The sequence below is a fragment of the Miscanthus floridulus genome, chromosome 10, assembly GCF_019320115.1.
Source record: "Miscanthus floridulus cultivar M001 chromosome 10, ASM1932011v1, whole genome shotgun sequence".
Taxonomy (NCBI): domain Eukaryota; kingdom Viridiplantae; phylum Streptophyta; class Magnoliopsida; order Poales; family Poaceae; genus Miscanthus; species Miscanthus floridulus.
The window spans coordinates 40,558,190-40,628,409 of NC_089589.1; the positions used below are offsets into that span (position 1 = coordinate 40,558,190).

General features: G+C 47.5%; 6 protein-coding genes and 1 long non-coding RNA gene across 8 annotated transcripts; 5 read left to right on the forward strand and 2 right to left on the reverse strand.

Moving 5' to 3' along the window:
* Positions 1-7,578: 7,578 nt before the first annotated feature.
* Positions 7,579-15,743, forward strand: LOC136488458 (receptor-like protein 53). The gene is made up of 4 exons (XM_066485386.1): positions 7,579-8,131; positions 8,307-8,453; positions 8,536-8,823; positions 14,440-15,743. Exons 1-4 carry the CDS (start codon positions 7,579-7,581, stop codon positions 15,741-15,743), a joined length of 2,292 nt encoding a protein of 763 aa, XP_066341483.1.
* Positions 15,744-26,621: 10,878 nt separating this feature from the next.
* LOC136488459 (teosinte glume architecture 1-like) lies at positions 26,622-32,431 on the reverse strand. The gene is made up of 3 exons (XM_066485387.1): positions 32,347-32,431; positions 27,659-28,148; positions 26,622-26,783 (listed from the first exon to the last, which is right to left on the reverse strand). Exons 1-3 carry the CDS (start codon positions 32,429-32,431, stop codon positions 26,756-26,758), a joined length of 603 nt encoding a protein of 200 aa, XP_066341484.1. The 3' UTR covers positions 26,622-26,755.
* A 225-nt stretch (positions 32,432-32,656) lies between these two features.
* LOC136488460 (receptor-like protein 31) lies at positions 32,657-34,881 on the forward strand. Its single transcript, XM_066485389.1, has 4 exons — positions 32,657-32,696; positions 32,788-33,303; positions 33,634-33,717; positions 34,538-34,881. Exons 1-4 carry the CDS (start codon positions 32,657-32,659, stop codon positions 34,879-34,881), a joined length of 984 nt encoding a protein of 327 aa, XP_066341486.1.
* LOC136490071 (putative disease resistance RPP13-like protein 3) lies at positions 33,628-49,028 on the forward strand. 2 transcript variants are annotated; one of them, XM_066486561.1, is made up of 3 exons: positions 33,628-33,717; positions 45,061-45,273; positions 46,492-49,028. In XM_066486561.1, coding segments are annotated over exons 2-3 (2,364 nt in total). In that variant the 5' UTR covers positions 33,628-33,717; positions 45,061-45,271; the 3' UTR covers positions 48,854-49,028. The 2 variants fall into 2 exon arrangements, with proteins under 2 accessions (XP_066342658.1, XP_066342657.1); XM_066486560.1 differs by lacking the exon at positions 33,628-33,717 and adding an exon at positions 43,709-44,230.
* LOC136488461 (receptor-like protein 11) lies at positions 35,485-35,994 on the forward strand. Its single transcript, XM_066485390.1, has one exon. It carries the CDS (start codon positions 35,485-35,487, stop codon positions 35,992-35,994), a length of 510 nt encoding a protein of 169 aa, XP_066341487.1.
* A 3,050-nt stretch (positions 49,029-52,078) lies between the features above and the next one.
* LOC136485316 (uncharacterized) lies at positions 52,079-53,827 on the reverse strand. The gene is made up of 3 exons (XR_010766408.1): positions 53,592-53,827; positions 53,435-53,521; positions 52,079-52,331 (listed from the first exon to the last, which is right to left on the reverse strand). It is a non-coding gene; the product is annotated as an uncharacterized lncRNA (long non-coding RNA).
* Positions 53,828-57,954: 4,127 nt separating this feature from the next.
* On the forward strand, positions 57,955-59,699 carry LOC136488462 (receptor kinase-like protein Xa21). Its single transcript, XM_066485391.1, has 3 exons — positions 57,955-57,986; positions 58,241-58,266; positions 58,399-59,699. The coding sequence occupies exons 1-3, from the start codon at positions 57,955-57,957 to the stop codon at positions 59,697-59,699; spliced, it is 1,359 nt and encodes a 452-aa protein (XP_066341488.1).
* The last annotated feature ends 10,521 nt before the right edge of the window (positions 59,700-70,220 follow it).

Consider the following 70,220-nt stretch of genomic DNA (forward strand, 5'->3'; position numbering starts at 1 on the left):
TTGGAAGGAGAACCTAGGTGCAATACACCCTCAACTGCAATGCCATCATCATCATCTCCAAGGCAATGCAGCTCCTCCCGAGCCCATGCAACCATCTCACTAAATGAAGGCCTATAATTGAATAGCACAGGCATGCTTTGCATGTCAACAAACTCAACATATCCATAGCGATCGCATTCAATGGTGCCTCCATGATATATGGTCACTAGGTTGTCCATCTAGTTCAAACACATAATGAAACACATGTCTTTTAGTCCAAATTAGACGATAGATAGTACTTAACAAGTACTTTCTAAATACAAACTAAGTAAATAAGATAATAACTACGTGTATATATATATAGTGTACTCACAAAATAGCTATGTCTATGTACCTATGTTTCTTTGTTTCTATATATCTACATATCTAACTATATCTATGAACCTATGTACCTATGTTTCTATCTATCTACATATCTATCTCACTAGATCACTAACTAAATCAACTACTAGAGTCATCACATTAACTAGTAAATAACAAATAATCGAGCTACTATATTACAATCAAAGCTAACTAAGCAACTACATTGCATATGGCGCAGCCGGGTGCTGCAGGGCCCAGAGACGGCGTGGCCACGGCCACACATTGGGACGGCCGCCGAGGGCAGGGCGCGGCTGGGGATGGCCGGCACGGGCGCGGGTGGTGACGGTCGTCGAGGGCGTAGGCGTGGTCGGGGTTGCGGCTGGGGCGGCGCGAACGCACGGGAGCGGCCGCGGCGGCACGGGCGTGCGGGCGGGGATGACGTGGACGGTGCGGGCGGGGACGGTAGAGAGAAAGAGAGAGGAAGATAGAAAGGAACCTTGGGCCCATATGTAAGAGGGCTTGGCGCCAAGATTGTTGGCGCCGAGCTCGGCACCAAGGTCCACGGCGCCGAGCTCGGCGCCAAGATCCTCGACGCCGAGCTGGCTCCCATGTCAGCGTCCATGGTGCCAACGTGGCCCCGAGCTCAGCGCCAGCAATGATTGCGACGAGCAGTGCTGGCGCCGAGCTAAGGGTCCGGATTTTGAAATCATACCTCCAGGGGCATATTTGTGAATTTTTTTTCAAAAAAGGGCTAAAAATAAAAAATTCAGTAGCTCTTGTCAATTCATTGAACTCTGTTGGTTCCCTACACTAGTGGAGAAACGGGCTGTGCTCCCGGTTCTCAACCGCCTTCAGTCCCGGTTTTGGAACCGGGAGTACCAAACCGGGACTAAAGGTTTCCTTTTTTTCTTTTTTTTGTTTCTATTTTCAATTGATGATTCGTTTTGGTTTTCGAATAGGTTTTTGAATACGCATTCTACGCTGCTAATAATATACGTATTCTACATGTTTATAATGTTCGAACATTTTGTACAAACTAAAGTATGAAACTAACGTATATATTACATGCATATACATATATTGTACATTATTTTATGTACATATAATATGTATGTATGTGTGTGTGTATATATATATATATTACAAATAAAGGTTGCATTGTATATTCTATCATATCATTGGGATAACAAAATCACTCCATCTAGTTTGGCTTCCATGTTTCGTTGACGTCATTGTAGAACTCACCGACGGGGTTGAGGACCTGGTCATTAAGAAATCCTGCTGTGGTCTCCCCTCGTGTCCCCTTTCCACTTAGTCTCCCCTCATGTCGTGATTCAGGAACACCAATCGGATCAAGGTCGGGAATAAAGTCAACACAAAACTCAATGACCTCCTCTGTTTCATAGCCCTTGGCGAAGCTTCCTTCTGGCCGAGCACAGTTGTGAACATATTTCTTTAGGACTCCCATAAACCTCTCAAAGGGGAACATGTTGTGCAGGAACACATGACCGAGAATGCTAATCTCCTTGACCAGGTGAACTAGGAGGTGTGTCATGATATTAAAGAAGGAAGGAGGGAACACCAACTCAAAGCTGACAAGACATTGAACCACATCATTCTGTAGTTTAGCTAGATCCATTGGATCGATTGCCTTCTGAGAAATTGCATTAAGGAATGCACATAGCTTCACGGTGGCTAGACGTACATTTGGAGGTAGAATTCCTCTTAATGCAACTGGAAGCAATTGCGTCATGAGCACGTGGCAGTCATGGGACTTTAAGTTTAGGAATTTCTTCTCTAGCACATTTATTATACCCTTTATATTCGAGGAGAATCCAGATGGTACCTTGATGCTTGCTAGGCATTCAAACATGCTTTCCTTCTCTTCTTTGCTAAGAGTGTAGCTGGCAGGACTTAAGTAATGGCGTCCATCATCTATCTTCTCTAGATGTAGGTTGTCTCGTTCTTTCAAACACCGCAGGTCCTGCCGTGCTTCAAGTGTGTCCTAAGGCTTCCCATACACACCCATGAAGCCTAGCAGGTTCACACAAAGATTCTTCGTCAGGTGCATCACGTCGATCACGCTACGGACCTCTAGGACTTGCCAATATGGTAGCTCCCAAAATATGGACTTCTTCCACATGGGTGCGTGACCGTCGGCGTCATTCAGAATAGGTTCGCTGCCATGTGCCTTTCCAAATACTACTTTCACATCCTTGACCATATTGAGTACATCCTCACCAGTTCGGTTGCCCAGCTTGGTCTAGTGGCCTGCTTACCTTTAAAATGCTTGCCTTTCTTTCTTAGGGGGTGATTCACAGGAAGAAATCGACGATGGCCAAGGTATACGACCTTTCGACATTTTTTCAAGAATATACCTTTAATGTCATCGAAACAGTGCATGCATGCATTATATCCCTTGTTTGATTGTCCTGAAAGATTACTTAGAGCAGGCCAATCATTGATTGTTACGAACAACAATGCTCGTAGGTCAAAGTGCTCCTGTTTGTGCTCACTGTTTGTGCTCATCCCACACATGTACACTTGGTCTGTTCCACAAAAGTAGAAGTTCTTCAACTAGTGGCCTCAGGTACACATCGATGTCGTTGCCACGTTGCCTTGGGCCTTGGATGGGCACTGGCATCATAATAAACTTACGCTTCATGCATAACCAGGGAGGAAGGTTGTAGATACATAGAGTAACAGGCCAAGTGCTATGACTACTGCTCTATTCCCCGAAAGGATTCATACCATCCATACTTAAAGCAAATCTTAAGTTTCTTACGTCATTTGCAAACTCCGAGAATTCTCTATCGATTGCTCTCCACTGGGACCCATCAGCAGGGTGTCTCAACATATTGTCTACCTTATGGTCTCCTTTGTGCCATCGCAACAACTTTGCATGCTCTTTGTTTCTGAACAGATGTTTCAAGCGTGGTATTATAGGAGCATACCACATAATCTTGGCAGGGATTTTCTTCGTGGGACGTTCGCCCTCAACATCACCAGGGTCATCTCACCTGATCTTATACCGCGATGCATGACATACCGGGCATGCATCTAACTTCTCATACTCCTCACCACGATAGAGGATGCAGTCATTAGGACATGCATGTATCTTCTGGATTTCTAATCCCAAAGGGCAGACTACCTATTTTGCTTCGTACGTAGTGAAGGGCAATTCGTTATCCTTCGGAAGCATCTTCTTTTGGATTTTCAGTAACTCCCCAAATCCCTTGTCAGATACACCATTCTTTGCCTTCCATTGCAGCAATTCCAGTGTGGTACCCAACTTTTTCTGTCCCGCATCACAACTTGGGTATAGCAATTTCTTGTGATCCTCTAGCATGCGCTCGAACTTGATCTTCTCCTTTTCACTTTCGCATTCTCTTTGTGCGTCACGAATGGCCTGACCAAGATCATCAGCAGGCTCATCTTCTGCCACTACCTCTTCTTCAGCTTCCCCCATTGTAGTATCATTGAAGGCACCATATTCAGCAATAATGTCATCATCGTCCCATTGTTCTTCTTCACCTTCTTCCATTACAACCCCGGTTTCTCCGTGCTTCGTCCAACAAATATAGTTTGGCATGAAAGCCGACTTCAACAAGTGTGAATGAAGACTCCTTGAGCTAACATATTCCTTCAAATTCTTACATATGGCACATGGGCAGCACATGAAACCATCACGTTTATTTGCCTCGGCCACACGTAAGAAAGAATGCACGCCCTCAATGAACTCTTGGAAGCGGCGATCAGCATTGTACATCCAATGCCGGCTCATCTGCATTACATGACATACATACCATATTAAAATCTAGGACATAATTAATTAATTATACGACATGTATGCTACCACATAAGGTATTAATTTATGAAAGTCTCGCTACAATGTAGACAATCCCAACTACCACTAAAAAAACTAAAGCTAAAATGCACTTCAGCAGCATTAGGATTTCGCGACTAATCCCAACTAAACCAGACAGATCATGCGTTTGTTCAACATCTATGGGCTTCTTCCGCAGGATCACTGCCTCATCAGCCGTCGTAGCCGCCTGTGGAAGAGAGTTTTGCACATCTTCAACATACTCTTCCTCCCAGTAATAGCCTGAACATCCAGTGCCATCCCACTGAAATTAAAACAAAAAATTAGAACTTTAATCACAATCATCATTAAAATAAGTATAAATTAACTATAATCATCAAATGCGACAAAATAACTCACATTGCGATCCGGACACTTGTAGAAGATACGGCCCTTGTTGGGACACTCCTTCCTCACCCGGTACTCCATCACAATCTTTTCCTCACACTTGCCGCATGCAATGAGAGGAAGGTCCGGCCTCAGTCGCTTTGGAACCCGATGAGAGGCCGAGGACCTAGAAGCAGTTGCCATCTACTCTCTATACTCATTTTTAATATAATATAAATTTCTCATTTTATAAATAAATAAAATTAAAAAAACTCTAAAATTCTCTATATCTCTAAATCATGAAGTGTGCTATGCATGCTAGAATTGAAAACTCAATACTAGTTTTGAATAACTACTTTAACCTTCCTTCATCCAAATACGCAAACTTTAAAGTGATTTTGAGCTTAATTGGCTTACAAATAAAAAAAATCTAACATAAAAAAACCACATATATCTAGTCCACAAAATGAAAAAAGCTACTGATGAAACATGAGAGTATAAAGTTGGTAACCTTTAGAACCGAAGAATCGATGGAGGAATGGAAGAAATCTTGTGATACACCGGTGATGAGGAAGAAGAGAGGCTGGCGATGAAGCAAGAACACTGAGCTCGAAGTGGCTCGGGCTCGGGGAGGAACAAGGGCTATATAGGAGGGGACCTTTAGTCCCGGTTAGAGACAGAAACCGGGACTAAAGGTCCCTTCCTAATCCCGGACAGAGCCTCCAGCCGGGAGTAGACTTTTACTCCCGGTTGGAGGGACCAACTGGGAGTAAAAGTTAACATTTAGTCCCGGTTGGTAACTACAACTGGGACTAAAAGTCCCCTGCAGCAAAAGTCTGCCGCAGTAGCCGTTGGACAGGGACCTTTAGTACCGGTTAGAGCTACAAACCGGGACTAAAGGTATCTCTAGTTCCGGGCGCAAAAAATACTGAAACTAAAGCCAAATTTTGAGGTAGGATCAAAGATCGTTTCTCTAGTGCTACAACCAATACTCCTATTTGCACGGAAACACACAAGCTAGATCTTTACGTAAATGTGTTTTCTTCTTCATATGTGCAGATTTTCAAGGAAGCACTTCTCCTTACCGCTCTATGAAATTGGGTCTTAATGAAAAAGAACAGAAAAATCTAAGCTTGTGTTTGTTTGGGGGATTGAAGAGGGTTTAAATGGGTTGGACCTATTTTTAGAGGTGTTTGGTTGAACGGCAGGATGGGTTGGGTTGAACCCATAGAGGAATATACCTCCCAGATACGACTTCGTCCATTACCTCAAAACTAGACAAATCATTTCCACCTAGATGGATGTCGTTGCTCCCGTTAGTGAGAGCGGGAACAGGAACTGTTCGGGGGCTTCTCCATCACCGGCGTGTGTGCTCAAGCGCCCGGGCATGCTGGCATGGGGCAGGCTTCGGTCCCAGGCCACGACAAAACAGGCAAGCTCCATCGGACTTAGGAGGTCCTCTCCGTTGGTGAGCGAGGGCGTGGGAACTATTCAGGAGCTTCTCCATTACGGCCCAAAATGATTTTGCGAGACAAGGGTGAAACGTTAACGGAGGCGGATACATGTACCTAGCTATCGCTTCCTAAATGGTTAGGGGAGCTCCAAGAAAATGCCCGCCTCCGAAATCATTTACGGCGCCTCTGAAAATCATCGATTAACGGAGGTAATTGCCTTAGGGCCACCGCCTCTGTTGTCATGACCCAAAGTCATTCTAACTAAAACTTTTTTGAGAACCTCCTTGATTATCTTGCACAGTTCCTCAAACATCCAAGAATCACCTTATTCTCTTTGAAGGATCCCTAGTGCTCTACACTAGGACGAGGACTCTAAATTCGTAAATCATCTCTATCAATTCTCAAGTCAACCGAAGTCAACCTAGGGTCAACTATGGTCATAGTACGGTCAACCTTAAGAAGATACCCAGAGAAGGATGCTATTTTTTTTTTAGAATTGACAAGGATGCTAATCAACATAGACAGGGCGAATCCGGACCTAAGGCCCCTAGGGCCCAGGCCCTAGTCGTTGGCCCAATAGTTCTTCATACCCCCATGTACTTTCTAGGCCAACAACGAAGGCCCAACACCAAAACCTAACACCCTTTTACTTTCTGTGGCTCACCCCGACGAGGCGAGTCCCAGGCAAAGGCCGCCAGCAGCCCAGCACGTGCACGGGAGGGGGAGGAGGTGAGTGTGGGCTGCGGTCCTTCTCCTGCCTCCATGTCCCGGGCCCTCCGAGCCTCCGATGCATGCAAGCAGCTCCGTGAGTCCATGACTGACTGTGAATCCGTGAGTGTAAGCACATTTTTTTCTTTTTCAGTTTCTCTACTCAATTTCCATTAAATATTTCATTTGGATTGAAAAAAATGAAAACTGAAGTTAGAAATATGGATGATGGATTTACAGATGAAGAGGATCTGGTAGAACTCGTTATAATGTTATGCTACATTCAGATTACAAATGCATGTTCAATAATTAATCTTTCTATGACCTTTTCATTTATATTTTGATCTTATATATTCATATTTTTATGACCTCTCTAGACACACTAGATATTTATTTTCATCACATCATGTGTATCGTATCGAGGCCCTAGTATTAAGTAAAACCTAGATCCGTCACTGTCGGAGAGTGTTGAAGATGGGCCATAAAACCGCAGTGCAAGGCAAGTTCAAACTGTGGTGACTTACTGTTGAAGTCAAGTATATATATACTGCTAATACTCGTGGTGGGCTCTGGGAACAAGCCAGGTTCAGAGTCTCAAAGACCAGCAGACAACTCAATAGCTATGCTTGCATGTAGCTGTTGTTACTGCTGACTTTGTAATAATTACACCGTGTAAAAACCGGCCATCTGTAGTAAAAACACATGGATCCATCATTCCATCTGCAGCTGTTCATTCCCTTGTTGTCAGCATTTATTAATTTGCTTGACTTGCGATCTCATGAGATGTGCCTATATACTCATGTATAATACGGATAAGCAACAGCGTTCGTTCATGTCATTATCACTCTGCCCGGCCATCCCTGCTAGTTTTCCAAGCTGCAAATGGCTTGCCTCATCAAGAACCATCACACCACCTCATGGTTCTCGGTGCTAATAACACTAGCTCTCCTCCTTCCACATCGGTCCAACGCATCATGGACAAACAGCAGCACGCTTGGCTTCGGTGGTGGCGGCAGCAGCAGCTTGCAGGTTCCGGTGCGTTGCCGCCCCGAGCACGCTGCGGCACTACTCCAGCTGAAGCGGTCGTCCTTCACCTTCACTGCATCCTCCAACGGCTGCCCGTATTATTCGGTCAATACAACGCTGTCGTCATGGATCGAGGGCACCGACTGCTGCCGCTGGGAGGGCGTGGCCTGCGAAGGTGTCTCCGGGTGCGTCACTGGACTTGAACTCTCGTTCCGGTCACTGGGTATCAATGGCAGCGGTCTCCACCCTGCCCTCTTCAGCCTCACCTCGCTCAAACACCTCGTCCTGGACGGCAACCACTTCTGCGGCTCCCACCTTCCAGCGTCTGGTTTTGAGAGGCTAACAGGTCTTGAGGACCTCAGCTTACGTTACTGCGACATCTCTAGGTCAATTCCTCCATCCTTTGCAGGTCTCCGTTCCCTAAAGACCATTAGCCTCGCGTCAAATAATTTTAGCAGTGAGATCAGATCCCTGATTGGATTTGGTTTATTTGGACATCTCGTATGCTATTCCACTAATGTTCACATGGAAGTTGGAACGAGTCATATGATTTTATATTCACCTTTGGTTGTACATGTTCGTAGGATCAACCTTTCCTCTCAGGATCACACAGCTAAAACAACTCAAGGTTCTAGATTTCAAGTACATGCGTCTCTCTGGACCAATCCCTAGCTCCATTGGGAATCTCTCCTTGTTGACAGAATTATGTCTCACCGGAAACAATTTCAGCGGTGAGATCCCTAATTGCCTTTGTTTTTTACATCTCACGTCATTTTCTCACTTTGGTTTTAACATGTTGTTACTTGTTAGCAGGATCAACCTTTCCTCTCTGGGTCACTCACCTAAAACAACTCAAGGTTATAGATTTCGATGACATGGGCCTCTCTGGACCCATCCCTAGCTCCATTGGGAATCTCTCCTTGTTGACAGAGTTATTGCTCAGTGCGAACGACTTCTCAGGAGGGCTTCCTTCATCACTTAGCGGTTTGACATACTTATCACGACTGGATTGTTCAGCATGTGGTTTATCTCGCCAAGTTCCCTCGCTCAAAAACTTATCAAGGCTGGAATTTATAGACCTCTCCCACAATAACCTCGAAGGTAAGTGTAAGCCCTTGCTCATGCTCTGCCCTCCATGATCTTCTTCTTTTGTTTGCCTCTTCTCTTTGCAAGGCAATACCTAAGAAGATTAGTTCTCACAGAACTGCCATCTTTTTGCTGTCCAATGTATCTTACAACACTACTGGAATCCTTAAGTTTGCCTAGTGTTTTTATGTTTGCCGAGTGCATTCTCTCGGGCACTCGGCAAACAACTCTTTGCCGAGTGCTTTTTGAAAAACACTCGGTATACAACTGATTTGCCGAGCATAGAAGTTATTTGCCGAGTGCCAGATCCAGGGCACTCGGCAAAGCCCCCGCCCGCCGCACACTTAACATGCACGCACACCCCCTCCTTCCTTGCCCCCGCTCCCCTCTCCCTACCGCCGCTCCCCTCTCCCAGCTGCCGCCGCACCCCTCCCCTCCTCCCGCAGGCGCCACCCCCTCCTTCCCCGGCCGCGGCCCCCTCCCTCCCTCCCCTCCTCCCTTTCCGGCACCGGCGCCGCCCTCCCCACCTCCCTCTATGGCGCCGGCACGGCCCCTCCCTCCCCTCCCTCTCTGCCGCACCCCCCTCCCCTCCCTCTCAGGCGCGGCCCCACCCTCCCCTCACTAGATCCGCCCAGCCCTCAGCTCCCCTCCCTCCTCCCCAGATCCGTCCGCCCACGCCTCTCCCTGGCACCGCCGCGCTGCTCCCCTCCCTCCCCTCCTCTGGCGCGCCCCTCCCCTCCCTCTCCGTCGTGGCCACGCCCTCCCCTCCCTCTCCGTCGTGGCCACGCCCCTTCTCCTCCTCCCTGGATCCAGCCGCTGCCGCTCCCCCTCTCTCTCCCGGTGGCGGCGTGGTGCTGGTGGTGGCGTGGCGTCGGCGGGAGGCGTGGTGGTGGTGGTGGCGTGGCGTCGGCGGGAGGCGTGGTGGTGGTGGTGGTGTGTTGGCGGCGGGCATGTCGGCGGCGGTCGTGGCGGCAGCTGGTGTGTCGGCGGCGGGCGTGGTGGCAGGCGCAGGAGCTGCGCGAGCCAGTCGAGCGCGAGGACGCGATGAGCTCGCCGGCGATGGCAGCGGCGCTGTTGGTGGAGGGGCTGGCGTGGTGGTGCTGTTTTTTATTTTTTTTGGAAAAATATTTGCCGAGTGTTTTTTGGGCACTCGGTAAAGTCTTTGCCGAATGCCCGACAAAAAACACTCGGCAAAGACTTTTTGCCGTTAAAAATTTTACAGAGTGCCCTTTGCCGAATGTTACACTCGGCAAAGGGTTTGCCGAGTCAAAGATCCTGTTCCCGGTAGTGCAGCCCTAGTACCACCATTATCATGTAACCATTCATTTCAAAAAAATTATCATATAACCTCAATCTTTAGGATCCTCTGTTTGCCTTACCAACCTCATCTTTTACTGTTAGTGTATCGGAGCCACTTTTGCGGACTCAACTAAGCGTCGCACTAGTTCAGTCAATACCATTCAGTCTCTGAAACACACTGTTGGGTATGCGGTATGCCCATTCGTCGTGCCCAAGTTGACTTTGGGAAAACTGCTCCGTTGCAGCTCTCTAAGACACAGATGTATATGTCTATCTAGTATTTATTAGGTACACAGAGGAAGCTGCCTCCGCTCCAAATTGTGAGCCGTTTTGTCTTTTCTAGATGCATAGTTGTATCTAAAAAGTTACTACCGAAAACAGCAGACTTACCGAGTGCCATAAGATTTGCTGAGTGCATTCAATCGAGCACTCGGCAAAAAAGTTGTTTACCGAGTGCCTCAGAAACCACACTCAGCAAAATAATGGCACTCGGCATACCAATATCTTTGCCGAGTGCTGAAAAAAGACCACTCGGCAAACTACGAAAATACACTCGGCAAAAAACCGCCACGTGGACATCCGTCAGTTAGTGTGTCGGCCGTTAGTAGTTTGCCGAGTGTGCGTTAGTGGCACTCGGCAACGAAGTAAGTTTGCCAAGTGTTTTCCTTTAGCACTCGACAAAGAAATAATTTTGCCGAGTGTTTTTTTTTGGCACTCGGCAAATAAATAAGTTTTTTTCTCTTCTGACCTTGAAACTTTTTTTACTGTCCACATACAACATGTGGTACTCCATGTTAAGATTTGGTATATTTCTGGATCTGTTTGCTATATTTAATTAATTTATTGCATTTTAAGGAATTTTTTGGTATAAGTCAAATTTAAACTGCAAGTGATTCAAATAATAGAATAAAATGAGTATAAAAATGATATTCATGTTATTAAGTTCGGTGTGAGGCCTTACCTAGGAAATGAAAAGAAATTTCGAACATCTTATTCAGGAAACACGACCACGAACGTGTGGCCAAATGGTTTTCAAATTCTAAAAAAAGCAAGCGAAGTCTGAAAGTCATGAGATTTGTCAAGATCTCGTGATATCATACGTGGAGGCCGTGGTAAAAAATTGAGAAGTTTTTGCATAATCTGTCACGTACGATGTTTACTAACTGAAGTATCTCAGAAGAAGAATCGTAGCGTTGAGAAGGATTCGGTAGGATTTGGAGTTAAAGTGACGGTCGAATTGGGGTTTGACTTCAAAACTGTTTGTATAGACAATAGAGAACATAGATTGATTCATGTGCAATTTTGGTAATTTTTTGGATCTGTTTCATAATTTTAATTTATTAAGTGCAATTATAGAATTTTAATTGATATAAATTGAATTTGAGCTATAACTGCATGAAATAATAAGTTTTTTTTCTCTTTTGACCTTGAAACTTTTTCTACTGTCCACAAACAATATGTGGTACTCCATGTTAAGATTTGGTATATTTCTGGATTTGTTTGCTATATTTAATTAATTTATTGCATTTCATGGAATTTTTGGTATAAGTCAAATTTGAACCGCAAGTGATTCAAATAATAGAATAAAATGAGTAGAAAATAATATTCATGTTATTAAGTCCGGTGTGAGGCCTTACTCAGGAAATGAAAAAAAATTTTGAACATCTTGTTCAGAAAACACGAACACGAACGCTTAATTTCATCTTCTTATATGTCATATACTTGATGACATAGGTGCCTCCGTGGTGGTGCGCCTACGATCTGTAGTGTTGGGCCCGGATGTGGACAGGTGGTGCGACCCTGTGTGGGAGGAGAATCACAACGCTTTTCGGGAGCAGCGTTTGCTGATGCCGGGTGCACCACACCATCAAGGCAACCTCAACCTCTCAGAATACGTAGCTAGATGGGTATGCGAATTCATTTCTTTATTCTAATGCTCAACTCTGCATAATTTCTAATCATATTGCTTTTTTTTGCAGTCGGCGGCACATGGTGGCAAGCCTTGCTCCCAGTTCATGGCATATGCTTTGGCCCACAAGGGCAAGACGACGACCGACGTCGCCTACAACCCAGAGGACCCGCCCTCGGCGTACAACAACGAGTCTGTCCACAGCCGCCTCGATGGATACGCATCGATGGCAAGGGTGGTCCATGGCCCAGAGTACGTTCCGAGCACCCATGACCTTGATGGAGAAGTGGTCATGAGGGCGGGAGGAGGCAAGAAGCATGGCCGGTTCTAGATTGGCGACGGCACAATCGAAATGGCCAGTACTCCCACTCTCTCCCAGATTCGAGCACGGAGCACGAGTTCCAGCCAGACGATACACCCACAACCGGACTCTACACGGTTCCAGATGAACGCACTCCAGGTTATTTCTGTTTTATTCATCGTTCATTGATTTTTACATACTTTTGCATTGCATTATAACATTGGGATAAAATATTATAGGCTCAGCTAGAACAAGAAACAAGGCGCCGGGAGGAGCTAGAGGTGAAGATGGAGGCAGAGCGGCACAGGGCAGAGGCAGAGCGGTAGAGGATTGAGGCAGAGCGGCATAGGATGGAGGCAGAGCGACTGCAGATGTTTGAATATATGAGGGGTGTTTACGCTGCAATTGGTCAACCTCCGCCACCGATGCCAGTCCCTCCTTCTCAACCTGCTCCAAATACTGTTTCAGGCATTGTGAGTCACTTTACAATCTTATAATCACCGTTTCTAGTTTGTGCAGAATCAATCTTACAAAGATGCCCAGACACTAGAAACTTAGTGACTAATGCTATATGTTTGTTACCAACTAGTACTTAAGCAATCATACTAGAGCACAATGCAATTGAGAAGATATTGCTGATAGTTGCAAGGGTTATACTAGTTAGGCAGCAGAGAGACCATACTTGTTGTTCAATCTTGTCTCACACATGCAATCTCTTCTCCTTTGTGCGAAATCAATCGGTGGCATCGAATGAGCCTCATGACCTAGCATGGTCGTAGTGGAACTCGTGGCCTAAGTCACTACTTGTGATTTTATTTGCATTTGCATTTATGGATAACCTGTGACTACTTGTGACTATTTGTGGTTGTGAATGAACCTACTAGTGATTCTGAAGTTTATTTGCATTTATGTATTGTCGATATATCTATATGAACTGTTTGTGATGCTTATTATGAACTATGTGTGATGCATGTAATGTTTATTTGAGTGGGGTACGTTATACATGACCGAACCATAAAAACTGGAAATTTATGGTCGCTTTACCGAGTGTTACACTCGGCAAAGAGACCTTTTGCCGAGTGCCAAGGTAAAAACACTCGGCAAAAAGAACACGTGGCCAAAATCTGTGCATTCTGGGACTAAAATGGCTTCTTTGCCGAGTGTCTGCGCTATGACACTCGGCCAAGCGCCAACATTTGTACGTTCTGGGCCAGTCTTTCCCGAGTGTCCAGTATTCGACACTCGGCAAAGAAGGCATGTTTGCCGAGTGCCCGGGATTTGACACTTGGCAAATAAGACCGGTTTGCTGAGTGTCAGATACTAGACACTCGGTAAAGAAGCCAACATTTGTACGTTCTGGGCCAGTCTTTGCCAAGTGTCCAGTATTTTGACACTCGGCAAACAAGGCAGGTTTGCCGAGAGCCCGGGATTTGACACTCGGCAAAGAAGGCAGGTTTGCCGAGTGTCAGGTCCGGGACACTCGGCAAACACGCCGTGACCGTCTCCGCGCTGTCGCGTTACTTTTTTCGCCAAGCATCGGTTTCAACTCTCGGCAAAGTATTCGCCGAGTGTCCAATAGAAAACACTTGGCAAAGAGACATTTGTCGACACTGTAGATGTCGTGTGCTGTTTGCCGAGTGTTACACTCGGCAAAGCCTTTGCCGAGTGTTTTGTGGCACTCGGCAAAGTCACTGTTTGCGGAGTTTGTGAAAACAACTTACAATTTAGAACCGAAGCAGTAGATTCTGCTATCTACTACTACTAGTAGTAGTTGATCGGAGGAGGAACCTGAATATGGTGATTTCTGATACTAGGGCTCAAACTAATCGTAGGCCTGTGATACATATGGCACAAAAGTGGTAGTTCCATCAATATTAGGACAAGAAAGTAGGTTTTTTCAAAGTGTAGATACGTCGACTACAATAATATTTTTTTTCGTAGCCTTCGGAGAAATACTTACAAAATAGTAATGTTTAATAATTAACTCTGTATATATCTGAATTCGAAAAATAACTGAACCTAGCTATCTCCTATGTGAATTTAATAGGTTAATGATTTTATTTACAGAGGTTTTCGTTAGCTGTGGAAACAGAAAATTATCTGACCATGCCTGTTTGTACAGGGAATATTCCTCTGAGCAAAGGAAATGTGCACCGTAACCTCCAGAGCGTTGACATGAGTATATATATTAATTCATTCACCGGTGAAGTACAAGCATCCATATTCACCCAGCCAGCTTTAGAGTATTTGGACCTGAGCAGTAATTGTCTTTCCGGTCGTATTGAGTTCCAGAATCGATCTGTGACATTGCAGCATATTTCCTTGTCTAACAATAAGCTCACAGGCGCAATTCCAACCTCATTCTCACAGCTCAGGGCTCTCACTTACCTAGAGCTCGACTCAAACAATTTCGTGGGTACACTGGATCTCTACCCTTACTTGATGCTAAGGAACCTCTCTGGCATAACAGCCTCCAATAACCCCTTGCTATCAGTTTCCGCGGATGATGGTGGCGATAGTACTAATAATAGTAGTAGTATTACTGAACTAAATTTTGCATCTTGCGGCCTAGCCAGGGTACCCAGTGTGATAAGATATCTAAGTGAATTAAAGTGTCTCGATCTCTCCAACAATAGCATTCGTGGAAACATACCAGACTGGATTTGGAGAAACATGAGTTTCTTGTCCCGGCACCACAATCTATTCACTAGAGTAAGTCGATTCCCTGCCAACACAATCATAGGTGCCCTGCATCTCACCTTCAATAAAATTGGGGGACTTGTGCCGTTCCCTTTCACAGGGACGGACCTTCATTACTCCAACAACAAGTTCTCTTCCATCAGACCCCTCGAGTTCCTCCGACTGGTCCGGGTCGCTATGTCAATCAACCTAGCAAACAACAAACTAAGCGGAAGTATACCTTATATGGAATGTCATCAGCATCATGTTCTACAAATACTCGACCTATCTGGTAACAACTTGAGCGGGCCAGTCCCTCCTTTTCTCCTGAAAGGCTGCGGTAATGTCCTAGGAGCAGTAAATCTCAGAGACAATCACCTCAACGGAACATGGCCTGATGAGATGGGAGAGTCATGCCATCTAGTGGTTATAGATTTGCATGGAAATCAGATCCAAGGGCGTCTGACAAGGTCACTTGCTAGCTCTAATATGCTGCAAGAGCTTGATATTGGCGGGAACAAATTCGTGGATGTTTTCCCATCATGGCTTGGTAACAATCCTGTCCTTCGGTTACTGATCCTGAGATCCAACAAGTTTTATGGACCACTGAGTATCCCTGATGGGAAGAAGACGAACCACATGGTGGCCACCGGTTATTTCTCTGGTATCCAAATCATTGACCTCGCAGAAAATAGCTTCAATGGAGTCCTTCCTACCGAACTCTTCGTTGCTTTCACGGCCATGTAAAGTAATCTGCTGCTCCCTGTACGCGCGGCAGGGGCAGGTGTTGAAAGGGCTCCCCTGCTACTGCACTGTAGCCATGGCAGGGGCAGGCGCCGAAAGGCTCCCTGTAGCCACAGCAGGGGTAAGCATCAAAGTTAGTCCTGCTGTCACATCTAGTCAGTGTAGTAGCATGACAGCCTGACATGTCTGTGTACTTGCCATAGATGGATAGAGTTGTATATATAGCTTCCCACTACAACTCAGTAAAGAGAGTGAGTTCAGTTTTGCAATCTCCTCAGCAGAGCTCCGGCCAACGCTGGTGCTTGTGTTGTGTGTGTGCGCGCTCTGTTCTCTCTCCTTTCTTCTACCTCTAGCCATAGTGAGCGAGAACGTCGGTGACCGGTCGGCTCACCCGTGTGGAAGATCTCAAGACCAACAAGTGGTACCAAAGTCGTACAAGCGCCGTCGCCGGACTAACCGCTAGCGATGACGGACAGTTTGGAGATGGACGACAACAGCGGCACTACTGTGGCTGCCCAGCCACTACAAGAGGTCGTCGTGCACACGGTGCGAGAGGTCAGTGGCACCAGTTGGCCGACGCTGACTTGCACCAACTATGGCGAGTGGGCGGTGACCATGAAGGTCAATCTCAGAGCCCGACGACTCTGGAATGCCATTGTCAAGGGCACCGACAACGAATAAGATGACATATCAGCGTTGGAGGCTATCCTCAATGTTGTGCCAGCGGAGTACAGGGAGCCGTTGGGGACGACGAACTCTGCTAAGAAGGCGTGGGAGGCCATTGCAGCGATGCGCGTCGGCTTCGACCGCGCAAAGAAGGCGACGGCCCAGCTGCTGAAGCAGGAGTACGCCACCCTCAAGTTCAAGGATGGTGAGTCGGTGGAGGACTTCTCACTCCGCTTGCAGTCGCTCATCAGCAAGCTGAGCAGCCACGGTGTCACCATCGACAAAGAAGAGGCGGTCTCCAAGTACCTCCACTCTGTGCCGGTGAAGTACATCCAGATCGCTCTCTCCATAGAGACAATGCTGGATTTGTCCACCCTCACCATTGAGGATGCGATAGGCCATCTGTAGGCGGTGGATGAGCGCATGGAGCAGGCCACAGCAACAACGGACAGCGACAAGCTGCTACTGACAGAGGAGGAGTGGGCTGCCCGGATGAAGGAGAAGAAATCCAGGGAAGTCCCCTCCAGCCGTGGTGACGATGGCAAGCGTCGTGGCAAGGCTTCTTCGGAGAAGAAGAAGAAGAAGAAGGTCGACCACAAAGCCTGCCAGCGCTACGGGAAGACGGGCCATTGGGCAAAGAAGTGCCCAAATCGCAAGAAGGAGAGGAAGACTGAGGCTCATTTAGCGCAGGCTGATGAGGATGATCAAGCCACTCTCCTGATGGCGACGTTCTGTGCACTGCACGATGTTGAGGCCAAAGAGAAGGGAGAGGTGATGGCGGTGGAAGGGCACTCCAAGGCTCTGAAGGCTGTCAACCTCGACGAACCGCGTGCCCAAGTCCACCTTGGATGTGTGGGCAGCGGACAGGAGCAGCGATGGTACCTAGACTCTGGCACCAGCAACCACATGACGGGCTCCAATGAAGCCTTCTCCGAGCTCGACGCCAACGTGACCGGCACGGTGAAGTTCGGTGATGGCTCAATGGTGGTGATCCGAGGGCGTGGCACCATCATCTTCAGGTGCCAGAACAGCGAGGACCATGCGCTGATGGATGTATATTACATCCCGCAGCTGCATTCATGCATCATCAGCATTGGCCAGCTGGATGAGCGTGGCAATGAGATACTGATCAAGGACGGTGTCATCAGGATCTGGGACCTTGAGCAGCGGCTTCTTGTCAAGGTGAAGAGGTCCCGAAACTGGCTGTACCTGCTTGATTTGAAGGTGGAGCAACCGGTGTGCCTGGCAGCACGGCACACCGAGGAGTCGTGGTTGTGGCTTGCCCGGTTCGGCCATCTCAACTTCAATGCGCTCGGTCAGCTAGAGAAGATGGTCCGAGGGTTGCCCCACATCAAGCACGCAGGCGAGCTGTGTGACAGCTGCCTGGACGGGGAGCAGAGGAGGCTGTCGTTCCCAAAGGTGGCCAAGTATCACGCTGCGGACGCTCTCGAGCTCATCCACAGCGATCTCTGTAGGCCAATCACTCTAGGCACAAACGGTGGTCAGCGGTACCTCCTCCTGCTCGTGGATGATTGCATGTGCTGCAGAGGCGATCAAGAAGTTTAAGGCACGCGTGGAGGCAGAGAGCGGCAAGAAGTTGCGTGTGCTGCGGACTGATCGCGGCGGCGAATTCACTTCGGTGGAGTTCGTTGCGTACTGCGTGGATCAGGGTGTGGTGCGACACCACACCGCGCCGTACTCGCCATAGCAGAATTGCGTGGTGGAGCGGCGGAACCAGACGGTGGTCAACATGGCTTGATCCATGATGAAGGCCAAAAGCATGCTAATAAGATTCTAGGATGAGGCGGTGACCATGGCGGTGTTCATCCTCAACCATGCACCCACAAAGGCCCTGAAGGGCATGATGCCGTTCAAAGTTTGGTATGGGCGCAAGCTGAGCATGTCCTTCCTCCAGACATTCGGCTGCATCGGCCATGTCAAGAAGATAAAGCCGGTCCTCACCAAGCTGGAGGACAGGAGCACACTGATGGTGCTCCTAGGCTATGAAGAAGGTACCAAGGTGTACCTGCTCTATGACCCATGCTGAGGCAAGGTGGTTGTCTCGCGCGACGTCATGTTCTACGAGAAGGCGGCTTGGGACTGGGACAGTCCGGGTATGGGGAAAGCTGGCGGCTTCACCAGCACCTTCATCGTCGATCACTTGGTCATCCACGGTGGTGGAGATGTGGGACAGGAGGTGCCGACCACTCTAGCAACAGAGCCGAGCACTCCTAGGGCGGTGCCGAGGACTCCAGGAGGGGTGCCGAGCACTCTAGGAGTGGTGCCGAGCGGTCTTGCAGTGGTGCTGACCACTCTAGGACAGGTGCCGAACGCTCCCGTAGCGAAGCCAAGAGGTCTTGCAGTGGCGCTGACCACTCCAAGACTGGTGCCAAGCACTCCTATAGTGGTGCCAAAAACTCCAGGAGTGGTGCCGAGCACTCTAGGTGTTGTGCCAACCACTCCGACGGAACACGGGACTCCATCGACGCCGATCGAGTTTGCCTCACCTCTAAGCGACATCACTGAGTTCGTGGATGCCTTCCACGACGGTGAGGAGGTGCGGTTCTACAGGCTGGACGACATCATCGGCGGCACAGGGTCCTTAGGCCTAGCTGGTCGGCTGCTCAATGACCCAGAGTTGCTTCTTGTCAGTGCAGAGGAACCACCAACGTTTGCACTGGGCGAGCGTGATGCAAATTGGCGATGGGTGATGCTGGAGGAGATGAAGGCGATCGAGGAAAATGAGACTTGGGAGCTTGTCGATCCACCTGCAGGATACCGTCCGATCGACCTGAAGTGGGCATACAAGGTCAAGAGGGATGAGCGCGGCGCCACTGTCAAGCACAAGGCATGCCTCGTCGCCCGATGCTTTGTCCAGCACGAGGGCATCGACTTCGAGGAAGTCTTTGCGTCGGTAGCGTGCATGGAGTCTATCCGACTGCTGCTAGTTTTAGCAGCAGCGAAGGACTGGTGTGTCCATCACCTGGACATAAAATCGGCCTTCCTCAATGGTGAGCTGGCGGAGACGGTCTTCGTCAGACAACCTCCAGGTTTCACCATCAAGGGAGTGGAGCACAGGGTGCTCCGACTGCGCAAGGCGATCTACAGGCTATGGCAGGCCCCGCAAGCATGGAATGCCAAGCTTAATGCCACACTAGGCGAGCTTGGGTTCACGCGGTGCACAACCGAGCACGCGCTCTACACGCGGCGATGGGGGAAGGAGGAGCTCGTCGTCGGCGTGTATGTGGATGACTTGATCGTCATCGGCGCATGTGCGGAGGACATAGATAGCTTCAAGCATGAGATGGCAGCTCGTTTTCAAATGAGCGATCTCGGCGCACTCTCCTACTACCTCGACATTGAGGTGAGACAGGGAAAGGAGGCACTCACGCTCGGTCAGAGCGCGTACGTCTCAAAGCTGTTGGAGCGGAGCGGCATGGCTGAGTGCAAGCCATGCGTGACCCCAATGGAGGAGCGGATGAAGCTGACAAATGTCAGTACCGTGGCAAAGGTAGATGCGACACTCTACTAGAGCATCGTCGGCGGTCTGCGCTACCTAGTCCACACGAGGCTGGATATTGCGTTCGCCGTGGGCTATGTCAGCCATTTCATGGAGGATCCCTGAGAGGATCACTAGGCTAGGGTAAAGCGGCTACTGCGCTACATCAAGGGGACGGTGGATCAGGGGATCGTCTTCCCCAAGACTGGCAGAAGTGGGCTGTATCTCACTGTGTTCAGCGATGCAGACATGGCATGGGACATCAATGGACGGCTTTAGTGTTTATTGCACATACCATTAGTCAAGTTACAAGATCATGGCTTTAGTTGAGCACTAGCATCGCACTACCCAATGCAATAACCCAAAGATGTCAAGGAATCCAGGATATCAATTAGCTAGGAAAATTCCTACGGTTGCCAAGGTGGACACATGCAACATGAATTATATGATTAAAGGTGTATAGGACACAAGGAAGATCTCATGCTATACTTGCCTTAAAACTCTGATCCTTCTTCTAGTCCAGACCTTCAATGGAACTCCTTCTTGATTAACACGTAAAGCTCACCGACTAGACATGATCATAAAGTACCACATAAGCATCCATGCAATCATACACGAAGCAAATAATAGATCTAAATTAGAGCAGTACACCAAACATAAAATCAAGATGAAAAGTTTTTAAAACGAATCTACGTCTCGCTATGAACACACAGACGCGAAAAGCACTCTAATCGGGGCTATAACAAAGAAGTTATGAATTAAACAAGATTTTCTTTAATAAAATAATAGATTAAATCTAACCTCAAATTTCAAAAATTGAAAACATGTTTAGCAGTAAGATGAACATGTAGATTACTCAATTACGAATCTAGCGCAACTTGAACGGATCAAATCGGAGCTAAAATGAAGATTTTATGGCCTAAAGAAAACTAGTGGCAAAACTATAAATAAGTGGATCTTCTATTTCAAATTAAAATAAATAAAAATTGAAATTTTAAATCTGGAGTGGACTGCGGGTTCGAATACGGAAAAGTGCAGGGGCTCTTTTGCAAATAAACCCGGCGAAGGGGTACGATGAGATCTGAGCCGTTAGATCTAAGATGGACGTCTCATATTAGAATCGGGGAGGGAGAAGAGAGGCCAGCGCCGGAAACAGAGCCGAGCACAGCGGTGGACATGGTCGGCGGCGAGGAGCTCGTCGGCGAAGCTTGAAATCGGCCCTAGAGACCACGAGAGAGCAAACCGGAAATATGGGGAGAAAGAGGACGGCGAGGCAAACTCACCTCGGCCAATCTAGGTGGCGTGGAGCGGACGGCGACGGCGCTGCGAGCTCGAGGCGACGGCTGCGCTAGCGTTATGCGAGGGGGCGGCGGGTGCTCGGGATGGGAGCGGCGCATGCAGGCTTGATATTTATGGGTGCGGGGAGCTTCGCGCGCACGGCAAGGCACGGAGACGTGGCGGCGTCGGGCTTCCATGGCGCGGCGGAGAGTCCTGGGCGGCCTACGTCGCGAGGAGTAAGAACACTGACAGACAGGTCCCACTAGTCGGCGATCGAAGGAGCGGGGCCCGCGCGTCAGTGGAACATGACGGAAGAGAGGAAGCGGGTGCGTCCGCACGTGGGCTTTCCTACTGGGCTGCCAGCTGGGCTACGGGAAGAGGGAGAGAGGCCGAATGGGGTTGGCGCTGAGCTGGGCTTGCTGTTGGGTTGCGGGAAGAGGAGATGGCCCGCGGGGTAAGGCCGGCGCCAAGGAGAGAGGCGCAGGGCTTTGGGCCAGAAATGAAAGAGAGGGAGAAGAGTTTTTCTGTTTTTTTTTTCTAAATTTTATTTTTAAATCCATTTTCAAACCATTTCAAAAGCATTTGAAATTATTTTGAATTTTGGATAAAACCACTCATGACAAAAATAAGTATGCATCAGCATGAATGCATAAAAATATTGCTAAATTCATATGATAAATTTTAATTTATTGAAACTTATTATTTCCTAGGTTTTCATGAGCACACAAATTCAAAATTAATTCAATTTCTCTCTATTTCAAAAGGAGCAATTTTAGGGTGTTACAAATACACTATCAAAACAAAAAAAATCATGGAAAAGTCAATAAAAACAATTCAATGTTAAGGTGTTGGAACATTTGCGTTCCAAAAAATTGATGTTGGGACACGTTTTTTTGTATAAACTTAGTTAAAGATAGATTGACTTATGATAAAGTCAAAGTGAACTATAATTTGGAAGGAAGAGGGTATTTTTGTTTTAGAGCACTTATGTATGTAATCAAGTTGTATTCAGATGGTTGTGCTGAAGTAGTTAAATCTGAATCATTTTCCTGTGTTCTATCTTCAATAAAAATTAATATTAGGATTTATTTTGTCAAAAGCGACCTAGAATGACTTTGCAAATCATGAGCAAGACTTAATGAAAATTGATGTTCCAGATAGAATGTTAAATGCAGATATTCTTATGCAGCACGTGAACCGTGAGATTGTTGAGCCTGAAGAACAAGTAGTTGTAAAGTTAAACCTGGAGAGTAATGAAGTGGTTCTTGCTCTACCGGAGAAAATCAAGAAGCTCCACACATTCACGTGCAGAGAATTTCTTTGTTGACTGGATACCTAAGAACATGCTACTGGACTATATGCCTTCTTCAGAAGAAGAAAATCAGTTTTCTGAATTCTGATAGAAATGTATCCAAGCCAAACTCCATTGCAGAATTGATACCCAGAGGGGAAGCTACCTGTGAACCACCCTAACATTCAAGGGAAAGGCGGTTACGAGCACAACTTCACTGGTGGGCGATCCTCTCGGAGCGGGGCGTCTCGCCGTTGATCGCGGGCGAGAAGTAGGAGATTGGGTCCGTGCGAAGAGGGGCTCCGGTTCCACCGTGACAAATGGGACGGCGGCGCGCTGTCCGCTGAGTTCTCTCACTCAGAAGGTGTTGGTCTGCGGAAGGGGACTTTGGAGTTTGTTGTGCTCGAGGTCGCGTTTGGGCGAGCTTTGGCCGGGAGTGGTGTCCTTAGGAGGGTGTACATGAGAAGTCCGGCAAGGTGTCCATCATTCAGAAGTGGTCCGGATAAGGATGAAGGAAAGGCGATTCGCCATGGCTTTTCCGGGAGGTGAGGCTCCTCGGAGGTGCGGAGACGGGATGCGAGGTGGGATTCTCCAACGCATGAAGATGGGGATCGAGTGTTGAGGGGTTCGAGAGGCAGTGAACTGATCCTACATGGCGTTCCAAGAGGATTACTCAATGGGATATTGCGAAGAAAAAAAGCGTCAAGAGGAGGAAATCAAAAGAGCATTGTGTAGTTTCCCAGAACACCAAGACCAGGGATGAAAATTGTACGGATATTTTCCGACCGTATTTGAAACTGAATTCGTTTAGAGGGGTTGAGATCTATCCGTATCCGAGTCCGGATATCCAACATCCGATACCGTATCCGTATCCGAATACTCAAATCGCATATTTATGATGTCGATATCTAATCATATCCTATCCGACATAGTTGACACTATCCGTATTCGAATCCGAATCCGGACAAAAATATGAAAACAAATGTAATATTGATGATATCCGTCCGTATCCGATCCGTTTTCATCCCTAACCAAGACAAAGTGGTGAGAGATTTGGAAGAAGCGGCTCGGGCGCTGGACGAAGTCTCATTAATAGAATTCCATGTCAGCTTGAAAGGCCATGGAAGCAGAACGAGGGGAGGAAGACGACAGTGGTCAGTGAGGCTTTTACCTGTGTACCCTTAAAAAAGATGTCACACTTCTGCGTACCCCTCAAAAGTTGGTCGTCACCTATATGCCCTCGCTTGAACTTTTCTTTTCCCTCACGCCATTCCGTCGGCATTCTGTTAGGTGTTGACCGTCTGGCGGCTCTGACATGTGGGACCGGACTAGAAAAATACCATCCTTGCCCTGGATCATTGCAATGAGCGCTGGAGGGGCCATATTTTCAAGCCTGTCGGTCCTTTGATTGAACGTGCGCTGGAGGGGCCATTGCAATGAGGACTACTAGAGGGGACATGTGGGACAGGCGCTGGATCATTGCCCGACGCACGTACACATATTTTCAAGAAATGAACTGCAGGGCCATGCATGCACGTACACGTACTACTGAGCATAGTACTTTGATTGAACGTACTACTGTTGTTTATTAACCTATATACTGTTGGTGCACTGGTACGGTGTATGCTTTTTTTTTCGATGTCGATTCGTCTGTTTACATGTTCAATTAATTTCGACAGTGCAACAGTGCGACAGTGCACAACATGCATGCTAGCTGTTTTACTGGCGTATGGATGCACACGTACGTGCCCTCGGATCCGAGTCCAGCAAAGCAAAATGTGAAAGGCAGATGCCAGATGATCAGTTGCGTCAGGCATGTGGTAGCTCTGGTGCCTAGTAGCTCTACGTGCAGTGACACAAATAAATGTATCACTGTGTTGTCTCTAAAAAAAATGACGAGAATTCTAATCGCAAAATTTATCTAGCAGTAATAGCTTGTCTGGTAGCGTGTGTGATGCGTCTTCCATCCATCATGTGAATACGGACGACGAGCGAGAGTCGACAGAGGGACGTCGTCTGCCGCATCTGTACAGTCGTTTCCGTTTCAGATTTTAATGAGGATGAGCTGTCCAGTTTCGCATTTCCTGTGTAGCCTGGACCATTTGCGTACATCACCTAGTATACTCCTACTACTCCATAGTCCATACGGTTCATGGCCGCCCGTATACGGCATTTGTCCTGTACGGCTGTACTCGACTGGCTCGATTCATGGCCGGTTGCTGAAGTGGTATGTATGTGTGGACGTCACTAGCTTTTGATGCCATCAGAGATGACATGTCAAGACTGCACCTTTTGGGTAAAATTAACGAAGGTGGTGTTCCTGGATTAACTATACACCAAGCTGACTCCCAACTATTTTATGTTCCTAGTATACTCCTACTAAGGTGGTGTTGTTCCAAAGTTTCAGAAAAAAAGAAGTGCTGCTTCAAAATACGCTTATCATTTAGCTGCATGATTTTCACTGCTACTACTCCGTAGTAGAAACAGTTAAAGGTTGGTCCTAAAGATTACTGGTGCCAAATGGAAGGCGATGTGATTAAAAAATCAGGGAGGATGCTATGCTTGGTTCGGTCGCAGGGAGTATAGCGAAGCACGCGGCAGCGGAGACATCGAACCTCTCGGCTCGTGGCATTTGCGTGGCTCGTGTACGGTTCCGGCGGGAAGGAAGTTGCACAGCCAACCAAATCCCCGCGGCAATCGGATCTACAGTACCGGTGCAAAAGATCTTCCAGTCCGAGGTGGATGGAGTGCAAAAGCACAGTACGGTACGCGGGGCCTTCTTCATCGGACAGGGAAAAGGCGAAAACGGCGTGCTTGTCAGACTCTGCTACCTTTCACAGTGGCCGAGTGGCGTGACGAGGCAAGATGCATCCACCTGGCCTGGCAATGGCACAGAGGAAACGAAAAAATTCAGACACCCATACAAGTCTAAGGGCAAATGGGTCATTCTCCAGAGCCGTTACCCACCGTTACGAGCAAATGCCGACGGAATGGCATGAGGGAAAAGAAAAGTTCGAGCGAGGGCATATAGGTGACGACCAACTTTTGAGGGATACGCAGGAGTGTGACATCTTTTTTAAGGGTATACAGGTAAAAGCCTCACAGACTGTCCCTAGTCTTTTATTCCTTTGCCCCTGTCCTGATGGAGGCACCTTGGAAGCCCATCCAGCGGCCGAACACTTGACAACTAGATGCAGTTTGCTTGGCAACAGTACGTGTCCTACATAATATTGTTATAACTACATACAACCACTCGTGCATAGTAGTATTATAGAACATTCATAACTTAATATATTGTATTTCTTTCACAAACTATTAATAAAGGTACAATATGATACCCTCACTAGTCACTACTGGATTCAGGTTGTTTGCCGAGTGCGTGAGGCACTCGGCAAAGGCCAAATTGCATTCGGAAAAGAACACACGGCAAAAAATTGATCGGCAAAGCCCTCTTTGTCGAGTGTCTTTTATCGGGCACTCGGTAAAGAAAAGAGACCGTCACGGCGCCGGCCCTGTTGACGGTCTCTTTGCCGAGTGCCAACCCTGCTGGCACTCGGCAAAGATTTTTTATTCTTTTAAAAAAAATTCTTTGCCGAGGGTCCCTGGCCGGCGCTCGGCAAAGTTTGAATTTTTTTTTAAAAAAAATCTTTGCCGAGTGCCCTTTTTCTGGCACTCGGCAAAGTTTGAATTTTTTTTAAAAAAAAATTCTTTGCCGAGTGCCCTCTGGCCGGCACTCGGCAAAGTTTGAATTTTTTTAAAAAAAAATTCTTTGCCGAGTGCCCTCTGTCTGGCACTCGGCAAAGTTTGAATTTTTTTTTAAAAAATCTTTGCCGAGTGCCATGGTCATGGCACTCGGCAAAGCTGAATTTTTTTTATTTTTTTTACATTCCATCGTGACAAATAAATTCATACAAACATATATCATATATATATATATATCATCCATCACATATATATCTCATCCAAAGTAACATAATTTAATTGTTTGGAAAGGTAAAACAGCAAGTAACACTTCATGGCAGCAACAGACATGGTAAAATTCTTAGCTAACTAAAAGGAATATTTCTGAAACATAGTGTCTGTTGTTCTTTGTACCCTTGGCCAGATTATTGTTTGTTATAAGCCAGTTCCAACACAGTTCCCTTGACAACCTAACTGCTTGCAATATAATAAAAAGATGAGCGAAAAAACATGACACTTACTTTAACGATGAACTGATGAAAACGACAAAGATACATCTACTTCACCATGCTTTGGTTGGCACTGCTCTGTTCAAACAGTTTATACCGAAGAGAATTCAGGCGTCAAACTGCAACAAAGTAGAAAAAAATGGGGTTGCCTTCCCAAATAACTTTGCACAAGCAAATAGTAGCGGCAGTGATCAATCTAGGGATAATGCTAGCTAGACACACTGACTGGTTACGTAAATACTGTTGCGCGAAAGAATACATGACAAAAATGCAAGAATCATACGGATCTCATTATTTGTTCAGCAAGGAAAGGTTTTCAAAAGAAGTACATATGCAAAAACGTCAAAGATGGGGCTTAATGATTTGAGAGGAGTTCTTCTCAAAGCAAAAAATGCACAGATCCTGATTAAAGTGACTATACTCCTTAAAGAATTCTATCGGAAAGACCAGGTTCTGGTCTCTGTGCTTGATTCAAAATGTGTCCTCTCTGTTTTGTACTAAAGCAGAGAAGCATCAATTTGATGACGGATTCGAATTCCAATTCATTGTTCACTTTTAAACGTAACCCAAGACGACGAAAGCTATACAGGGGTCAGGTGAAGAAGCGCCACAAGAAAAGATGATCCTCTAGCACATGAAGATGAAGTGCGTCCTGGCTTTTGCCGGATAATGATTCTCACTGATGGGTTAGAAAGTTGGTATGCACAAGTAGAAAAAGAGGCGGTGTTAATTCTGGTAATACTTGTTGACATGCTAAAGGGAAACAGGGAAAAGATCAGTGTACGTTCATATGAAAAGGCTGAAAAAGTGGAGCCGGGAAAGGTAAAGCTGTGCATCCTTGAAGCAAGACAGCCCACTCAGGCAGGTGTATGCTAGTAATTGCTAAGCTCAAGTTCATCATATCTGTGACTGTTGGTGACAAATTGGGGAGAATCCGAAGCAAAGAACAAGGGATGGGATTGCTTTGGGCTGAGGAATTGTTGTACGTATATACCGGCTGCACTGCTGGCAGAAGCGCATCTCGCGGCCGGGGACGACGACGACGGGCGTCTTGGAGTGCGCCTCGCAGACCTTGTGGCGGCGGTGATAGTCGCGGCACTTGCTGAGGTCGGCCTTGCAGCTGTCCACCGCGCACGACGGGCACTGCGCCCCGGCGGCGCCACCGGGACCCGAGCGCGGGCGCTTCATTGGGGACCCGAGCGCGGGCGCTTCATTGGGCTTGCGGACGGCGGCGCCGCCGCCGCAGGCTCCTTCATCCCGTCCGCCGCCCCGAACTCGCCGAGCACGTCGAGCTTGAGGTCGACGGAGCACTCCGCCCGGCTCGGCGCCCCGCGCGGGGCCGCCGCGGGGGAAGCCGCGGCTGCTGCTGCTGTGGCGGCGATGGGCGGCGGCGGCGGCACGGCGGCGTCGTGCCCGAACTGGTGCTGTGTGCGCGTGTCTTTCACGGTCAGGACAGTAGTGGCGGGGAGAAATGGCCCAAAGGGCTGTTTCCCGGCAAGATAGCACAAAAATTTCTTTACCGAGTGCCCCCGATCTAGCACTCGGCAAAGTATTTTTTTAATTTTTTTAAATTCTTTGTCGAGTGCCTGGGCACTCGGCAAAGTATTTTTTAATTTTTTTTAAATTCTTTGCCGAGTGCCAGGACGGCTGACACTCGGCAAAGAGAGGTTTTTTCAAAAAAAAATAAAATTCTTTGTCGGGTGCCAGCCGTCCTGGCACTCGGCAAAGAGGCTCCTTTGCCGAGCGTCAAACACAGACACTCGGCAAACCGTTTTTATTTTTTTTCTTCCTGCCCCCAAACTTTTTCTGTAGTCCTCATACAATACCTGGTACTCCATGTTCCAATGTGCACATTTCTCGGACTTTTTCTATATTTCTTTAATTTATTTCATTTAATTGAATTTTCTTGGATAATTCAAATTATAACCGCTAGTCATTCGAATAATGAAAAAAGTGAATGGGAAAATGATATTCATGTTATTTAGTATAATGTGAGGCCGTATCCAGGAACAGACCATCAATTTCGAACATCTTGTTCACGAAACATGACCACGAACTTGTGGTCGAGTTGTTTTTAAATTCTATAAAAAGCTAAAGAAGACCGAAAATCTAGAAACTTGTCGAGATGTCATGATATCATATGTGGAGGCTGTGATAAAAAATTAAGGAGGTTTCACGCAAGTTTGTCACATACGATGCTTACCACCTGGTCAGCCTCTTCACGAAATCATGAAACTTCTTCGGAGATTCTTCGGTTTGCGAGCATCGTACGTGACAACGTGCACGAAATCTTCTGAAATTTTTATCATAACCTCCACATACGATATCACGACATCTCAACAAGTTTCATGATTTTTGGACTTCGTTTGCTTTTTATAGAATTTAAAAACACTTTGCACGCAAGTTCACGGTCATGTTTCGTGAACAAGATGTCCGAAATTTCGGGTCCATTCCTGGATACGGCCTCACACTACACTCAGTAACATGACTATCAATTTTTGAATCATTAAATTCCATTATTCGTACCACGTGCGGTTCAAATTTATATTTTTCGAAAAAAATCAAGTAAACGAAATAAAGTAACTAAATATATCAAAAAGCCACAAAAAATCCCCAAATTCTAACGAGGAGTTCTTGGTACTTTAAAAGGGCTGTACAAAAAATTTGGAGGCCAAAAACAAAAAAAATAAAAAAACTTTGCCGAGTACCGGCGCGTGGCACTCGGCAAAGGGGGTCTTTGCCGAGTGCCATGAATAAGGCACTCGCCAAAGAGGGTTTTGAATTTTTTTAAAAAAAATTCCTCTTTGCCAAGTGCCTTCACAGAGACACTCGGCAAAGTATTTTCCAAAAAAAAAATCTTCGCCGAGTGCCAGATCTGGGACACTCGGCAAAGATTTTTTTAAAAAAACCTTCTTTGCCGAGTGCCAGATCTGGGACACTCGGCAAAGAATTTTTTTTTTAAAAAAAAACATCTTTGCTGAGTGCCAGTTCTGGAACACTCGGCAAAGATATTTAAAAAAAAAACTTCTTTGCCGAGTGCCTAACAGCATGCACTCGGCAAAGAAGGACGTGGCTGAACACCGTTACGCGGGGCAGCCTATGCCGAGTGCCACGCTTTTGCCGAGAGCCTTTTTTTGCCGAGTGCAATTCTTTGCCGAGTACAGCACTCGGCAAAGGTCTTTGCCGAGTACCCAATTTTTAACACTCGGCAAAGAAGTTTGCACTCGACAAAGATCCCGTTTCCCGTAGTGCCTCGTAACCCCAAATCTCGGACATACAAGTGCATGATTTCCCACAAACCGTACAGAATACAGATGGTGGGGTCGATGGGCCATAAAACCGCAGTGCAAGGCAAGTTGAAACTTGGTTGACTCACTGTTAAAGTCAAGTAAACTAGACATACTTGTGTCGTGCCCTGCCAATCAACAAACGAAGAAGCTAGCTACAACATGCTTGTGAATCTCATACTAGCAAAGCTAATAATACAGCTGGTCGTGGCTATATAGATTTTTGTTACCATCTCTTAGCCCACGAATATAGTAGTTAGCTCTTCGTAATACATGGTCTACTTTCTTCTCTCACAAAGTTTTTTTTTGAATAAGCTAGCTGTAAAGCCTGTTCCTCTTTTCTCTCTTCTCGTCACTTTCCTCCACCTCAATATTTAGCCCACGGACGGTTATATAGCCTGTTTGGTTTCTTGGTTCTTGCCCATCTCCAGTATCCCTAGGTGCAACTTTCAGGTGTTTGGTTACCTACACTAGGGTCTGAACCTGGCTCCTCAAATGCAAAAGATAGCTCAGAACCTAGCTCCCCACATACAAATTTCATTTGCGTTTCTAGGGAGCCACTATGGGATACGGTCGTTTCGCCGAGTGCCAGGGGCACTCGGCAATGGCCCAAAAACACTCGGCAACTGCTTTGCCGAGTGTAACACTCGGCATATAACACACGACATCTTTTTATCGGCAAACAGCTATTTGCCGAGTGCTTTTTGTCGGGCACTCGGCAAAGCCTTTGCCGAGTGCCGGAAAAGCACTCAGCAAAGATTTACACTCGGCAAAATGAAAATGCGAAAAAAACCCAAAAATAATAGCAAAATTTTTCAAAAAAAAAATTCGGGGGAGGCCGCCACCGGCCAGCGCCCGCCCGTCTTCATCGAAGTCGGTGCATTTTTTGCGCTAAATTCGTGGCTAACGCGGCCAGCTGGATTCGAACTCACAACCTCTCCCTCGCGTGTCTACTGCTCTACCACTGCACTACACTGTCACTTATGTCTAGATTCTGTTATCTATCCTCATATATTATACTAAATCGAGAGTAAATTGCTTGTTTGAGGCCCTAAAAGAATTCAAATCAAAAAGTGGTCAACTACAAAGTTTCATAACTTTTCGAGATCTACAATTTTCATTTAGGAAGTTTTTCCATCCGAGGTCGTTTGAAAAATTTAAATTTCAAATTTGAGAGATTCAAACGTAGTTTTGCATGATAAGATGATTTCAAATCAAAAAGTTGTCAACTACATAGTTTCATAACTTTTGGAGATCTACAATTTTCATTTATGAAGTTTTTCCATCCGAGGCCTTTCGAAAATTTCAAATTTTAAAATTTTCAAATTCAAACGTCGTTTTTGCATGACAAGATGATTTCAAATCAAAATGTTGCCAACTACAAAATTTCATAACTTCTCAAGATCTACAAAGTTTATTTTGGTCATTTGTTCATCCGATATATTGGTAGTAACATTATTCACAAATCTTATATATCTCTCTTCTACTTTCATGAAACTAAATATGGGAGATATGAGAGATGTAGATTTTATGAACAACGTTATTGTCGCTTTGTCAAATGAAGAAATGAACAAAATAAAATTTGTAGATCTTGAGAAGTTATACAACTTTGTAGTTGAAAAGTTTTTCATTTGAATTCATTTATGGCCTCAAAAATTGCTTTGAAAAACTGATTTGCCGAGGGCCAAAAAAATACACACGGCAAAATGCCTCTTTGCCGAGTGCCAAAACAAAGGCACTCGGCAAAATACATCTTTGCCGAGTGCCAGAAAAAAGGCACTCGGCAAAGACGCATTTTGTCGTGTGCCGAAAAATAGCACTCGGCAAAATACATATTTGCTGAGTGCCAGAAAAAAGGCACTCGGCAAAGACGCATTTTGCCGTGTGCCGAAAAATAGCACTCGGCAAAATACATATTTGCCGAGTGCCAGAAAAAAGTCACTCGGCAAAGACGCATTTTGTCAAGTGTTTGTTTTTGCCGAGTGTATTTTATTTGGCACTCGGCAAAGACCGTCTTTGCCGAGTGCCCGATAAAATACACTCGGCAAAGCCTCCGGCACTAGGCAAAGTGTCGGTTTCCGGTAGTGAGCCAGACTTGCATGGTGCACAAGGTTCCTGTAACAATAGTATTAACATGTATTAAGGGATATCAGTCTACTTTGAATTAGATTTTAAGACATTAAAAGTAAAATAGGGACTACTAGAGTGCAGTTACATAAGTAAACTAGGGACTACTTGTTTTCTACTTTTGTTTTATACGATATACTTCATGCAGGCAACCAAACAGTCTCTTCTCAGGCTCTATACATACAGACAACCAAACAACAACAGCTTGCATCTCCACGGACTGTCAAATGAAAACCTGGTTCCCAGATGCGAGTCAGGCTCCACTCACCAACGAACCAAACACATACTGGTACTTGCTCTACTATTAGATCAGACAAGTCAATAGTTATGCAACTGTTATCTGATGGTGACATGACTCTGATATAGTGATATCATAAGAATTGCACCGTGTTCATATTGAAACCGTACATAGTTAGATGACTTGACTTGACTTGGTCTCATTCTTCCCCGTTGGATCCAAACATTGTTCAGTACGTATATTGTCGGCAGCATTGAATTTGCTTGACTTGTTGACTTGGTTTCATGAGACGTACTACGTGCTGCCTACACTAGGAAGAATACGATAGGTAACTGCGTTCATGTCATTATCACCCCCATCTTCTCCCATCCACCCAGCCCGTCTGTCATCCCTGACAATTTTCCAAGCTGCGGCAATGGCTTGCTTGCAGCGTCCACAACCATCACACCACCTCTTGGTTCTTTGCACTAGTACCAGCTCTCCTCCTCGCTGAGACCCTGCTGGCACATCGCTCCAATGCATTGTGGACAAACACAAGCAGTACGCCCGGTGTCGGCGGTGGCAGCAGCAGCTTGCAGGTCCCGGCGCGTTGTTGCCGCCCCAAGCACGCTGCAGCGCTCCTCCAGCTGAAGCGGTCCTTCACCTTCACCGCATCCTCCAACGGCGACTGCCTGTCTGAGTATAATCCGGCCAACACAACGTTGTCATCGTGGATCGAGGGCACCTACTGCTGCCACTGGGAGGGCGTGGCCTGCGACTGCGTCTCCGGGAGCGTTACTGGACTTGACCTCTCGTCCCGGTCACTGGGTATCAATGGCAGCAGCCTCCACCCTGCCCTCTTCAGCCTCACCTCTCTGAAATACCTCGTCCTGGACGGCAACTACTTCTACGGCTCCCACCTTCCAGCGTCTGGTTTTGAGCTGTTGACACGTCTTGAGGAACTCAGCTTACGTTTCTGCGGCATCTGTGGGTCAAATAATTTTAGTGGTGAGATCCCTGATTGGGTTTGGTTTTATTGACATCCTCGTACACTATTTTAGTAATGTTCTCATTCTTGGAACGAGTCATATGATTTTATATATATTCACTTTGGTTTTAACATGTTGGCAGGACCAACCAGCTTCACTCACTAGATCACTCACCTAAAACAACTCAAGGTTCTAGATTTTTATGGCATGGGTCTCTCTGGTACAATCCCGAGCTCCATTGGGAATCTCTCCTTGTTGACAGAGTTATATCTCAGTTTCAACAACTTCTCAGGGGTGCTTCCATCCTCACTCAGCAATTTGACATATTTATCACGACTGGAATGTTCAGGATCTGGTTTGTCTGGCCAAGTTCCCTCACTACAAAATTTATCAAGGCTGGAATTTCTAGACCTCTCCAACAATAACCTCGAAGGTAAGTGTAAGCCCTTGCTTAGATTTACATTTTCTTGAAACTTGCTCTGCCCTCCATGATCTTCTTCTTTTTTGTTGGCCTCTCTTTCCAAGGGAATACATAAGAATAGAAGATCTCACAAAACTACCACCTTTTTCTTTGCTATATATCTTAGCCCTAGTACCATTATCATATAACCTCAGTCTTTAGGATCCTCCGTTTACCTTACCAACCTCATCATTTACTGTTAGTGTATGGGAGCCACTTTAGCAGAGTCAACTAAGCGTCACACTAGTTCAGTCAATACCATTCAATCTCAAAGACAGTGTTGGGTATGCCCATTCGTCATGCCCAAGTTGACTTTGGGAAAACTGCTCCATTTCAGGTCTCTAAGACACTGATGTATATGTCTCTCTAGTATATATGTATTAGGTAAACAGAGGAACCTCCAAATTGTAAGTCATTTTGCCGTTTCTAGATGCATAGTTGTATCTAGAAAGTGAAAACGACTTACAATTTAGAACGGAAGAAGCAGGTTCTACTATCTACTACTAGTAGTTGATCAGAGGAGGAACCTGAAAATGGTGATTCTGATACTAGGGCTCAAACTAATCATATATAGGCCTGTGATACACATATGGCACAAATGTGTTAGTTCCATGAATATTAGGAGAAGAAAGTAGTTTTTTCAAAGTGTAGATACATCGACAACAATACAAAATAGTAATGTTTAATATAACTCTATATATCTGAATTCGGAAAATAACTGAACCTTGCTACCTCCTATGTGAATATAATAGGTTAATGATTTTACTGAAGTTTTCGTTTTCTGAGGAAACAGAAAATTATCTGACCATGCCTGTTTGTACAAGGAATATTCCTCTGGGCGATGGAAATGTGCTCCGTAACCTCCACAGTGTGTACATGAGTGATAATTCATTCACCGGTGCAATACGAGCATCCATATTCACCCAGCCAGCGTTAGAGTATTTGGACCTGAGCTGTAACCATCTTTCGGGCCATATTGAGGAATTCCAGAATCCATCTGCGGTGTTGAAGGAAATTTACTTGTTTAATAATAATCTCTCTGGCGCAATTCCAAGCTCATTCTCGCAGTTCAGAGCTGTCACTATCATAAACCTCAGCAGAAACAATTTCAAGGGTACATTGGATCTGTACCCATAGTTGATGCTTTGGAACTTCTCTAGCTTTTTAGCCTCCCATAACCCCTTGTTATCTGTTGCTGGGTACAATCGTGATGATAGCAATTATAGTAGTAGTATTGAGGCACTAGAACTTGCATCCTGCGGCCTAACCAGGGTACCCACTGTGATAAAATACCTAGCTGAACTAGAGTTTCTCGATCTCTCCAACAATCGCATTTGTATTTGTGGAAACATACCAGACTGGATTTGGAGAAACATGAGTTCCTTGTCCCTGCAACAAAACCTATTCACCAAGGTGGGACAACTCCCAGCCTACATATTCATACAATCCATGAATCTCAGCTCCAATAAACTTAGGGGTTGTGTGCCGTTCCCTTTCGTAGCGGGTACGCTTGATTACTCCAACAACAAATTTTCTTCCATCCGATCCGTTCATTTCGTCCGACTGTACAGGACTGCTGTATCAATCAACCTGGCAAACAACACACTAAGAGGCCCTATCCCATATGCAGAATGTCATCATGATGATGCTAGTCTTCGAATACTGAACCTATCTGGTAACAACTTGAGCGGGCCAGTGCCACCTTATCTCCTCAATGGAAATGGATGCGGTAATGCCCTAATGGTGCTAAATCTGAGGGGCAATCACCTCAGTGGAACATGGCCAGATGAGAAGGGAGAATCATGTTCTCTTGAGGTTATAGATTTGCATGGAAATCAGATCCAAGGGCGTCTGCCAAGGTCACTTGCTAGCTGCAAATCATTGCGACACCTTGATGTTGTCATGAACAAATTTGTGGATGTTTTCCCATCATGGCTTGGAAACCTTCCATACCTTTGGTTACTGATCTTGAGATCCAACCAATTTTACGGCCCTTTAACTATGCCTGGTGGAAATAAGAATCACTCAGTGGCAAACGGTTTCTTCTCTAGTCTACAAATTGTTGACCTTGCAAGAAACCGCTTCAATGGAGCCCTTCCTTCAGAATTCTTCAATGTTTTGAAGTCTATGATTCGTCCCCAGATGAACCCTGATAATATCGACATGGGAGATTATTCGGATGTTGCTGACTTCCACCTTCCACCGGCCGAGGTGCAGGTGTCTACGAAACAGCTATACCTGACTGAATAAAATCATATATTCTCTTGTGGTGATCGACTTATCCGACAACAGATTTAGTGGCTGCATCCCCAAGACAATCGGCAACTTGGCGGCCCTGCACGTTCTCAACCTGTTGCATAATGCCTTGTCTGGGAACATCCCTGCCGAGTTTGGCCGGCTGTCCAAGGTTGAGTTTTGGGATTGCTGCTACTCCATCTGAGATAGTAATCCTGGAACGTAGGCGGGCGAGGTTTGAGTTCACGGCGGCAGCGTGGGTGCGATAGCGTCCTGGCGGCCGGCGTCGAACACGAGCGACACAGAGAGAGAGGGCAAAGGGAGCGGGAGATATTAACTCAATCTCCAGCTGAATCTCACATTAACCAAGTGTTTAGGCTTTATAGCCGACTCTCCACAAATCACTAACTGACTAACAAATCCAAATTACCTAACAAATTCAAATCTGAGATCCTAGACTTCAGGAACCGAAGCCGCCCTGAGTGAGGTCACCACGTGGAGCTGTGCGCGCCTTGCGCATCGCCTGTTGGGCCTTGTCAGCCACGGTTTTGCTTGTGGCGCTGGTAGACGCGGCCCACCATAACATCACTCCCGCCATCGACAAACAGCTCGTCCTCGAGTTGGAAGTCAGAGTAGGCTTCCCAGGTGGCGTTGGCTTCGGGCAGACCCGCCCACTGGATGAGCACATGCCACGCGCCATGGCGCAGCTGGGAGCGCAGGACGCGTTCAGGAGCTTCAAGGGGGCGGCCATGGCGGAGCGGAGGTAGAGCTGGTGTCGCTGTTGGAGACGAGCCGGGGAAGGGCTTGAGGACGCCAACATGGAAGACATGATGAATGCGCGCGCCCTCTAGAAGACGTAGACGATAGGTGACGTCGCCGACGCGTTCCATCACCTAGAAAGGCCCAGCATACCACAGGCTCAGCTTGCCCCGCGCGCCCGGAACCAGCGACTGGGCAGGCCAATGGAGGAGGCGGAGCTAAACCCAGTCGTCGACGTTGAACTCCAAGGGGTGGTGATGAGCATCATAGTGGCGTTTGGCGTAGGCCTAGGCTTGCAGTAGACGGTCATGAACATCGGTGAGGAAGGCATCCCTATCCAGCAGGAGGTTGTCCACCGTAGCCGTGCGCACCGAGGCCGGCTCGTAAGGCAGCAGTGTCTGCGGCGAGCGGCCATAGACCACCTGGAATGGCGTCGTGTGTAGGGCGGAGTGGTAGGCGGTGTTGTACCAGTATTCGGCCCATGGGAACCACTCCAGCCACGCGCAAGGCTGATCGCTGGTGATGCATCTCAGGTACATGGCGAAGGTCTTGTTGACCTCCTCAGACTGTCCATCCATCTGGGGATGGAAGGCGGTACTCATGCGCAACTGGACGTCGCCCGCCATCTTGAAGAGGTATCGCCAGATGTGGCCGGTGAAGATGGGGTCGCGATCGCTGACGATCGAAGCCGGAAACCCGTGAAGCCTGGCAATGTCGGCGAAGAACGCGCGCGCGACGGAGGACGCCGTGTAGGGGTGGCCGAGCACTATGAAGTGGGCGTACTTTGAGAAGCGGTCGACCACCGTGAGAATGACGCTCTTGCCGTTCACCTTGGGGAGCCCTTCAATGAAGTCTAAAGAAATGTCAGCCCAAACCTGCGAGGGAACATTGAGGGGTAGGAGAAGGCCCGCGGGATGGAGCGCCTCCGTCTTGTTCCACTGGCAGGTGGCACAGACGCACACGAAGTCACGCACGAGCGCACGATCGCCGTCCACCACGAAGTCGAGGTGGAGGCGCTGCAATGTCTTCTGGACCCCTTCGTGCCCCATCGTGTGCGCGAGCTGGAGGACCGGCTGCAAGACCCGCGAGGTGGCGGGGATGTAGACATGGGAGCCCCGGAGGATGAGGCTGTCCTCGACACGCCAGGGCACGCCTTGAGTTACGGTGACGGTGTTGCAGAGGTGGTGCAGGTGGGCATCCTCTTGAAGCTCGACGCGTAGCTCATCATAGAGGCGGAACGTCGGTGCTGAGAGCGCGGCCAGGCTCGCCTCGTCGGGGTCACAGCGTGAGAGGGTGTCCACCACGGTGTTCAAGTGGCCCAGCCGGTACTCCACCATGAAATCGTAGCCGAACAACTTGCTTATCCATTGGTGCTGGGGCACTGTCGAGAGGCATTGGTTGAGCATGCACTTCAGTGCATAATGGTCGGTGCAGACGATGAATCGACGGCCCCATAGATAGGGCCGCCAATGGCGCACCGCCTATACCAGCCCAATGAGCTCACGTTCATATGTCGCCACCTTCAAGTGTCGGGCAACGAAGGGCTTGCTATAAAACGCCAGAGGTCTGGTGCCTTGATGCAGAACAGCGCCGAAGCCAGTCCCAGAGGCGTCGCAGTCTTCCATGAAGGGCTTGGCAAAGTTGGGTAGATGTAGCTGGGGCGGTGGAGAGCGCCTCCTTAAGCGCGGCGAAGGCCGTACTAGCCTCGTCCATCCAGCGGAAGCCCTCCTTGCGTAGCAGCTGGGTGAGGGGGCGCCATGATGCTGAAGTTCTTGATGATGTGCTAGTAGTACTCGGCGAACCCAAGGAAGCCACGCAGACCATGCGCTGAGGCGGGTTGCAGCCAGGAGGCCATGACTTCCACCTTGTCCCCGTCCATGGCCACCCCCAACGCCGAGATCACATGGCCGAGGTAGGCCACGGAGGTGGTGCTGAAGGTGCACTTGGAGCGCTTGACCCGCAACTGATGTTTGTGGCGCGTAGGTGTTGGAGGTGCTCGGACCAGGCGACGTTGTAGATTAATATGTCATCAAAGAAAATGAGGACCCACTTACGGTGGAACGGCCGGAGCACCACGTTCATCAAGCTTTGGAACGTCATCGGCGTGTTGGTGAGCCCGAACGACATCACGAGTAACTCAAAGTGCCCATGATGCGTCTGGAACATTGTTTTCTCCACATCATCAGGATGGACGCACACTTGATCGTAGCCGACGCGCAAGTCGAGCTTGGTGATGAAGCGTGCGCCGTGCAGTTCGTCGATGAGCTCTTCCACCACCGAGATTGGGAATTTATCCTTCACCATGTGGTCATTGAGCGCACGGTAGTCCACACAAAAGTGCCACATCACGTTGGGCTTCTTGACGAGGAGGACTGGCGCGAAGAATGACGAGTTGCTTGGCCGGATGATCCCTTGCTTGAGCATCGATGTACACTGCGCCTCCAGCTCATCCTTCTAGATTTTGGGAGAGCGATATGGTCGGACCACCACCGGCGCAATGTTCGGCAGTAGGTGGATCCGATGATCACAGGCGTGTGGTGGCGGGAGCCCAATCGGAGGCTCGAAAATGTTGGCGAACGACTCCAGGAGGCGATCGAGGAGGGCGGGCTCCGTGCTATGGACAACGTGCAGGTGGCCAGTGCGGGGGATGTGAGTGCACGTGGAGCCAATCACCTTCCATAGGACGCGCTTGCCGTGGTGCCAGAAGGCCATGCAGAGGTCGTTGAAGTCCCATAAAATGGGGCCCAGGGTGTGCAGGTACTTGACGCCGAGGACCACATCGTAGTAGTCGAGTGGAATGGCGTAGCAGTCGATGGTGAAATGTTCTTTATCAATGCGGATGGCGGTGTCTTGGGGCAAGCCACAGCACACGACGCGATCACCATTGGCGACCACCAGGTGGGCGCCCTGGCTGTCGTGAAAGTGCAGGCTAACGCGGCAAGCAGCTGTCGTATTGATGAAATTGTGGGTCGAGCCTGAGTCAAGGAGGGACGTGAGCTCATAGTTGTTGAAGTCGGTGACCTCCAGATGGAACAGGCATTGGAGCTTGTGCCCACGCACATATTGCTCGTCGCACTTGTAGCACAGTCCCTGGCGCCGGCGATCCGCCATCTCGGTTGGTGACAGATGGCAGAATGGACGCGGCGGCGCTGGGGCATTCGGCGCGAATGTCAAATGCTGCATCGGTGGCGATGGCATGGCTGAGAGGGGCAGCAGCTGTGCACGTGGCAGATGATGCGGGGGCCATGCTGGAGTCGCCCCGGGTAGAGCCCCTAGGCAGCGTTCATTGGCGCGGGCTAGCCCTATGGCCCGCTGAAGATCCCCCCGGCCCCTGGACTTCGAGCGGCCTAGCGTGCGCCATCCATGCCTGGAATGCCTCTTGGTACTCCGCCATGGTCCCCTGGAACGGTAGGCGTGCCAGGTCGGAGTGGTGGTTGGTGCCGAGCGCCGGCCCGAAGCGTTGGTGGCACAGGGCCAAGAGATGGCGCTGACGTCGCCGGCGTTGCGCTCGATCATGTAGTACTAGTACTGTGCCACGCCATTCATGTGGAGCGACGCGAGCCAGACTTTGTCCCCTTCAGGTGTGCGCTGCACCTGGAAGAAGTGCTCGCACTTGTTCAGCCAGGCCAGGGGGTCATCCTTGCCGTCGAACGTCGGAAAGGATAGCTTTTGGAAGCGGGGAACGCTGAGGGCATCCGCATGGCCCTCGTATGGTGCTGGCAGCACCGGCGGCGCATTGAAGTTGGGGAGGGGTGATGGGGAGTGCGGGAACGCAATTTGGGTGATGGGCACCGGGGCCGACGGGATCGGCTGCTGAACCCCCGCCTCAGTGTGCACCACGACGTAGGCTGCCGACGGCGTGACGGGAATGCTGCCGAATCTAGGGAACCCATAAGGGAGGGGCGCTGGTGGGGGGCTGCTGGCGGATGGGCCGCTCAGGGAAGTGGACGCTTGCCCTTCGACAGCCGACATGCGGGTGGTGAACTGGCCCATCTGGCGCTGGAGGCCATAGATGGCGGCAGTGAGGGTGTCTAGGGGAGACGAAGAGTCGCCCGTGGTAGGAGGTGTGGTGGTTTGCGGTGGGGCGGTGGTGGTGGTCGGTGTGGCGGTGGAAGCAGTCTTGACGGGCGGAATGGCGGTGGTGGGAATCTCAGACATCGGGCCTGACATCGATACCAAATTGTTGGGATCGCTGCTACTCCCTCTGAGATAGTAATCGTGGAACGTAGGCGGGCGAGGTTTGGGTTCACGGCAGCGACGTGGGTGCGACGCCGTCCTGGCGGCTGGCGTCGAAAACGAATGAGAGAGAGGGGGGGGGGGGGGGGCAAAGGGAGCAGGAGAGATTAACTCAATCTCCAGCTGAATCTCACATTAACCAAGTGTTTAGGCTTTATAGCCGACTCTCCACAAATCACTAACTGACTAACAAATCCAAATTATCTAACAAATTCAAATCTGAGATCCTAGACTTCAGGAACTGAGGCCGCCCTGATTGCGGTCACCACGCGGGGCTGTGCACGCCGTGCGCGTCGCCTGTTGGGCCTTCTCAGCCAATAGCGGGAAAAACCGTTTAGCGTTAAAATCATAATAGCTTAGCGTTGGTCTTCCAGATCCGCTAAATAGCGCTATAGCGTCCGCTATAGCGCGCTATTTAAAACTTTGGTTTCAATGCATCTATACTTATGTACACAAGATGTATTCGGATGCTTGTATCGAGTTATGCTCAAACAATTTTTACATGAATTTCTTTCCTTTATTTTACCTTGCACAAATAAATATATATATTTAGATTTTTCATTTGTTGACAAAAAGTCTCAATATATTTATATGTGCAACGTTCAGCTGGGATTTCTTCATATCATGAATGCTCACACTCTAGAGCCAGTTTTGGGGTGAATGGACTTCAACCAATTTACAATGCAGATGCAAATTGACTTTAGGCAAAATATTTTGCTCGTGAGATGCCAGTCAGAAGATATATAACTGAGGTCCTGCTGAGTAGTCCAACTTATTTATAGTAATATTGTTGTCACAATCTAATTTTAGTTGGGCTAAGGATATTCTATCTGTCATCTAAAGCCTGGGATTTTCTAAGTGAAAGTCACGACCATATTCAGTTCTGCTAGCCACAAGTAGTAAATATATATATGAACTAGGCACTTAAAACATAGCGAGCTTCATCGCCTAGTTGTCAACTCATGGAGTAATTTGAACAGGCCACTATGTATTGCTCCTCGTTCCAAATGAAAGCTGGCCTTAGCTTTACCCTAAGTCTAACTTTTTCTAACTTTTACTGAGTTTTTATAAAAAATAATATTAACATCTACAAGTTTAAATAAATATACACTATCAAAACAAAAAACTAGTACGAAGTCATATGAAGACAAACATAATTTATACTAAAGTTCAGTTCAACAAGGTCTATAACTTTTTAGTCAATAACTTTTTTATTTCAGATGGTTTAGACATTCAAATATTTAATATATGATCTCAGACCTATTAAACTATTCCGAATAGAAACAAAATCAGCATAAAAGTTGCAGTACTCGATGATATCTACAACTTTATAGTTTATTTCTTTTCATTTGAGACCGCTTGGACTTTCGAATATGCAATACAAGATTCACAAATGTGAGCTTAGAATAATAGTGTCGGCTCTATAGTCATAAGTTACTATGTTGCTAAGATAGTAAAAATACCATTTGTCATCGGCTCCATTCCCTGTGAGAAGGCTAGGTTTGAAACCGGTAATGATAAATACTTGTTAAAGTAATGGATGCTCTAACAGGAAACAACACTTTTTAAAGTAATGGATGTTGGCTGGAAACTTCGCAAAGGATGTGAGATGGCTAGTTTGAAACCGGTAATGATAAATACTTTTTAAAGTAATGGATGCTCTAACAGGAAACAACACTCACTTTTTTAAAGTAATGGATGTTCTAACAGTTGGAAACTTCACAAAGGATGTGAGATGGCTAGTTTGAAACCAGTAATGATAAATGTACTTTTTAAAGCAATGGATGCTCTAACAGGAAACAACACTTTTTAAAGTTCTAATAGATGCTCTAACAGCTGGAAACTTCGCAAAGGATTTGTTCCTTGCTGAGAAAGCCTGATTACTCAAAAGGAATCCTCTCTGACTGGAACTAATTAAGGCTGGTTGTATTCCATGACGGCAAGAACAAATCCTGATTCCTGCCGTCTCAGCTACTCAATCAAAGTGCCAAAAATAATGGAAGGGCGTACTCGATCGACAAAGCTAGAGGATAATATATGATCTCAGACCTATTAAATTATTCTGGATAAAAACAAAATCAGCATAAAAGTTGTAGTACTCGATGATATCTACAACTTTATAGTTTATTTCTTTTCATTTGAGACCGCTTGGAGTTTCGAATATGCAAGACAAGATTCACAAATGTGAGCTTAGAATAATAGTGTTGGCTCTATAGTCATAAGTTACTATGTAGCTAAGATAGTAAAAATACCATTTGTCATCGGTTCCATTCCCTGTGAGATGGCTAGTTTGAAACCGGTAATGATAAATACTTGTTAAAGTAATGGATGCTCTTACAGGAAACAACACTTTTTAAAGTAATGGATGTTGGCTGGAAACTTCGCAAAGGATGTGAGATGGCTAGTTTGAAACCAGTAATGATAAATACTTTTTAAAGTAATGGATGCTCTAACAGGAAACAACACTCACTTTTTTAAAGTGATGGATGTTCTAACAGCTAGAAACTTCACAAAGCATGTGAGATGGCTAGTTTGAAACCGGTAATGATAAATGTACTTTTTTAAAGCAGTGGATGCTCTAACAGGAAACAACACTTTTTAAAGTTCTAATAGATGCTCTAACAGCTGGAAACTTCGCAAAGGATTTGTTCCTTGCTGAGAAAGACTGATTACTCAAAAGGAATCCTCTCTGACTGGAACTAATTAAGGCTGGCTGTATTCCATGACGGCAAGAACAAATCCTGATTCCTGCCATCACAGCTACTCAATCAAAGTGCCAAAAATAATGGAAGGGCGTACTCGATCAACAAAGCTAGAGATTGGAGCGTGCAGTGCTGGTGGGTGCATAAATATCCATGCTCACCACTTCAGAAATTATATACTCCAGATGATCACCTCCAAATAGATGATGAGCCTGGCAATGGAGAGTAAATAATTAAGCTAAGGCGACCCAATCATCATCTAGAAAAGCAAGGCAATTAAGCCAAAAGATGGCAGAGGCCATCGTGGGGTCGATGCTGTGGAAGCTGCAGCAGGTGGCGAGCAGGGAGGCGCGGACGCTAGTGGCTGTGAACGAGGACATCCGGAGCCTCTGTGACAAGCTCATGTGGATGCAGGCCTTCCTGCGCGACGTCCAACCGTCGCGCCGTGTGCAGCCCAACGAGCTCATCAAGGTGTGGCTGCAGCAGACCCGCGATGCCGTCTTCGACGCCGAAGACGCCGTGGACCAGTACTTCGTCCAAATTGATCTCTCAAGGTGTGTATATCACACAACATTAACACCTAGATAGCTAGTAGTAGTGCGTGTATTTTTTTTCGGAACCGAGGGCTGAGTCCCATTTCCATTAGAAACAACGGAAATACAACAGAGTTTTTTACAGTGTTTCAGAAAGCAAAAGGGATAGCAGGAGCAGGATTAAGACTACATCAGTATCACCAGATTGCTATCTTAGCAAAACAGACGGCAACTCAACCATATCAGCAGAAAACAAAGACCCCCTTAATTATATACATGAAAATAATAATTAAATATATATGTATATATATGTGTATAGAATGTTACCACAAACGCTTTCAGAATTATTCATAAGAGGAAATTTGTTATATATTAAAATTTTCTCTGATAACAATTCCATAATTTATGCGAAGTTCGTTGTGTCCAATGGTACACGGATCTCATCCACCAATTTAGTCCGTATGAGATTTTTTTTTTCAATTTCAAAAAACATTTGCAGAGACGGGCATAGGATTCCCCTTCATAAATCTTCATTAACAGAGACCTTACGCCACAGACGGAAATGGACGTTTCATTTGACTGACTCTCTAAATCTGTTTCGTAGTATCATTCCCATCCAATTCAGTTTAGTCTCTTAGAGGTGCTCATAAGGGTATGCGTGTGCCGTTCACACTGAGTGAGTGTGTACATGAGTATCTGGTCTGTACTAGGATTTGCAAAACAAAACTTATAGTACCTATAAAAAAGGGTCATGACTATTGATTTGGTTTGTAGATTTATTATCTAGATGCTAGGGTTGAAAAAAGATTTAAACATCATCCATAAACTAATTATATGCATTTTTTCTGTAGATTCTCTGGCTGGAGCCGTACCATCTGGAGTTTTTTTGCCAGCTTTACCACCCAAGTCGTGGTCCGGCGTGACCTCTCCAGCAGGATCAGGTTGATCAATGCAAGGCTGGAGGGAATCATTGTGAACAAGGACAGGTACAGGTTGGGAGAGTCTAATACGCTAGGATCAATATGGAGGCCATCCAGCTCCACGTCACCTCTCTCAGAAAAGATGTAAGTGCTTGTTTCCAAGCCTATTCACACATTACCATCTGTGTATTGAATTTTTTTTTTCGGATCCGTATTGATTGTATGAGACATAGTTGCATGCATGTTTGTTTTCTCTCTCTAGAGGGAGAATCGATACCCAAACTTGTGCCACTGAAGTTTGGTCGATCTAAACTCACAAACAGAAAAAATTCACTTGAAAGATAATGAGTTAATTAAATTAATTACGGTATGTAATGTTTTCACTTAATTTAACTATAAAGATGCGGTGGTGCAGTGAAAGAAAGGTAGAGTTGCCGGAATCTCACAAAGGGTGTGCCCAGTGGTGCTGTTTTTTCCCCTGCAGTGTAGCTGCATGCTGATAGCAGCCTTCTACTGTAGGAGAAATTTTTTTTCATGATTTCGGTTCCTCATCACTTTCTCACCCATCTTTCCATCCCTCACTTCCACATCTCTTCTTCCATCCATCAGTCCGATCCCTCTTCTTTATCTCCAAAACCTTCAATGCCCACTTTATCGTCCGACCAAAACCTTCCATGCCCACTTGATCGATCAAGCCCATGTGCATCGTAACTCCACACGACTCGGTGCACGTAGGAGGGGGTTGACACATATTATATTTTTCTTAACCTCACATATAGAGTTAACATAGGGGCCATAGATGTTCAGCATGCCACATCAGCATATGGGTACCGATCTAGACGCAATCGGACTGGCCGTGCGACTTGAACAGATGATCTATAAGTTTAGAGACCGGAATTACACATATGAACAAATTTGAGGACCTAAACGAACGATTTTTAAGTGTAGGGACCGATGACATAGATAAATAAGTTTGAGGACCTAAATGAGCGATTTATGAATTTATGCACCAGGATGACACAGTCACACAAGTTTGAGGACAACTGGTGCACTTTACTCTTTTTATTTTATGATGAAGTGTCATATATATATGTGCTGTGTGGTTCTGTTGGTGAAAATTGTTTGTGAAAATGCTATTATATGCCAGTTTGAAAAGGATGCACGTGATGGACCATGAAGGATTTGTTTGTCCTGGAATGTAAATGGATTACAAATCGGCAGCACATATGCCCTACCCATATGAAATTGGTAGATCAGGGGTGACCAAATTTGACTGTTGAGTAGAATCCTGGGCTGATATGTCTTCTTTCTTTCTATATCAATCTACCTCATGATTAACACTAGAAAAAAATATGACAACAGGGATGACGTGGTCCTGCCACTAGTGGGACGAAAGGAACTGGTGCGTGATCTTAAGCATTGGCTTTATAAAAGCAGTGTAAATCATCAACATGTGATCACCCTGATTGGGGAAAGTGGAGTCGGCAAGACAAAGCTGGTGTGGACCTTGTACGACAGGAGGAAGACCCTGTCTCATTTTGACATCTATGAGTGGGTGAGCTTTGGGCCAAATCTTAGTGCCTCTGATGTCCTCAAGATAATCATCAGGCGCATTACAGATGGAGAAGAATGTCACAAGGACAATATCAAGGATAAACTGCAGGAGATATTGAAAGGAAAGAAGTATCTGTTTGTGATAGATGCTCAACTCAGTAACTCAGAGTGGAACCGCATTTTTGCTATGCTCCCCGACCGCAAGGATGTGGATGTCAATGTTGGCAGCAGAATAGTGAGAATTTCACATAGTCGACCAGATACACCACCTCCTCCATATAAAGAAATTCCAATTGAGGTTAAAAGATTTGATGACAAAGAAGTAGTCATCAATCTGTTCAAGGAAACCTTCTTTACATATGGCAGAAATGAACTTCCTGGTGAAGCAATTGAAAAATATGCAGAGAGGATTTGGGATAACACAAAAGGGTTGCCACTGGCGGTAGTTCTTTTGTCAGGCCTTCTGCGGACCAAGGAGTACCCTAATGAATGGAACACAGTGTTTAAGCACCTGAAGAAGATGCAGTCAAAGCAGATTGATAAGATTTTATCCCTCTGTTTCGATGACCTTCATTATGATCTGAAATCTTGCCTCCTCTACTTTGCTGCATTGCCGGTGAATACTTTTATCAGGGCAACGAACATTGTGTGCATGTGGATGGCGGAGGGCTTCCTGGTACCAAAGGGCACAACAGTGGAGAAAGTAGGAGAGCAGTACCTGAAGGAGCTGATAGATAGGCGCCTTGTCAACTTGGCACCAGTGGGCTATAATGTTCCTGGGTATGCGCGTGTAGCTGTTCAGAGCAAAGTACACGCTTTCCTGCAGCTTGAAGCACAAGAGCAATGCTTCGTGGAGATCTACAGTGGTGATGACATCCCAGCTTTGTCGGATGTTCGACGCTTGTCGCTCCAGAATCACAAAGACAAGTATGCAGCTTTGTCACACCCTCTACCCAAGCTGCGAGCCATCCTGTCAAACTTTGAGGCAGAACAAGAGGCTCCACAAGTTGGCGAGAAGCCACCAAATGAAGCTGGAGGAGAACAAGGTGGAAATGGAGATGGGCCATGCCTGTACCCAGTCAGGTACTGCCCTGGTTCCTCAATTAGAGGGGGCAACAAAAAGAAAAAGCAAGCCAAGTCTTGTGTGCAGGACCTGCTACAGAATTCAAGGTTCCTCCGTGTCATCCATTTCAACGGCCTTGAGGTGGGCAAGGAGCTTCCTGCCGAAATCGGCTATGTTGTGAACCTGCAGTACATCCGAGTTACTTCCTGCTCCTTGGAGAAGATCCCATCATCAATTAGCAGGCTGTGCAACCTCCAAACTCTTGATGTCCGAGGCACCATGGTCGGAAGCCTTCCAGATGAGTTCTGGAGGATTCAGACACTCCGTCATGTGCTGGGCGACCGTCTTATCTTGCCAAAACATGTTGGTGCCTTGAGGAATCTGCAGACACTCAACAGCATAAAGCCTGACTATGATGATGCCCATGCCTGGGGCAACAAGACCTTCACCCACATGATCCGCCTCTTGTACTTACACATCCGGCACGGTGAGAGTCAGGGCATCCAGGACATCTTCGCCAACCGCAAGAACAAGGCTGCCTTGGTAAAAGCAGTAGCCATTCTCAAGTACCTTGTCGTCCTCATCATAAAAGCTCCTGTCATTCCCTCAGAAGTGTTCACTGGGTCCAACCTCCAACGTCTCAAGGCAATGGAACTGGTCGGGAAGCTTGACCTTCCTCAAAATGGCATCCCTGATATGGAAGTCCGCAATCGCCTCCCAAACCTCAAGAAGCTGAGACTTATGAAAACAATGGTGTCACAGGAATTCATCAACCAACTAGGAGGCCTACAGTTCCTTTCCACCCTTGAACTAACCAGCAATTCTTTCAGGCAGCTTATCTTCAAGGACGGATTTCGCAGCCTCGAAGAGTTGACAGTGCATGAGGAGACACTCAACAGGTTGGAGATACATGAGTCGGCACTTCCCGAGCTTGGGGATCTGGATATTATCAGCCATAGCAATGAGCTCCGTGTTGTGATCCATGGTCATTCCAGGCTTGTGGAACACATCAAAGCTGAGGATGAAGAACTTTTTAAGATTATGGACGTAATAATAACGCGACAAGTCGAAGTGGAAAACAACAAAGAGTGCGATTTCAATGCCTGAAGATTGAATCACTACGGGAGCTGATGTGCTTTTATGCATGCTTCTGATTGCAGTGTATTTTTATATATGTGCCCATGTATTTTATTCTGTGTAATTTGGAACCTTGTGTGCTTCTGCGTGGTGACTGTAATACAATGTACGTGTCACCCGTTAATTATCATGGTGTGTATTTGCTGTGTTGACATGATTAACAATGCTGCAAAATACTTGTTTGTTTTGCCTTCATTTTTGCAATGGATGTGGGATTCACATACCTGATCAACTAATAACCAGCTGGGTGCACTACTGCAGATACCCAGAGGGAGGATTGTGTGCCTTGAAATACACTGAGATGCTTTACTTTAACAAACACTATCATTGATTATTAGACATCTAACATCAAGTATCTTAAGTTGTTAAGTGACTGTTCGGCGAGATTATTCCCACCCTTTTTAGACTGCTGCTTTGGGTCTTGGCAGCAAATAAAATGCTTTGAAAAATCAATCGTGCATCATGGCTCAAGAAAGGCAACACCAATAGTGATGAGGCATGTTTACCTTATAGAGTTGAAGAACGTGTTTCTTGAGAATTGATGTGTATAGGAGTGAGCAAAGTAGTGTATGCAGGTCGGTTACCAAACAAAAGTCCTTGAGTAGCAAAGTTTTCCGATTAATAAATGTAGGGCAACATCTCAGATCCCTTTCGAATGTAACCTGTGCAAAGAGCAACAAGTAATTGCAGTTATAGATTTAGTAAGGCATAAGAAGATGAAATGATCATGAATTTGATTAAGCAAGCTGAAATGAAGTGTAGCTGTGTAAGCATACCATTTCAGAGGAAGTATTCAGTTCCAAATATGTCGCACTTGACAAACCTCGAAAAGAAAAGACATTATTTCTGCTACCATTGGCATAATAATATATGAAGCACATGTCAAGTACATTCTTCAGAACCAGCATTATCACAGAAGTCACAGACAGTAATCCTCATTGTTTTGGCCAAGATTGACAGATGCTGTTTCCGCTGGCAGCATGCTTTCAAGGACAGGAGTCTCTCCAACATAGTCATCTAGTTGTAGTGAAATCAAAATCTGAGCAGATATTTGAGTTGAGTTGGGACAAATTACCAACAGAGTTCACCGCCTGTTATTTTAAGATGTTTCAAGGATTTGGATAAGACCTTATTAGCAGCGAGTTGGCAATTGGTAATCTTCAGATCCCTCAACACCAGGCGGCTTGAGTAATCAAGAAAGCTTTCTTTCTCCCAAAGGGAGACCATGAATGTCTAATCTGACAAGGAGTTGGGAGAAGAGGGAGGCCAGTCGGCTACTTCAACACGCACGTACGCGGAACGTCCAGCTGCGAGAACCCATGGAGATGGAGATCGATCTCACCCTCATCGAGACACCGTAGCGCCACGAGCGTCCGCGATGCGCAGGAGAGGGACGGACCCTCCACCCCTCCAGAGTATTCGGCAGCGGCAGACGAGCACGCATGCCCACACGGCGTCTCGCGCTGGGAGGAAGCCCAACACGTCGTGCACAACGGCGTCCGGAACGCGCGGCCGCGGAACGGCACCCTGCCGCACTCTGCAGGCGCCTTGTTGGTCTTGCGTTGGTGAGTCATTGCGTCGAGCAGGCAGCGTGCGCGGGCGCTGAAAGAGCAGGTAACTTTTGTTCAGCAACGAAGGTGGAGAATTCAAATGTGGCGGGAGCATCCGGAGCGCCGAAGAAGGGTGGCCCGGAGGGGAAGGTGCTCGGATGTCCGGACGGACATCCACGCCTGCTCTTTGTTTTGCGCCCCCATGTGGGGGCCGCGCTGCTTCGAACGCCCCAAATGGCCTAGCCAGCATCGGAGGAGGAGGAGACACCGAGGCGAGGCAGCAGAAGACGAGGAGAGAGATGCATGACCCGATCTACTTTTACAACATCTAGATGTAAGACAGATGAAACAATTAAAACATGCGTCTAAAACACTTGCAGAAACACCCAAAATCACTTTCAACCATTGTAAAAAGTACGCACACATAAAGATAAAGCACTAGCAACATAGGTTTGAAATACATGCAAACATCCAATATCTGAAAAAACAGATGAAACATTGAAAGCAGAAGCTTGCAACATACGTGTACAGCCATTACATCATATGCAACGTCCCGATCTATTTTTGCAACATTCATATGAAAACAATTGAAACGTATATCTGAAACAACTGAAACAAGCATTTGCAACTTAGGGGGAGAGGCCGGGACCGGTCGATTCCGGCCGTCGAGGTGGGAGCCGGTGGCGAGCGAGCACCACCAGCACTGGGCGCGCTCGTGGGTGCCCTTGGCTCGGCCGGGGATGACCTGAGGCGTCCCGGCACATGCGCCCAGCGGCCATCGGCAACGGCAGCGGCGGCGGCCCCACGGTGGCGAGGCATCCCGACGGCGCTGGGGTTGGGGAAGAGGCCGGGGAGAAGCTACGCAAGCTGAGGGAGGAGGTGGTGTGGTCGGCTTTAATGGAGGAAGGAGGCAGCAGTGGCGCTCTATGATTTCTCGGAGACATAGAGGAGAGAGATGGAGAGACACGAGGCGAGATAGAACAAGAGAGAATAACTATGACCGGCTATTTGAGGGGGAGGTATCGAATGTGGTGGCAATACGTGGACAACATGAGGCCACCTAGCGTTCGGAGTGACTCCCGACGTTTGGATGCTCTAGTTATAGCATTACTGCTCTTAGTTGGCTGTCGGCTGTAGCACACACGTTTTAGCTTGTTGCTACATTACAGAACAGTGAAGCATAGAGTGAAGCTGGAGCTTCCGGGAGCTCTCCCTCCGCTCGCTCGGTCCTGCTCCTCTTCTTTCTGCATCGGCACTTCGCGGGTCACACAGGTGATTACATCCAGGTACGTGCAAGCCGAATAGTGATATAACCTCCCTCCATCAGCCATTTGACGCAATGCAGTGTGACACTTGATTAATTTGTGTCCATGTGTTATATATTAGCATGCTTTTTACAAACGGAAAAAGGAAAACTCTTAACTACAAATATATACAGTTTATTATTGTAACTGACATTGATCAGAATGCATTATATCATACCAAAGTTTTTCGAAGTCACTGATTTTTATATCACCCTTACATGCCTTTCTTAACCATGTTTAGTAAGCCCAAATCTGAGAACTGTGAAAGGTTCACTATAGTAGTAATATTTACACATGTTTAGTAAGCCCAAATCTGAGAACTGTGAAAGGTTCACTATAGTAGTAATATTTACACAAATCTGACAGCTCATGAATTGCTGCAAGCAAATGCTATAACTTATTACTGTGTCATTGATGATCTAACCCATCTCATTTCTCACGCCCTTGTATAATCCACAGCCACGCATGGGCAGATCGGCTTCATTTCATCCATGGACTAATAATTTGCTTACCCTGTTTCCGAATACAAGCTCTTGGCATTGGAACCCGGGTTTGGTTTTCCCCAAAGTCCCATTGAACTGTAGAAGCTGAAGACTGCACGTAACGGCTAGAAGCATAAATGCATACCATAAAAGTCATAACCACATATATAAGAGAGTTCAGGTATGCGTGGCCTAAAGTGATGTTTTTGGTCGTCTTGTCATGCATTTCTGCTCGGACTCGATCAGCGTATATATGATCATGCAGAAAGTGCATGCCATAGTGTATGGAACTGGATGCATGCGAACACAGAAACCATGAGCTGAAACCAATGGCCGCTGCCCTCTGTGCTCCTCTGAACTAGCTGGCTCTGGTTATTGATCGACCTACCTCACTTTCCGAATTACTAGTCCCATCAGGGGGAGGCAACAGCCCAAGCCAAAAGTGAGACCAAACAAAAGCACGCCAAAAGTTGAGTGCTGGCAATGCGATGAAGTGCAGTACAGGCTTCACAGTCACAGACGACCACTAGATGATGGCAAAGCGGAGACGCTGCCGCTTGCCCGGCTCTAACGGTGTGGCTCTGATATTTGCTCTACGTGTCTGTCATAGTCAGTAGCATCAGCACTTGTTTCTTGCTTTACAGTTTATATGTATTTGCTATCTTAATTAAATATTGCCACATGCAAAGCGAAATCTCACAAGTAGGTAAACCATATGACTGTACACACTAACATGATAGGTTGATGAATTAGCCTAACGGATCATAAAGTCTGTAAGATGATTGAGCACACCACCCTTGTTGTCTGTCTCTTTAATCACTCATTAGAATCATAATTATTGTTTACAAGAACATTTAGAAAGTAGTCATGCTAGAGTTAGCACATATGTCTGTGTCATTGCTCAGAATGAATCATATGATTTTTTTCAGAATTCATTGGTTTTCCGAATTCTGGTTGGTAATCCCGCCTGAACCATGTGCACAGGGCCAGTCCTGAGTTATTTTAGACCTAGAACGAAGATAAAATTTGGACCTTTTTATATAAATATGATAATACTACTCGTACTACTCATTGCTACGAAATGTTACCAATAGTACTCATTGCTACGAAATGTTACCAATAAGCAGTTAACTTAAAATTTAGAGAAACAATTAGTCAAAAATTAAACAATTATACAAAGAGAAAATTCACAAAGATTAAACAATTATACACTACCTTAGGGAGTCAATTTGCAAACCCCAATTCGCAAATGATGTCCGTCTGGGTCTCTGAAATCTGAATCACTAATTGACCTTCGGTAGGCTGTACATGATTAGGGAATAGGGAATTAGGGATCATAAGAGATAGGTATAGGACAGAGATTGATTTGTACCCATGCGGATCAGTGGATCACGTTCAGCTTCAGAGTTGCGTCGTATGCAGATGATCTGCCGCCTGCCTCATCACGTCCTATGCAGATGATCTGCAGCAGATCACGCCAACGTGCGGACATGGAGAGCGGTGCGGCGGAGCGCGAGGCGGGCGGCGATTCGCTTCGCTGGGTCGCTACGACGCTGCCTTGCGCAGTCGCGTAGAAGGAAAAGAAGTCCAACCGTCAAGAAAGGAAGCGGCGTGACGGCGCGACTCACGCGGAGGCTGAATGCCTATCACCGGTGTCTTCGATTCATCTAGACTCGCTCTGGCGTTAGATTGGCTGTGTACTAGTACTGGTGTGGGGGCCATGAATTATTGACTCTACAAATACGATTGGTAGTGCTCTAAAAAGTTCAATTTCTCAACTCCGTGGAACACTAAGGTAGTGTTTGGTTTTGGGGATGGGGATGGGATGAATCGCTTTTTGACTGTTTGGTTGAGAGTCCTCGGGAATTGGGATATCCATGGAATATTCGGTGAAATCGGGACCGAGCCCGTCCCAGAAAAAAGTGCGGACGGGGACATCCTCTTGCGACGGCGTGGGACGGCGTGAGCATCTCTAGATGATGGCGAACGGGTGCGCGGCCTCCTCCGGCGCGGGCGAGCTCCGGTAGGGCGCCCGCAGGGCCACCTCCGGGCTCCGGCGCGACGCGGCGCGGCGCCAGCTCGCGGAGCTCCGGTGCGGCACGGCACAGCATGGCCCCAGCTCGCGGAGCTCCGGTGCGGCCCCAGCTCCGGCGCATGGGTGAGTCCGACAAGCAGCAGCCATGGTGCGTGCGAGCGTGGGGGAGTCCGATGAGCAGCAGCAGCCATAGCGCGTGCAAGCATGGGGGAGGCCATGGCCTAGGCGAGCGTGGAACAGACCCGTCGAGCGGCGGCCATGGCGCTTGCGTGCAAGCGTCGGGAGGCTATCACGGGGAAGAAGATAAGGCATCACGCCTGGAAAGAAGATAAGAGAGAATAAGAAATAAAAAATTAAAAAGAGTATGACAAGTGGGTCCCACTAAACAGTAGCTGACGGTATCAAATTCACCCTCCATTCCATTCCTATTTATCCCTTCAACCAAACACAAAATGGGTTCCATTCTTATTTATCCCTTCAAATAACACAAAATGGGTTGATCCCGTCCTTGTAAACCAAACAGAAAATGAAGCCGTCCCGTCCTAGAAATCAGAGACAGGGCCGTCCCACTCCACTTTGACTCCCAACCAAACGCTAACTAAGAAGCCATTGGCAAATCAGCTCCATGTCATCTTTGAATTATTTGGCATTCCATTTGCTCAAAAAAACACAGAAAAGCACCCTTAGATTTGGTTTTCTCCAAGATCTCATTGAATAGGTAGAGGCTTAAGATGCGAAGTATACAGGTTGGAAGCGAACCATATCATAGATGTGAGAACGATGCTCGACATCTTAATACACAGGAAGAGTTGAGAGAGATGTGTGTCATATATATCATGGTGTTTTCCTCTTTGTCATGCATTTCTTCTCCGATCCAACGTGCAATCTGACTGACTGAGTTTGTAGATGACTCAAATGCTGCACGATCGCGGAGAAATTAAAGTACCTTCCTGTACCGCCACCGGCTCTAAAAAAACCTAATGTTCGTGATCCTCCCAAACCTTTCAAGGTTCTCACATCACACCTGTGCTGTGTTCTGACCTTGTTTTTTTTTATCTCCTGCCATACACTCCCAATGTCCCGTTGGCAACAACAACAACAACCAACAGCAACAGCAAGATCCTCAGTAGCCACCAGTGCCATCCAATGTGGAGCAGTTGCTAGCTATGCAAACTTGGTTGCTACAGGTTCTAATACAGAACATGGTAAACAATCAGCAGCAGCAGGCACAGGCACCACCACCGCCTCCCATCAATAGGCTTACGGAATTCATGAAGAATAGGCACCCAACCTTCTCTCACTCTGCCGACCCCCTGCAAGCAGATGACTAGCTCAAGACAGTGCAGAAGAAAGCTGAACTTGGCAGGCTGTGATGACCCTGAGAAGGTAACTAATGCTGCAGGTAAACTCATCGGGATAGCAGGAGATTGAGGGGATGCTTATATATATATGCTCATGAAGATGTAGACAACATCACTTGGTAGGAGTTCAAGACTGCTTTCAGAACACACCACATCCCTGCTGGTACTATGAAGATGAAGAAGAAGGAATTCTTGAGTGTGACCCAAGGCCCCATGCCTATTAATGAGTACCGTGACAAGTTCATACAGATGTCAAGGTACACCCCTGAGGAAGTTCAAAGGGATGAGCAGAAGCAGGAAAAGGTTTCTACAATGTCTGAGAGAAGCTCTATAGTATCAACTGATGTCTCACAACCTTCCCTAACTTCTAGCAAATGGTGGACTAGGCCACTGGACTCGGCTACAAGCTTAAGTAGATAAAGGATAAGAAAAGGAGGATGAATTTCCCTAGTAGATAGGCAAATGGTAGTAACACTCGCCCTCGACTCATGCCACAAGGACAACAAGGAGGATCACAGTCCTACCCTCATGATCATGACATGACCCCATGCTAGCTTCAAAACTTTGGACACCACTCCAACTTCCAAGCACCCCGTCTGGATGCGCTTGTTAATAATCAGTAAAAGATGAGGACAAAAATGCCCCCTATCAAGCAGAGGTGTTTCCATTGTCAAGAAGAAGGTCACTTTGCTAATAGGTGCCCCCACAAAAAACCACGACAAGGAAAACAAGGGCATCAATACTACATTCGTGGCAAAGTGAACAATGTCACCACAAATGGTGCTTCAGATGCTAAAGATGTTTTGTTCGGTATATGTTCTCCGTTCACTCACTTGCAGCTTCTATTTGCCTTCCGCACATCACAAATCTTTCTTTTCCGTTGATTTCTTAGCCAAGGACATCTTTGCTACTTGCTTCAATTTCCTAGCAACTCTGAATCTCGGGACGAGATTCCTGTTAAAGGGGTAGTTTTTATCATACCCAAAATTTCTAAGTTTGGGATGTGAACAATTTTAAATAATAAATAAATATTTTTTCCATGTTTTATTTTTTTCTTGAAATTATAAAGTTCAAAATTTTATTAATTAGTTGTTTCAAAAAAAATTTGGAATTCATTAGAATTTATTTAGATTTTATCCTATTTATTCAAAGGCAACTAGTATTTTCTAAAATACAAAAATTAAAATCAATATAGGGTAAAAACTTCTGGTTGTTGCATTCATGCTGCCTGCATTTATTTTATTGCTTGGTGAAGTGTTTGAAATTGTTTGAATTCAAAAACCTTTTGAAAAGAGTTTGAAAATCAAATTGAAATAAAAAGAGAAAACTCTCGGCCTTTCGGCGCGCCCGCGGCCCAGCTAGCAAGCTCGGCCCGCCCGGCCGCTCTTTCTCTTCCCCCTCACCGCATGGGCCGCTCGGCCCAACTGGCCAGCACCCGGCTGCTCGGCCCGTTTCCCCCCTCTCTCTCGCTTACAGGTAGGTCCCGCCACCGGCTTTCTTCTATCTCGGTCGGACTCATGTCCGGACCCGAGCTGGGCACCTCCTCGTCCTCCAAACCTCTGTTCCTCTCCGCTGCCCTCTCTCTGTTGTTCTACTCCCTGCCGCACCTCCTCGTCCTCCACGCCCCCACGCCGCGAGACGCCGCACCGCAACAGCCGCTCCCCAAGGGCGTGCCGCCGCAGCAGGGAGCCCTCGGGCGCCACCAGGGGGCGCGCCGCCGCCGTGGATGGCGTCGCCGGTGCCCGCAGCCGTAGACATCGATCGAGGCTGCCGTAGGGAGCACGCGCGTGCGGCGGGGGAGGAAGGCGGAGCCCGGCGCGACGCGTGACGCGGATGGTGGGCGTGGCAGGTGAGCTGGTCCCGTGGGGTCTCGGGCGCCTCCGCCTCGGTTGCGTTGGGAGGCTGGTCGATGCTGACGGTGAGCACCCGAACTGCGAGCCCATGCCTGACCAAAGTTTACTGCATTTCATTTCGCTGACTTGCTGATTTCCTGCACGTGAGGATCCGTCCTGTGCTCACCTCAGATGACCACCGCCGCAAAATTATTGTTTTTTATTATGTCGGCAGTAGGATGTGAACTGTGACCAAATAATCGCGAGATCTCAAAAGTAAAGATTAGTCGTTCCCACTGGCTAAAAGAAACAACCGCCATCCGAAAGAGGCAAAGAGTCAACACTGAATCTTTTCGAAAGAGTCCATACTGAATTTTGCGGTACAGAAACGTGACATCTTTGGCAAGTGGCTGGCTGTCAGGATGCCTCCGTCCACATGCCAATTTGCCATATACTATGCCCTGCCGCTTAGGTAGAAGAAGACAACGTTGGTTCTTGGATGAATCCATGGGGATGGGCTACTTCCTGATTTCAGCATGGTTGCTAATGTGTGGAAGCATCCGTCAGGGATAAAAAGCCTTCAAGGTCCAGGAACCGTCCTGTGCTCAGATGACCACTGCAGCAGAATTATTGTTTTCTAATTATGTCGGTAGTAGGATGTGAGTTGCGACCAAATAATCGCGAGATCTCAAAAGTCAACAATAAGATTAGTCCTTCCTTCCCACTGGCTATCTTTTTTTTATTATTGCTGGTTTCATACTCAGCTTGCAATCTTTTTGTTTTCAATGTGCAGGAACCGTGTGTTCATAAGTAGCACATGTGAGTACGTGACATTGCTGTATTCAGTTCTGGTCTTCTGGCCAGTTCACCTCATGGAAGGAGCCGTAACATCATTATTGTTCTTCTGCTTCTACTTGTTCTGCCTCTGCTCCCATGCTCGTGTGCTTTCAGGTAGCAGCAGCAGCAACAGTAGCAATGCCACGGCCGGCGACGAGGCGGCACTTCTCTCCTTCAAGGCCATGCTATCTTCTGGCCAGCCCAGCTTGCTGGCTTCCTGGAACAAGTCCGGCCACTACTGCAGCTGGCCTGGAGTTGTTTGCGGCCGTCAGCACCCCGACAGGGTCATCGCCCTACGCTTGGCCTCCTTCAACCTGTCAGGCCTCATCTCTCCGTTCCTGGGAAACCTGTCATTCCTCCAGAAGCTGGACCTAAGTGACAACCAGCTTGTCGGGCAGGTGCCTCCGGAGATCGGTCGTCTTGGCAGACTCAAGGGCCTGAACTTGAGCGCAAATTTTCTCTATGGAATCATTCCTGCGGCCATGGGAGGATGCACCAGCCTCAAGATTCTGGACCTGAGCAGTAACAGACTCCAAGGTGAGATTCCAGCAGAGATATGTGCGTCACTCAGATTCTTGTCATTGTATGAGAACAGATTATCAGGTGCGATACCCCCTAGTTTTGGCAATCTCACCAGCCTCCGGCATCTTGATCTTGAGGGAAACATGTTGTCAGGAGCCATCCCTTCATCTTTGGGCTTGTTGCCCGGTTTATCCTTCGTCAACTTGGAGAATAACAACTTAAGTGGGTCAATCCCGGATTCAATTTGGAACATTTCGTCTCTAACAGCATTCTCTGTCCAAAACAATTCTCTGAGTGGAGCAATACCTCCAGGTGCGTTCAATGCTCTTCGCCGCCTCGAGACTATAATACTGAACAATAACCAGCTTCATGGCTATATTCCTGCTTCAATATCTAATGCTTCCAAGATACAGATGCTTCAGTTCAGTGATAACTTTTTCAGTGGCACTGTTCCTTTGGAGGTTGGAACTTTAGAAAATGTCTACTGGTTGCAGCTCTATGGAAATTTGCTTGAAGCTAAAGAGCCAAAAGACTGGGAATTCCTGAAAGCATTAGCGAATTCCTCCCAGTTACAATTTTTTATATTGGGTAGCTGCAAGTTTGGTGGAGCACTTCCTGACTCGCTCTCCGATCTTTCCAATTCTCTAGAATTTATCTCCCTTTCTCACAATGAAATTGTGGGTAGCATTCCTAGAGATATAGGTAACCTCCTGAATTTACAATTTCTCGATCTTGCTTACAACTCCCTAACAGGTGCTCTTCCATCTTCCTTCACTTTGCTTAAAAACCTGCTCTCTTTCTCTGTATTAAGCAACAAATTGAGTGGGCTAGCTGGTCCCATTGGCCATTGGAAACCTTACAGAATTAACTTACTTGGAACTCGTACAGAATAGCTTCAGTGGCAGGATACCAGGCACAATCGGAAACCTGATAAAGTTGGTGGAACTAGATCTTTCAAGTAATAATTTTACAGGCCCCATTCCTACTGAAATATTCAATATTCACACACTCAAATTTTTGGATGTATCCTACAATAACTTGGAGGGATCAATACCACAAGAAATTGGAAAGTTGATCAATCTTGTTGAATTCCGTGCAGCGTCTAACAAATTGTCAGGCGAAATCCCTAGCAGCCTTGGTGAATGCCAGCTTCTCCAGAATCTCCATCTAAGAATAACATGTTTAGTGGAGGTATCCCGTGATCCCGTCACTCCTGGGTCAAATGAAAGGTCTGCAAATTGTTGACCTGTCAAGCAACAACTTATCCAGCAAAATACCAGCATTCTTTGTGTCATGGTCTAATCCAGCCGTGACGGGCTACGGAGGTTCCGAAGCGTGCATTGTAACGTGCTGCACAGCCAACCTAGATTTAGAGTTAGGAAGAGTCTAGAAGTTAGGATTGCCTGTAAGTCAAGTCAGTGGGCTCTCGAGGCCCACCGATGGCAGCTCCACCGAGGGATGAAAACGGTACGGATATTTTCCGACCGTATTCGAAACCGAATCCGTTTAGAGGGGTTGAGATCTGTCTGTATCTGAGTCCGGATATCCAACATCCGATACCGTATCCGTATCCGAATACTCAAATCGCATATTTATGATGTCGATATCCAATCATATCCTATCCGACATAGTTGACACTATCCGTATTCGAATCCAAATCCGGACAGAAATATGAAAACAAATGTAATATCGGTGATATCCATCCGTATCCGATCCGTTTTCATCCCTAGCTCCACCCAAGGGCTCTCGAGGAGAATATTAGTTTTGTAGCAGACTGCTGGATGTTGTCGACACCCACACGAAACACGTGATTTGCCGAGTGCTTAGGGCACTCGGCAAAGCCCCTATTGCACTCAGCAAAGGCTTTGCCGAGTGCCGCACTCGGCAAAGAGCAGTCGGCAAAGAACCCGTCGGCAAAGGTTTCTTTGCCGAGTGCCACATATCGGGCACTCGGTAAAGCCTTTACCGAGTGTCACGTCAGCACTCGACAAAAAAAATCCGACGTCAACTCTGACGACCTCTTTGCCGAGTGCCACCTCAGCGGCACTCGGCAAAGAATTTTTTCTTTTTTAAAAAAAATTCTTTGCCGAGTGCCATACTCTTGCACTCAGCAAAGAAATTTTTTCTTTTTAAAAAAAAATCTTTGCCGAGTGCCATGGCTCTGGCACTTGGCAAAGCTGGGAAATTGGGTCTCTGCTTCCCAGCTTTGCCGAGTGCCATGGTCACGGCACTCGACAAAGCCCTCTTTGCCAAGTGTGGCACTCGGCAAAGAGGGGGAAAATGTTTTTTTTTGGTTTTTTGCTTTCCATCAGCACAAACAAAGAAATCACATATATATCAACACATAGCATAGGATATATCACATACACATCCATATTCCATCACATACACATCCATAACCCATCACATACACATCCACCATCCATAATACATCACATACAAATCCATTGTCCATAATCCATCACATACATTCGCATCATCCATGACAATATCCATCACAATATATATATGTCTCTAGTAGTAGTCCAACATAAGGCTAAGTCTAACACAAGTCCATGCAACATAAAAAGAAACAAATAAACGGTACCTACTGCCAGCCTCTCCACCCGGAGTGTGAACTGCCACCTTGAGGAGGGCCAGTTGTCCACCCGGCCTGTGGAGAAGGGCCACCTTGAGGAGTCGGGTTCGAACCCGCCGACTGTGGCTGCACAAAGGAGAAGCGAATTCATGAGTATCTACAGGAGGGCCGCACAAGCTAAAGGAATAAACAACCATATATACTCACCGGAGTCCCTACAGGAGGAGGAGGAGGTACAACTGGAGCGAGGAGCGACTGGGGCACGACCACACCTGGCAAGGCCTGAAGGCTCACCATGAAGCTGAACATGTCCTGCAGCCTCTGCGCCTCGGCCGCCCTCTGGGCTTGTATAGCCTCCATCTCCAGCCAATGGGCCTCCGCCTGGGCCGCCTGCTGGGCCTCCAACCTCCGCAAGTCGGCCTGCAACATTCCACCCGTAATGTTTAAACAATGCAAAGGCAAGGTAGATGTGTAAAAGCAATGAACGACGAATAAAACAGTACTAACCTGGAGTTCCGCCATCTGCTGCTGTGAGCTCTGCGGCCGAGAGCGTATGGGGAGGGAGGAGCTCATGCTCCTTGCTCGAATCTCGGCGAGGTTGGGAACAGAGGCGGAGTCGACTATGCTGTCCGCCATCTAGTACCAGCCGAGCTAGTTCCCTCCTCCCATCCTCATCAGGAGGTGTGTGTCTAGGGGCTGGGTGGCCGGATCGAAGTCCTCCCCATGGCGCTCGCGGGCCGTCGAGGTGTACTCGCTAAGCTTGCTGTGGACGCTCGCGTTGGTGTACGCCTCGGGCCCGTCCACCGGGTTGTAGGTGACTTCTGGGGCCGTCGCCTTGCCCTTGTGTGCCAGGGCGTACGCCATGAACTCATTGCATTCCTGGCCTTGGTGCGCCTGGGACTACAAGGAAAACACAAAGATGATTACAAGTAATGAGAATTGAGCGTTAGAATAAATAAATAAATAAAGATAAAAACACAAAGAAGATTACCCATGTCTAGGCGTATGCGCTGAGGCTCCGGTTGCCTTGGTGGTGTGGCGCCCCACCCATCTGCAGGCGGCAATCCTAACGGATGTTGTGCTTCTCCGCCCACTCCTCCGAGAGCCACCTGTCCACAATGGCCTCCCAGCAGAGGCGGTGCCTGGCGCACCAATTAGGACATTGCTGCATGCCATCAAGTTATTGATATGTCAGAAGATGAAATGAAGCCTACCTATTCTTCATGGAAGGAGTCAGTATTAATGTTTCGTACTTACCGAGAGGTACTGCTCCTTGGTGAGCGTCCTGGTCCTGGCATTGGCCTTCCTCACTACCTGACCAAGGACGTCGGCGCTGTAGTTGATGATGCACTAGAGCCGCGTCTCGTGGTACAGGTCCGAGAGTCGGGACCTACAGACCTTGTCCTGCACTCACGCTGCCCGGTCCTCAAACCCTTCGTCGCACCTGAAGAAGTCCTACATATAGACATCATGTATCATTTCATTATTTCAAGAACGACCAATGAATGCATAGTATTGACCAATTTAGTGCGATGAAGACTCACCCAGAACTCGGCCTTGATCCGCGCCGCAACGGTGCCGAACTCGCTGTCCTCGGCGGCGTAGAAGTGGTCCCACGTCTAGGGCGGCGAAGTCACCGAGGCATAGGTGACCATGCTAGGGTAGTGCTGCCGAATCAGAAGGCCTAGGGTGCCATTGATGTGCCAGCTCGTTCCGGACACAACTTCCCAGTTGCTGCAAGAGTCATTAAGAAGAATTGTTAGTCTCCAGTTCGATTTTCAACATGTCATATGAAATAGTAGTGAAATAATACTTACTTGTCGCCGCTGGGTCGAATCACCGGGCGCTAGTGAAGTGGGATCGGCCGCGCCGGGAGCTACGAGGGCCCGCGCAAGTAGACTCCCGACGAGGTAGAGCCAAAGGCAGTGCAAGTGGAACCCCCTGCTGTCGCTATCACCGCCTCCCCGTGGTCCGACGAGTCAGAGGAAGTGCCACCCCCTCCTATGTGCAGGCCCACTGCCTGGTCGTCCTCGTCCACCGACAGGGTGGTAGCCGGCTGCACCCTCATCCTCGGACGACCGCGGGGGCGGCCGCTCCTCGTCCTCCTCGTCGACGGCTCCGGCAAGGGGTCCTCCTCAGCGTGGGGTGGTGAGCGCTCCCTCATGTAGAGGGAGTTGACCCCCCCGACGGGCTTGCCTTCCGCCCGGCATTTTGTCAAGTGCCTACAATTTCAAAGAGTAAACCAATTAGCACAGTTAAATTACAAGTACTTATAAAGAGATGCAAAATGAACAAAACATAATTGCAATAATAATAATAATAATAATATAGTATTACATGAATTAGAAATATTCTTCACGATCGACAGCGGCTGGATCATAGGTGTTGTCATCACTATCAATATTGTCGAGTAAATCGGGCTCATCTCCATCGTTGTCATCATTGTCATCGCCTAACTGTAATCGCTCAAGCATTTGTAAGTCCTTAGCGTTTTGCACCTCTTCTCCGTCATCCTCATCTCCATCGTCCTGATCAATGTCATTGTCTACTTCCATGCCCATCAGCGAAAACATGTCTATGTCAAACCTCCCTTCTAGCCCCTCTGGTTGATAGAACTCCCGTGTGTTTGGGTCAGAGTTGTAATCCTCATCGTTTGGGACAGGTAGTTTACCGTGCGGCGATACCAACTGCACAAGGTACCAACCGATAAGATTTGGGTCTTTTTGGCATTCCCATGGGAGATAATAAACTTGCGTGGCCTATTGAGCCACAATATAGACATCCTCTCCTTGATAGACAGAATCCTGTCGAATTTCGACTTGTCCAATCTCAGGGGCTGTTCTCGTGACATTAGGATCGAACCAATGGCATTTGAATACGACTTGATTAGGAGCTTTGCGACACTCAAAATTGAGCTCGTATATTTCTTCTACTATGCCGTAGTAGTCGCGCTCATCGGTGCCGGGCGTACGAACTCCGGTATTCGTGGTTTTCCGATTGGGCCGACTCCACTCGTAGTTTCTTGTGTGAAAGCGATAGCCATTCACATCATAAACGGTGAATGACTTGACCTTGTAGGCGAAGCCTTTGGCAAGCCCTTTCAACTCAGCATCCATTTTCGCATCCTTGCGGGCCTGTAAGGTGAGGCCAGATAGATCGTTACATTACTCGCTCGTAGGAGCAAAGTGGGATGTCAAAGATTGAACGAGGTAAATTAGACGGTACCTTCGTATCGAACTAGGATATGAAATCGAGCACACCATCTTTGAGAAGACTATCTTCTTCTTGAGGGGAAGGAGCCCTATTCCCTCTCCAGTATTTATTCAGAAATTCCCTGAAAAAACAAGAGATAAGGGGGTTCGATAGATGGAGGATAGTGACAAGGGCGTATGTAATAAGCTCATTGAGAACTTACTGCACATAAGGCTTCACTTCGTCAAGGTTCAACAACACATACAACATGATAGTGCACCACTCATCATGCCGCAAGGTCTTGGTGCTCGATGCGCTTGCCTTTCTGAGTTGCCCTTTGAAAAGGCTGAGGTTCGATGAACTCTCGTCCATGTTGTAACGAGGGGGACGATTGTGCACGCTGGGAAGGCCATCCTTATAGTATGCTATTGTGAAGTTTGACACGTCCTCCAGAATGAATGCCTCTGCCACAGAAGCCTCAATTTTGGCTTTATTTCTACACTTTTTCCGAAGAATCTTTAGACATCTCTCAATTGTATAGCACCAATGGGCCTGCACGCCCCCCCCATTCGTGCCTCGTACGGTAGGTGTAAAATTAGATGCTGCATCGCCAGGAAGAAGCTGGGTGGGAAGATCTTCTCCAACTTGCAGAGCAACACAGGTGCCACTTTCTCCAAGTCATCAATCACCTCCCGAGATAACTCCTTGGCACAAAGCTGGTGGAAGAAATAGCTCAACTCTGCCATCACGCGCCACACATGCTCAGGGATGTATCCCCGGGTCATCGCAGGAAGGAGCCGCTCAATCCATGTGGTAGTCATGACTCTTCATCCCTAAGACTCGCATAGTGGACAAGTTCACTCCCCTACTCAAATTCGCCGCATGCCCATCAGGGAACATTAATGTCTGGATCCACTGTAGTACTTCCTTCCTTTGGTCCTTTTTCAAGACAAAATCGACCGAAGTCCTTCTCCATTTCTTGCTGGGCGCGGGAGGCTTCATCACTTGCTTTGGCCTATCGCACATCATTGCTAGGTCCAGTCTAGCCTTAACGTTGTCCTTTGACTTATCAGGAATATCCATGAGTGTTGCAAAAAGCGCCTCGGCGATATTCTTTTCTGTGTGCATTACATCAATGTTGTGTGGAAGAAGAAGGTCATTAAAATAGGGGAGCCTAGTCAAGCCCGATTTATGAGTCCACTGGTGTTCCTCACCATATCCAATAAAACCACCTTTCTCTTTATCATCTTTGAGAGCCTCTATCTCAGCACGGACCTCGACACCGGTCATCATCTGAGGTGTAGGGTCGGTGACTTGAACCCCTTTCCTGAAGTTCTTGACGTCTCGTCTGAATGGATGGTCAAGAGGGAGGAATTGACGATGTTGGTCAAACGAAGAAAACTTGCCACCCCTCTTCAGCCAAGTGAACCTCACAGCTGTCTTGCATATTGGGCATGGGAACTTCCTATGAACACACCACGCGTAGAATATGCCATACGCTAGGAAGTCATGCAGGGACTAGTGGTACCACACATGCATTGTGAAGTTCTTCTTTGTAGCTCGGTCGTATGTCAGTACCCCCTTTTCCCAAGCAAGGATCAATTCATCAATGAGAGGCTCCATGAACAAACCCATCTTGTTCCCCGGGTGTCCAGGAATTATCAGTGACAAGAATACGTTCTTGGGTTGAAACATGATGCCAGGGAGGAGATTGAGGGGGATCATGAACATGGGCCAACAAGTGTACGGGGCCGCCAGCAATCCATAGGGGTTGAACCCATCTGTTGCCAGCGCTACACGTACATTCCAAGCCTCCTCGGCTTTACCATGATGTATGCCATCGAAATGGGTCCATGCATCACCATCCGATGGGTGTACCATCTTGTCAGCATTGTATCTTTTGCCATGTTTGTGCCATGTCATCTGTTTCGCTGACTCCTCTGTCATGTACAGCCGTTGGATCCTCGGTATGACAGGAAAGTACCGTAGGACCTTCGCGGGGATACCAAGCTGTTCCTTCTTGCCATCACTAGTGTCGACCTCCAGATACCTAGAGGATTTGCACTTTGGATAGTGCGTTGCTTTCTCGTGATCTTTCATAAATAGGACGCAACCATTCGGACAAGCATGGATGTGCTCATACGGCATCTTAAGGGCACGAAGAAGTTTCTGTGACTCGTACAAGTTCTTCGGCAGAATGTGACCCTGCGGAAGCAGGGATCTAACAACTGCCAACATACCATCGAAGTTGTCTCGACTCATGCTACATTGCGACTTGAACGCCATTAGGCGTCCAATGGCATCCAGTTGCGAAACCATTGTCTTTTCATGAAGGGGCTTCTGTGCCGAAGACAACATATCGTAGTACGCCTTTGCAGATTCCTCTGGCTCGTCCTCCAATCCTTCACCGAACCATGCCTCCTGAAAGTCATCCATCCAGTCTGCTACCCCGGCACCTCCATCAAAAGCCTTGAGGCGTGGTCTCACCACCTCCTCTCTAAAACGACCGGCTTCACCATGGTCGATCTAACAGGTATAGTTTGGCGTGAATCCATACTTACAAAGATCTTCCCCCACGTTCTTCCTATTCTTTCTTACATGGTTGTCACATTTGCTGCAGGGACACGGCATCCGACTCGACCCTCTAGCAGCCTTGCCAAATGAATGCTCCAAGAAAGCATTAGTCTTAGTCATCCATTCTAGGGTCATACTTGCGTGGCCCATGTACATCCAATCACGGTTCTCCATCCTCTGGCATATACATATGTAAGGAGTAATATAACTAGCAATTGCATCTGCACGGCGTTCCTAGTATCTAATAGGTGAGGGTAGGTCCTAATCCCACCCGCGGATGTGTATATGAGGTCAGTTTCAATGCTCCGCTCCTATTCGAGACAGAATTTCGATAGCACCTCCCCGCTGTTCTCCCGATACACGTCCTGCAAGGGAGAGTGTATCCGGAGAACAACAGGGAGGTGATGCCGAAAGTCTGTCTTGGACCAGAGCGAACCATGGAAACTAACCTCATCTACGCATCCGCGGGCTGTCCAAAATACGTGGACAATCCGAAAGAGATACGGTCGTAGATATGCAAAGATCTGCATACCTCCAACCGTATCTCTTTCGAACGGGAGACGCCTAACTAGGCTACGTGACCATACAAAACATGCATGCAAAGGAGGAGGGGGTTATACCTAGGGTGGTGGTGGAGTCAGGCTAGCGGGGCAGTGGCGTGTCGGTGCAGTGGCAAGGCAATGCGGTGTAGGAAGACCAGCAGCGCCGACGAAGACGATCGGGGTCGCCAAGTCCCTCCCACGGGTCCTTCTCCTACATAAAAAGGCAATAGGTTAGAATCCATTGAAAATTTCGCCAGCACCTCCCCTGCACGGGGAGGTTTCCAAAACCTGCAAGAAATGTAGGCGCGATGGCCAACAACCACATATATACCAAACATAGGCACGAAGGCCAACAAACATATATATACCAAGACGAGCCATGTACTTTAGTTCTCTTTCCATGCAGATGAAAGTATCGAAGTAGTACAACAAGTACTACTACCACTACAACTACTACTAACACTAACACTACTACTACTATCACTACTTACTACTAACAATACTATGAACACTACTAACTACTAACTACTACTAACACTACTAAGTACTACTACTAACTACTACAGGTGTAGGGCATACCTTCGCGACGAGAATGGCAACAACGAGGGTCGGCGACGACGGCGGGGACGACCGCAGCGATGTGAGGGTCGACGGGCCTAGGCCAGCACCTTCCTTCTCCTCTCCTTCTCCTTCTCCTCCTCTCTTCTCCCCTCCTCCTCTCTTCTCCCCTTCTCCTCTCATCTCCCCTGCCTCCCTCCTCCTCTCTTCTGTAGTGGCCGCCGAGGGGGGTGCGCAGGCGGGGGAGGTGGCCGCCAAGGGGGCCGGCGCGGGCGGTGGAGGCCAAGCGGGGGCGGTGGCCGTGGCACGCCTCCTCCTCCTCCTCTCTTCTGCAGTGGCCGCCGGCGGGGGCAGTGGTCGCCGGCGGGGGAGGTGGCCGCCAAGGGGGGCTCGCAGGCGGGGGTGGTGGCCGCCGAGGGGGCCGACGCGGGCGGTGGACGCCATCGGGGCGCGCCGTGGTGGCGCTAGGGCCCACGCGGGGAGGCGGCCCGGGGGCGCCGGCCGGCGAGGGGGCCGCCGCACGGGAAGGCCGCGTGGGCGGCCGCGCGAGGACCCGGCGCGGGGAGGCGAAAGGGGACGGGCCGTGCTGGCCGCCGCATGAGGCGCCGGCGCGGGGAGGCGGACGGGGACGGGCGCCGCGGGGGCCCGCGTGGGGAGGCGCGGGCCAGCGATGTGCGGCGGCGGCGGCTGAGGGAGAGAGAGGTGAGAGGGAGAGAGAAATGAGAGAAAGAGAAAGAGAGAGAGAGCGCGCCGGCTGGGCGCGGGTGAAGGGAAGGGCGGCTTTGCCGAGTGCCAGATCGCCGGCACTCGGCAAAGTCAATTTTCTTCGCCGAGTGTCGTGATCTGGCACTCGGCGAAGTTTTTAAAAAAATTCAGCAGCTCTTTGCCGAGTGCCAGCTGGGCGGCACTCGGCAAAATATTTTTTTTTGGTTTTTTGCCACCAATTTTTTTGAAGCTTTAGTACACTACCACAAACAACATGTTTAAATTTGGGATATTTTCATTGCCTTTTGGCATATTTCTATAGTTTATTTTGTTTTGTTGAATTTTTCCGAAAAATGTAAGTTTGAACTGCAGGTGCATCGAATAATGGATTACATTCGTTTAAAAAATGTTATCCTTGTTTCTTAGTGTAAATTTAGGCTAAATACAGGAACTGTCTCGAAATTTCGATCAACGTGCTCTCGGGGCGACGCCGCCAACTTGCGTGGGAGTGGTTTTTTAATTGTAAAAAATGCGAACGAATTCCGAAAATCATGAAACTTGTCGAGTTGTCGCCATATCGTATGCGTATACCGTGGAAAAAATTTAAAAAAGTTTCGACCATGTTGTCATGTACGATGCTCACAAACCAAGACACAAACCAGGACATGTGAGCATCGTACATGACAACGTGGTCGAAACTTTTTTAAATTTTTTCCACGGCATACGCATATGATATGGCGACAACTCGACAAGTTTCATGATTTTCGGAATTCGTTCGCATTTTTTACAATTAAAAAACCACTCCCACACAAATTGGCGGTGTTGCCCCGTGAGCACGTTGATCGAAATTTCGAGATAGTTCCTGGATTTAGCCTAAATTTACACTAAGAAACAAGGATAATATTTTTTGAACGAATGTAATCCATTATTCAATGCACCTACAGTTCAAACTTACATTTTCTGGAAAAAATCAACAAAACAAAATAAACTATAGAAATATGCCAAAAGGCACTGAAAGTGTCCCAAATTTAAACATGATGTTTGTGGTAGTGTACTAAAGCTTCAAAAAAATTTGGTGGCAAAAAACAAAAAAAGAAAAAAATTTAAATTCTTTACCGAGTGCCAAACGGGGGCACTCGGCAAAGAGGACGCCGCTGGATGCCGTTAGGCCCCTACCAATCTTTGCCGAGTGTCTGTCTTTGCCGAGTGCAGGTCTTTGCCGAATGCCAGGCACTCGGTAAAGGCCTCTTTGCCGAGTGCCATAT

Bases quoted from the DNA above. Each gene is read 5' to 3' on its own strand.
- LOC136488458 (XM_066485386.1), top strand. From the start codon at position 7,579: ATGGCTTGCCTCATCAAGAACCATCACACCACCTCATGGTTCTCGGTG. The intron at 8,454-8,535 runs GTGAGATCCCTA...ACTTGTTAGCAG, and splicing joins CACCGGAAACAATTTCAGCG to GATCAACCTTTCCTCTCTGG. The intron at 8,824-14,439 runs GTAAGTGTAAGC...CTGTTTGTACAG, and splicing joins CTCCCACAATAACCTCGAAG to GGAATATTCCTCTGAGCAAA.
- LOC136488459 (XM_066485387.1), bottom strand. From the start codon at position 32,431: ATGTCACCATCAGATAACAGTTGCATAACTATTGACTTGTCTGATCTA. The intron at 28,149-32,346 runs GTGAGTGGAGCC...GCCGGGAAACAG, and splicing joins AGTATGTGTTTGGTTCGTTG to CCCTTTGGGCCATTTCTCCC. The intron at 26,784-27,658 runs GTATATACGTAC...ACTTTGTTGCAG, and splicing joins TTCTGCCAGCAGTGCAGCCG to TTTGACGCCTGAATTCTCTT.
- LOC136488460 (XM_066485389.1), top strand. From the start codon at position 32,657: ATGTCATTATCACCCCCATCTTCTCCCATCCACCCAGCCC. The intron at 32,697-32,787 runs GTCTGTCATCCC...TCTTTGCACTAG, and splicing joins TTCTCCCATCCACCCAGCCC to TACCAGCTCTCCTCCTCGCT. The intron at 33,718-34,537 runs GTAAGTGTAAGC...CTGAGGAAACAG, and splicing joins CTCCAACAATAACCTCGAAG to AAAATTATCTGACCATGCCT.
- LOC136488461 (XM_066485390.1), top strand. From the start codon at position 35,485: ATGGTGCTAAATCTGAGGGGCAATCACCTCAGTGGAACATGGCCAGAT.
- LOC136490071 (XM_066486560.1), top strand. From the start codon at position 43,965: ATGGCAGAGGCCATCGTGGGGTCGATGCTGTGGAAGCTGCAGCAGGTG. The intron at 44,231-45,060 runs GTGTGTATATCA...TTTTTTCTGTAG, and splicing joins GTCCAAATTGATCTCTCAAG to ATTCTCTGGCTGGAGCCGTA. The intron at 45,274-46,491 runs GTAAGTGCTTGT...ATATGACAACAG, and splicing joins TCACCTCTCTCAGAAAAGAT to GGATGACGTGGTCCTGCCAC.
- LOC136488462 (XM_066485391.1), top strand. From the start codon at position 57,955: ATGGGGATGGGCTACTTCCTGATTTCAGCATG. The intron at 57,987-58,240 runs GTTGCTAATGTG...TTCAATGTGCAG, and splicing joins TACTTCCTGATTTCAGCATG to GAACCGTGTGTTCATAAGTA. The intron at 58,267-58,398 runs GTGAGTACGTGA...GTGTGCTTTCAG, and splicing joins TGTGTTCATAAGTAGCACAT to GTAGCAGCAGCAGCAACAGT.